The sequence below is a fragment of the Prunus dulcis genome, chromosome 8 (genome assembly GCF_902201215.1).
Source record: "Prunus dulcis chromosome 8, ALMONDv2, whole genome shotgun sequence".
Classification (NCBI taxonomy): domain Eukaryota; kingdom Viridiplantae; phylum Streptophyta; class Magnoliopsida; order Rosales; family Rosaceae; genus Prunus; species Prunus dulcis.
The window spans coordinates 4,210,888-4,280,991 of NC_047657.1; the positions used below are offsets into that span (position 1 = coordinate 4,210,888).

The window sequence follows — 70,104 nt, forward strand, 5'->3', positions numbered from 1 at the left end:
AATACACTAAAGAGTAGTTGCTACGCCTACATAGGATAACAATTGGAATGAAATTCAATATTGAGTATCCACCCCTCAAGATTGTAAATTTTACCTTTGCTGCCATTGCGCCTCTAGTTGTTTCTGTTAATTGGGTAAATTCTTGTTTCTCTCCTTGAAATACCTCACGACCATAAATATACAACTCCAATTTTTTATTTTTTATTTTTGGGAGAGAAATCCTAGTACTCCTAATATTATTTTGGCTTAATTTTTGTTTTACCCTTGACAAATCCAATAAATATGAGTGTGGTGCTTGGTGTGTTGAATTTTTTTTTGAAAAGGGAGTGTGTTCGAGTTGTTTATTTTAAAAATAGGTTGGATTCAATCAACTGTAATTTTTTCGTTATAACTTTTGTATAAGACTATCACTATGTTCCAGCACTCTGTTTTCTAGCCATACATTTATTATTAGATTCATCACTTTGTTATAAGAATCCGTTTGGGTGCACTAGTTTTTTTTTTTTTTTTTTGGTTGAGAAATTCTATGATTGCATTCATAATTCAGTCAAAAAAGCCACCAGTCACAAAAGGCCAATACAAACTAGCCACAAAAGGTCTATTACAATAACGGAGCGGTCTAATATCAAAATTATGACAATATGTTGTGTCTCCACTAACGATAAAGCTTGAAAAAACCAAGCCATAACAATACAAATAAAACTCTCACAAAGGAGAGATGAAAAGCTCTCACAAAGGAGAGATGAAAAACTCTCACAAAAGGAGAGGTGAAAACTATACAGAGAACCCAAAGAGTCTCTGCAACTAATTCCAAACATAAAGAAATTGCAAAAAAGATGGTGGTGGAGATCCGACGCCGAAATGCAGGGGAAGATCCGACGTTGAGCCGCAGCCGCCTATAATGGTTGGATGAAAATCATAACAAAATTAAGACAAATATGGAAAACCCTTTGTCTCTGAAAATGGGGGAAGAGGTTAAAGGAGGAAGAGAAGAGGGCAGAGGGGGGAAGAACAATGGCTTCCTCCCCCTCAAAGTGGAAAAGGCTCTAAGAGTGTTTTTTGGGAGAAAGGGGCCAAGGGTTTTGTGGTTCAGACTGTTTCTGGGTCCACTAGTTTTATTGTAATTTGTGTGAATGATATATGCATTTTGAATGTTTAATAATGTAGCGTTATATGTTAAATTATATATTTATTTTTTTAGTGTCAAATATATTTAATTTATAAAAGAAACAAAGAAACAGAGGAGGAAAACAGAGGAGGTTGAGTTAAAATCTGAAAAGAGGAAGAGAAAAAGGTTTAGAGTATTTTGATTTTTTCTTTTTGGGTTAAATCAACGTAAATAACTTTAATTTTGGAAGCTCAATATAATGCCTGAAATTAAAGTCTATAGTTGATTATTACCGAAGAAAAGAAAATAGTCTTTTGTTGTTTAATCATATGTTAAGTTACTTTGCTTCAATCACTCATAAATGGAACATGTTGTAATATTTTTTTTTCTGCATTCAATTACATATGTGTAGTTTATAATAACAAGACTGCTGTTGAAGCCAGACAATTGTGCCCTGTACCATTAGCCAACCCTATTTTATTAATTTTTTCTATTAAATGTAGGGGCAAAATGGTATTTTGGTATTATTTTTAATTTTCACCATCTGAATATTCCAACAAAGACATGGACAACCTCCACCTGATACCGAACCAATTAACCCACCACCCCGGCAACAACTAATGGTGCTCTCACAACCGACACCCCCACCCTCCATGCAATGGTGAGGATAGGAAGAAGGTTTTTTAGTTTTTATTTTTATTTTTTGAGTATAAGGAATATTCAAATGGTGGAAAATAAAAATAATACAAAAATACCATTTTGTCTTTGCATTTAACATAAAAGATAACAAAATTGACGATAAGACTATTTGTTCTAACGAAAGTGAAGTTGAAAGACCATGAAAACGATTTTGGAAATTAAGAGACCAAAATGCAAATCGGATCAAAATTTAAAGACCATTAGACCTAAAAACCCTTCAGTTGTTTAGTTCAGTTTGTTTTTGAAACCTATATGGAACCGAATTGGGTTTTATCCAACAGATCAGTACTTATTCCCCTGTTTTATTATTATTATTTTTTGGTGTGTGGCTATTTTTCAGACCATGAGCTTTGGGATGAGAAACTTTAGGTACATTGAAGAAATTAAAGAAGCACTGGAGAGGGAGTGCCCTGGAGCTGTTTCTTGTTCAGATATTCTTTTTTTGTCAGCTAGGGAGGGTGTTGTTCGGGTAATTTCCTTCACCTCTCTTTTTCTTTGACCCGACTCTCTTTTGTAAAACAGAGATATCAAGTTGGTACAATTTGGTTTTGATCTTTATTTGATAATTTGACAACGACTCTAGTTTAATTTATTCTTCCCTTTCCAGCTAAAAGATATGAAGGATTTTTTTTTACAGATTTTAATCCATTTTGGACCACCAAAGCTGTTGTTACCTTTTTTTCTTGTGGTTTTAGTACATTTTTCATACTTTGTTGGTCTGTAAGACAGATATATGAAATTGGTATACCTAGTTTAATTGATATTTATATTTCAACTCTGTGTTATCAAAACTGGAGTAAGTTTTGAGTCAATGCTTGGTTCATATGGATTAATCTTTACTGCTCTGTTTTGTTCTTAGTGTATAGGATTACATTGTTATTTCCTCTGTCTTTTGAATAGGGTTTGGAGACACTCGAGCACCTCATCAGCTCAAGAAAATAATGGTAAAAGCCATAGCTATAGCAAGCAAGAGAGAGGGATAGAGAGAGATGAAAAAGCTTCCTGATGTTTTCTTTTTTCTTAAATGAATGTCACTGGTATACTGTAACGTTTTCCTTAAATTTTCATTTTTTTAAATGTTCGCCGATACAAATCATGCTTACTTCGCTGCTAGAAGTTGCTATTTTCCATGTGCTGGCTCAAATAATGGATCATTTGAATATTCATTGCGGAGCAAAGAAGAAAAGCAGCTTAAACTGGGTCATGTTTCAACAATTATTCCTGGCCAGCATACGGTAAGTTTGCTCTTTTTCATATGTATTTTACTTTCCAGACTTGTCTAGTGTTGAACTTAACAATTTGCCAAATGAGTGCATGTAATTTAATGTGAAAAAGAGAGGGAATTATATGCTGTCACATTTTCTGTGTTTCTATCCATGCCTTTGACCAACATGAAGGTTAGTAAATGGTATTTGGTGTCAAAACTGGATATTGTCAATAAACTGATTTTGGATGGTTGTGTTATAATAGGAAACTCAATTTTGTATGTGGTTGTCTGAGCTACTGTTACATGATGTCTGTGGTTGTCTTCTTGTTAATGTCTGTGGTTCTATTTTACTGTTTTTAGAATATACTTAGTTTCATCAGCTACTCCAGATTCAGAGAATGAGAATCAGCTGTTTTTTGAAATCATTTGCGCACAGTCGATAGAGTAGCTGTTTTTTAAACATAGTGAAAAAATTTAATATGACTAATAGCTTGATTAAGGCCCTGAGCGTTATTTTGAAAGATCAAATCATTACTATGATGCCAAATTTTCCAACATATGGTAAAGAGGGGAAGGTGAAACCCTGATGCCATTGGCACATGATCCTCTACATTAACACATGCAGTCACACAAGACGGTGGACCTATGGGAAATTCTAAGCTCTCTAGTGTGGTTAAGTGTCTCCTTATAATTCCAGTAAGGCTTTCTCGCTATTAACGTCGGCTTATTCCTGAGGATGTTAGCTTTGCTTCTTCTTGTTGGTTTCTGGGCTGATCTTGAGAAGTATTTTTTCTTTGTAAGTTTCTGGTTGGCTTGCTGGTCTTGTGCTTTGTAATTTTTCTTAATTTTTTATTGTCTTGTTTTGCACAATATGCCTCCTTTTTCCACACCTCTCACATTTGTCAACATCTACTACCCTACCTAACCAATATTCATCCCTTTCTCTCTCTGTCTATTTATTTCCTCACAGACACTCTCTCTCTCTTTGTCATTGTTTTCTTTTTCTGATCTTTATTCCCTCTCCACTACCCCGACTTTTGCGCTATCTTCTCATCTCTCTTTCTTTTATTTATCTGCCCTTCAATCACAGCATTATTTTCTCCCCTTTTTCGGTTCCCGCACCTCCTTTTCTTCCACTAGTTTCATTTTAAAATTTGCCGCATGCCTTTCCCATGCTTTTACCTTTTAATATGGTTTCGTCTACTGCTATGCAGCCCGCCTTTTCCTATCCTCTCTATTTCTCTTCTTTCTTTTGCCAAGATTGGCTTGCACTGCACCACATCTTAGTTTGAAATGACTAATAGCTTGATTAAGGCCCCGAGTCTTAGTTTGAAAGATCAAAATATTACTCTGATGCCAATGTTTTCCGACAGATGGTAAAGAACCCTTCAAGAAAGAACGTGAAACCTGATGCCATTGGGACATAACATATGATCCAGTTATTAGCAGGTGGGGATTCTGTGAGTTGTGCATCATCTGATTAAGGGATTCAGTAGACTTATGACACAAGGAACAAATGGGAATATTAATAAACAGAGTTTGATATTATTGATTGATATCGTGAGGGAAATTTAGAAGAGCAACTCATTTGGTTTAGGTGGCAATTGATGATGTGATTGGCGGTGAGGTGAGGAGGGGAGGTTGGTTTGGTTGTCACAGGGTTGGCTGGGTAGTCTGAGGGTTGTTTGCTGGGCTCTTTTATTTATTTATTCTAATTTTCTGTTTTTATTTTTACTTTTATTTTCTTGACTTAACAGTGTTAACTTAGAGTTAAGTCTTTAAAAGTTATTTTATAATAAGGTAAACTTGCTTTTAAAATTTTGAAGATAAGATGACTGAGAAAATAAGACAAGAGGGTAGGAATAGCAGCACTCATTATTTATCATAGTCCAGTCTAGTGCATCCCAAATACAGCCTAAATGCCTATATTTTACTAGACAATCTGAAATATTTTTCTACAAATTAAAGTCATAATGGCCTATGTTAGTCTCCCTTAATCTTTTTAAATAATAACTAACTTAGTCTCCCTTAATCTTTTTAAATAATAACTAACTTTTCCTCATCTCTATTGAGATAATTCCAATGAAAAGAAAAGAATATCCTTCTAAAAAATAAGAGTATCCATTAATAACCTTCTTTATTAATAAAAACTCACAAGAATTCATAGCAAACAAATTTGGAGCCAGCGGCGGATCCAGACGTTTTAAGGAAGGGGTAATATTTAAAAGTCTAAAGTTCAAAAAAACCTTTATTTCATAAAAACTATATATTATAATATATTCTATTATATTGATTGGTTATGGGTTAAAAGGGTTTTTGTTTGTACAATCTTCTATTATATTTTTCGACCAAAATAAAATCTTATATTATATTGAGATTTCCAAGTTTTTAAGACAACATTTTGATTTTAACTGGGCTGAACAATAGTTTATTGTTGTTTCTTTTTGGATTTAGTGTAGGTGACGTTTTGGTTTTATATGACTTGGGTCGTGGGCCCACTGGGGCAATTTTGTATTTCCAATGGCTCAGAAACCAAACACTGTGTTTCATCTATATATATAAAGCAAAAGGCAGAGAATGGTGAAACATTCAAAATACCAGAAAATGCCTTTGGTTAATGCAAACATTACAAATTGAAATTATTAATTAAATGAGGATAATATGGTAAATTCAAAATTTTTCGTATTAAAAAAATTAAAAAATAAAAGAAAATTCAGATAATGGATCCTATTTTTATGGAACACAACTATCCATTATTTTTTTTAATTCTAAAATAAATTTAAATTTTTTTTTTAAAAAGCCTCTTGCAGGCGCGGAAGCCCGTGCAGAGAGGCTAGTTAAACATAATGAAACTAGATTTTTTACGACGCCATTTCAAAAAAAGAAAAATTAGGGTATTATTCTTCTTCTTCCTTCGTGAGGCAGTGACTCAACCTCCATTAAGAACGCTTCTGCAACTTGTCATCTGCTAAATGAGTGGCGCCATGAGAACTTGTGAGCACTATTCAGTTCTGGCGAGAGGCACCTCCTTACGCCTTTGTGGGTCCGCTACTGTTTGGAGTTGTCTCTTCATATGTTGAATTTCGATTCTATTAAAATATAAAAATCTGCAAAAAGAGTCACAAATATAAATATGCAATTTTAATTACAGTTTAACTTAGGTCAAAATTTTCCAATAAGTAAATGATCATTGAGCTTTCCCTTTTTTTTGATCAATTAAAATGTTCTTTCATTCAACAGAACCAAGATGTTTTGATCAAAATGATATGTATTTACGGGCAAAAAATTAGGATATGTATTAGTTACTATGATGGAGTGACGATACTACACTGGAAAATAAATTAGTACTTGTCTTTCAAAAATATTGTTGTACTTACTAGTACTTTTACAAGCAATTATCTTTGTTATAATGGTTGCGTACATATTAGCCGGGTTCATATGAAATTTGCACCTCAAGATCTACAAGCTCATTAGACCTAACTTTGTTATAATGGCTTGGTTTTTATTGACACAACTTATGAACATAGCATTCTCAATAAGCTATTTATTCTCAATGTCTAAGTCGTAAAATGGTATTTTTATTAACTTTTTCTGTTAAATGTAGGGGCAAAATGATATTTTTGTATTATTTTTAATTTTCACCATCTGCATACTCCAACAAAGCCTTGGACAACCTCCACCCGACACCGAACCGATTAACCCACCACCCCGGCAACAACTAATGGTGCTCTCACAACCGACACCCCCACCCTCCATGCGATGGTGAGGATAGGAAGAAGGTTTTTTGAGTTTTTATTTTTATTTTTTGAGTGAAAGGAATATTCAGATGGTGGAAAATAAAAATAATACAAAAATACCATTTTGCCTCTGCATTTAACAAAAAAGATAACAAAATTGATGACAGGACTATTTGTCATAACGAAAGTGAAGTTGAAGGATCACGGGAACGATTTTAGAAATTAAGGGATCAAAATACGAAACGGGTCAAAATTTATGGACCATTAGACCTAACAACCCTTCATTTTTATTTTTTATTTTTGGTTTTGTTTGTTTCTGAAATCTATATGGAGCGGAATTATGTTTTATTTTATCCAATAGATCAGTACTTATTCCCCTGTTTTAATTCTTTTCTTTTTGGCTATTTTTAAGACCATGAGCTTTGGGATGAGAATCTTTAAGAGAATTTATCAAAAATAGCCAAAATTTGATCCTTGATTTCAAAAATGTCAGTTTTTGTAAAATATTTCAAATGTAGCAAAAAAACTCACTTAAATAGATACAAATGCCCTCAAATTTAAAATTTGTATAAACCTAAAAAATAAACCTTATTAAATAAAACTTTGGAATATTTTTATCCCACGTTTGTACAAAAGAACAGAAGTTGAAATATATCATCCTATTTATTGATATTTTAATCAATTTAAATTTAGTCCCAATCCAAGCATCACCAAACATCGTGTTATTCAACTTAAGCCAATTCAAGCCAAGATAATTTATGAGAATAGTTCATGCCAAGACAATCTTCCGTAACAAACGAGGCTGAAGGGACCAACTTGGCAAATGATTGAAAGACTTGTTGCCGGATCAATTGCCCAAGTCTGTCCGAATGACACCATTATTTTATCTTCTCTGATGGATCAATCCGCCGAGTATTCCCTGCACGCATAAATGCTGCACCGGCTTCTCAAAGAAGCTAATAAGTTTCAAAATTGGCAGCCTATCCCACACGTCACGTTGCCTTTTAAAAGCCACACAACCATATTTGTACAATTTGAGTGACAAAGTCAAAAGAATTTTTCACAGAAAAGAATTGATTTGTAGGCTAAAGAAAAATCAAATCATGATATATGTCATGTTACCAATTAATTTTTAAGTGGAAAATGTTGGGAACACTGACTTATATCATGATTAGATTTTTCTTTGGGATGGGCGGCCAATTTTGAAACGTATTAGCTTCTTTGAGAAGCCGGTGCAACATTTATGCGTGCGAGGAACACTCAGTGGATTGATGCATCAGAGAAGGCAAAATAATGATGTCATTCGGACAGACTTGGGCAATTGATCCGGCAACAAGTCTTTCACCAAGTTGGTCCCTTCAGCCTCGTTTGTTACGGAAGATTGTTTTGGCATGAACTATTCTCAGAAATTGTCTTGGCTTGAATTGGCTTGAGTTGAATAACACTTAACCGATGTTTGGTGATGCTTGAATTGAGACCAAATTTAAATTGATTAAAATATCAATAAATACGATGATATATTTCAACTTCTGTTCTTCTGTACGAACGTGGGTTAAAAATATTTCAAAGTTTTATTTAATAAGGTTTATTTTTTAGGTTTATACGGGTTTTAAATTTGAGGGCATTTGTGTCTATTTAAGTGAGAGTTTTGCTATATTTGAAATATTTTACAAAAACGGACATTTTTGAAATTAAGGATCAAGTTTTGGCTATTTTGGATAAATTCTCAATCTTTAGGTACATTGAAGAAATTAAAGAACCACTGGAGAGGGAGCGCCCTGGAGCTGTTTCTTGTTCAGGTATTCTTGTTTTGTCAGCTAGGGAGGGTGTTGTTCGGGTAATTTCCTTCACCTTTCTTTTCCTTTGACCCGACTCTCTTCTATAAAACAGAGATCTCAAGTTTAATTTATTCTTCCCATTCATCCCTCTCAAAACAGAGATCCATTTATCTTTTTTCTCTTTTGGGCTTATGGATTTGTATTTCTGCAGCAGATAAACACATGGGATAATCAGCTGTTTTTTGGAATCATTTGCGCATAAACGTAGTGAAATGTTATCCTTAAAACTTAATTTGAGATCTTCTAGGGTGAGAATAGCGGTAAGTGTGAATGGATAAAGTCTGGTTTCACCAGTCTCATCTGAGGATGGGCATTTGATCTTTGTTCTTCTAGGATGCAACTGGCTGTTAGCTAAGTAGGGAACATGAATCATTCACCCTCTAAAGATCTTTGCAACTGGCTGGCTGTGAATAAAATAAAATAAAAAAATAAAAAATTCTCACCACACCAAGAATAAAAATAAATAATTGGCCCGATAGTCTTCATTGACCCAAGAGAAACCGTGTGCTCGCCTCGCCACTACATGGTTTCCAACTTCTCCCTCTTTCCCTCTCTGTCTCTTTTTTGAGGCTGTTAGCTTTGCTTCTTACTGTTGGTTTCTCTCTGCATTTGTTCAGGTAACATTAAGATATAACATTTGCAGTTCTTGTTTCTTTAGAATTGTGCTCATATCATATGTGCAGTACATATTGTTTCTTTAGAGTTGAATTTCTCTGTTTCTCTCTGCTGAATTGGAAGTACAAAGTAACATGTTTGGTAAGATGATCCAAATTTCAATCCTTTTCATTTTTCAAGCCATTTATGATCGTCTTCGTTTTTATTCAGTTGAGTGTTTGAATTAGCGAAGTTCTTTTTTCATTGAGTAGTGTTTGCTGCAGCAGCAGCAGATTACCAATGGCGTTGAGCACCCAAAGAGCATCTGCTTTTCTTCCTTCAGCTGATCAGTCGGCTCCTCCTCAATGGAACTACGATGTGTTTTTGAGTTTCAAGGGTGTAGACACTCGAAATGGCTTTGTGTCCCATTTATACCACGAATTGCAGCACAGGTGCATTAAAACATTCAAGGATGATCCAAAGCTTGAAAGAGGGACAACTATTTCTTCTGAGCTCTTCAAAGCAATCCAAGAATCAAGGCTTGCAATCGTTATTCTCTCGCCAAACTATGCTTCTTCTTCCTGGTGCTTGGATGAACTTACAAAGATTCTCCAATGTATGAAATCCAACGGCACAGTTCTGCCTGTGTTTTTTAATGTGGATCCCTCCGATGTGCGAAAACAAAGCGGCAGTTTTGCAGGTGCCATCACTGAGCATGAGAAAAGGTTTAGGGAAGACATAGGAAAGGTGAAGCGCTGGAGAGCTGCTTTAACAGAAGTTGCCAATTTATCTGGGTTTGATTCAAAGAATCAGTAAGCAACTTCTCCATATGTCTTAATATTAATATATACTTGGGTTTTTCATAAGCCAATTTTCACTTTGATGTACCTTTAGACCTTGTTATATCTATGGCTTATACTTTTGACTTAATCATTGTTCTTCCTTGTAGGTGTGAAAGAAAGCTCATTGAAAAGATTGTTGAATGGGTGTGGGGGAAAGTGCATCACACATTGAGATTGTTAGATTCCACAGAGTTAGTGGGACTTAAGTTTACACGTGAGCAAATAGACTTGCTTTTAGCTCCTACAGATGATGTCCGTTTTATAGGGATATGGGGGATGGGAGGCATTGGCAAGACAACCATTGCTAGGCTTGTTTATGAAAGCATTTCTTTTCATTTTGAAGTTCGCTGCTTTCTTGCTAATGTTAGAGAGGCTTCTGAAGGTAATCGTCTTGTCGATCTACAAAAGCAGCTGCTTTTCCCGATCTTGAAGGAACAAATTACTCAAGTTTGGAATGAAGAGTGGGGGACCTATTTCATTAAGAATTGCTTATGTAATAAAAAGGTTCTTCTCATTCTTGATGATGTGAATGCATCAAGCCAACTAGAGAAATTTGCTAAGGAAAAGGATTGGTTTGGTAAAGGGAGTATAATCATCATTACAACTCGTGATGAACGGTTGGTTAAAAAGCATGATATGGAGATATCATATAAGGTACAGGGATTAAATGATGATAAGGCTCTTAAGCTCTTTAGTCGAAACGCCTTTAAAAAATTTGAGCCTGAGGAAGGTTTTCGGGAATTGTGCAATTGCTTTGTAAATTATGCTGGAGGCCTTCCATTAGCTCTTAAAATTTTGGGATGCTCTGTGTATAAGAGAGATCGAGATGAATGGAAAAATGAATTGGATAAGCTACGGAAAATTCCTAAGATAGAAATTTTCAATTTGCTCAAAATTAGTTTTGATAGACTAGATGAGATGAACAAGAATATATTTCTTGATGTTGCATTTTTCCATAAGGGGAAGGACAAGAAGAAAGTAATTGAAATACTAGACAGTTGTGGCCGTTGTGGTGGGATAAATGCTCTAGTTGAGAAGTCACTCTTAACTTTTGATATTTTAAACAACATTGTTGGGATGCATGATTTGATACAAGAAATGGCATTTCAAATTGTTCGTCAAGAGTCTCCTGAAGAGCCCGGTGGACGCAGTCGATTGTGTCATCATAATGACATCATTCATGTATTGATAAACAATACGGTAAGAAGTTATGTAGAAAATACCAATTTTTATTTGTTGTTTTTAAGAAATTTGATTTCTTTTTAACTCAATATTAGACTTAAATGTGGAATTAACCTTTCCCTTACTATATATATTACAGGCAACTAACAAAATTCAAGGCATCGCCTTAAGCATGGTGAAACTTGAAAAGGCGGATTGGAATTGTGAAGCATTCTCTAAGATGATTAACCTGAAATTTCTTGAAGTTGATAATGTGATCATTTCCTCAATCCCCAGAATTCTTCCTAATTGCTTAAGAATTCTGAAATGGAATTGGTATTCTTCCAAATATCTCCCATCAAATTTTCAACCGAATAAACTTGTTTCACTTGAGATGCAGGACAGCAAACTAGTTCGGCTCTGGGATGAACGAATTGTAAGATTACTGACCATATGCCATCTTACGAATTTTTTGAAAAAAATGAGTAAAAGTTTAAGTTTTTTGGTTACTAATTATATATTCTACTATTTTTTCATGTAATATTGTACAGGACTTGCCCAATTTGAAATACATGGACCTTAGTTGGTCTCAAAACTTAGCAGCAACCCCAAATTTCACTGGCATTCCAAAACTCCAGATGTTGGATCTTAAAGGGTGTGAGAATTTGGTTGAGATTCACCCGTCCGTTGCATATCTCAAATGGCTTACAGATCTAATACTATATGGATGCAAAAGTGTTAAGAGTCTTCCAAGGGAGGTAGAAATGGATTCTCTTATATATTTAAGTCTTTGTGGTTGCTCAAAACTGAAAAAGATTCCAGAATTTTCAGAACAAATGGAAAATTTGTCAAAGCTTAGTTTGAGTGGGACGGCCATTGAGAAATTACCTTCATCAATTGGACGTCTTGTTGGCCTTACTTCTCTGGATGTAAGAAATTGTACAAATCTCTTGGGTCTTCCGAGCGCAATTTGTAATTTGAAGTCTCTTAAAGCACTCTGTGCGGATGGAAGCTCTGTTGAAATGATTAAAGTACGTAGATCACAACCTAATAAATCAAGGTTTTGGTGGGGCCTCCAAAGAAAGGCTTTTGTGTTGGGTTCGCTACATGGTTTATGGTCTTTAAAGCTTTTGGATCTGAGTATTTGTGGTCTTTGTGAAGGGGATATTCCCGTTGATATTGGCTGCTTGTCCTCTTTAGAAGAATTAAACCTTAGTCGAAACAATTTTGTTAGCCTTCCTGCAAGCATTGGATGTCTTCCTAAGCTTAAGTCACTTAAGGCGAATGGGTGCCAAAAGCTTCAACAATTGCCCCATCTCCGCTTTGGATTGGTTGAGAATGACTTCTACAGTATTAGAATATACACAGAGGATTGCACTTCCTTAAAAATGTTGCCAAAGTTGAGCATAAAAAACAGAAGAAGAAGTTATGTTGGGTTCGTGTTGAGTTGTGTGAATTGCATTGGATTGGTTGAGAATGAAGGCTGCGATGCTATACTTGGAATGCTCTGGATTGGTCTGGATTGGGGATTCCTTCAGGTTCTCTCTCTGTCTCTCTGTCTCTCTGTCTCTCTGTCTCTCTGTCTCTCTTTGTTTGCTATGTTAATATTATACATGGTACAGGTACCTCGTTGGAATATTCCCACTTTCCAAATTGTAATACCTGGAAGTAGAATTCCAGAGTGGTTCAATAATCAAAGTGTAGGAGATTCCTTAATTGTGGAGCTACCTCCATGTACCATGTCCATTTGGATTGCTTTTTGTGCTGTCTTTGAAGAAGGTGCCCCTGTGGATCACCCAAATCCACCTCATGACCTCTCTACCTATTTTCGAATTGAATGTCGCCCAGGAGAAGGTGGCCCTGTGCGTTGTAATCCCATTACTAAAGGCCATCTACTGTCACCTCACCTTTGGGTATCTTGTTTATATCATTATGTAGTCCACAAAGAATGCAATCAGATGAAGATTTCATTCCGTACCTTTTATGACCTTTCAGACAGAATATATTGCTCGGGTATAAGGAAGTGTGGGTTCCGTTTGGTGCACAAGCAAGACGTGGAAGAACTTTACCAAATCATGATGATGAACCATTCCATCGACATCAGCACAAAAGCTACTTCTCCGCACAATTCTCACAATTCTGCTGGTGCAAGTGGAAGCTCTCACCAAAAATCTCTCTGCCGCAAAAGCTATGCTCTTTCCAAATGGTTTTTAACAAAACTTGTAAAGATTTTCTCCCTCTTTTTAACAACTGCAATTTTTATGAAATCGTTCAACAATAGTAAAAAATGGGGGCGCATTGGACTTTTGATTTGGAGGGTAACCACTTTCATTTGCTTCTTCGGTCTTGCACCTCCTTATTTTTTGCTATTGTTGAAAACTTTAATAAAAGCTGTGATTCTTAAAAGAGCAGCTAAATTTTTGCCAACATAAATACTTGAAAGGCCGATAACGCTCTTCTCACAATTAGTAAGTCACTGCCATGTCTAGCCATAAATTTATCATTAGATTCATCTCTTATTGTTTGATCACAATTTACAATTCGTTAGATCCATACAGTTATAAGGATCTGTTTGACTGCTATAGTTTTACAAAGTTCCTTTTTCTATGTATGTATATATGTGTGTGTGTGTGAGGGGCATCTTTCTCAAAACTTGTCCTTGAATAATATATACATTTTGTGGGTTTGATAAAGTAGCGTTATATGTTAAATTTCTTGATTAAATTTCTTGAGCAGCTGTACTAAGTCAAGGTCCGACTTATTCATGTTATTCATGTCAATTCTCTGGCGGTAAAACAGCTCGATCAAGTTCCAAAAAGGGGTTTTCTTGAGAAGCTTCTTCTGCCTTTCATTGAGCTTGTCCTTTATGTCTCTAATGATGCTGTTGAAAGCATAGGCATTGCACCGAAATTGGACATAGTTCGGGTGCTTTGCTTTCCGATCATAGTTTGGCTTTGGCTTTGGTTTACTCTTTTGAGCCATCGTTTTGATTCTGCGCTTTGTTGGTTTTCAGCTTCATTCTTTTGTGGTGACATTTCTTGTTCCATTTTGTGATATGCACTGCAGTTTGTGGTCAAAATCAGCAACAAACAACCAGAAACTGCTGTTCAAAATTTGATGTGAAAAGAAACCAAAAGGCAAAAACAGTACTGAAACTAATATCAAAACACATTTAACTTCATGAACAGTTATAACATTCCCATAAACCCTAGCAAAAAGCACTCTGAAATTGAATTATGGAACCAGAAACTGCATTGCAGTTTCTAGTCAAAATTTGCTACAAACAACCAGAAATCAAAAGGCAAAAACAGTACTGAAACTAATATAAAAACACATTTAACTTCATGAGCAGTTATAACATTCCCATAAACCCTAGCAAAAAGCACTCTGAAATTGAATTATGGAACCAGAAACTGCATTGCAGTTTCTGGCCAAAATCTACTACAAACAACCAGAAATCAAAATGCAAAGACAGTACTGAATATCAAAACACGTTTGACTTCATGAGCAGTTATAACATTCCCATAAACCCTAGCAAAAAGCACTTTGAAATTGAATTATGGAACCAGAAACTGCATTGCAGTTTCTGGTCAAAATTTGCTACAAACAACCAGAAATCAAAAGGCAAAAACAGTACTGAAACTAATATCAAAACACATTTAACTTCATGAGCAATTATAACATTCCCATAAACCCTAGCAAAAAGCACTCTGAAATTGAATTAAGAAACTGCAGTCAAAATTTGCTACAAACAACCAGAAATCAAAAGGCAAAAACAGTACTGAAACTAATATCAAAACACATTTAACTTCATGAGCAATTATAACATTCCCATAAACCCTAGCAAAAAGCACTCTGAAATTGAATTATGGAACCAGAAACTGCATTGCAGTTTCTGGTCAAAATCTGTTACAAACAACCAGAAACCAAAAGGAAGAAACAGTACTGAAATCGTCGTCGGTGTAAAACCTAAAATCGAAGAGAGTACTGATTCATTTTCTTACGGTTTAGCTTCGGTCGTCGTCGGTCGTCGTTGCTCGTCGTCGTTAGTTATCGTCGCCGTTGCTCGTCGTCTTCGTTTCTGGTCGTCCCCGTTGCTGCTCATCGGCTTCGTTTTTGGAGAATAGTTTGTAGGTTTGCAGTGGGATATGAAAGGTCGCGCGAAACCAGTTTTTGAAGTGATTAAATTTGAGTAGTGTCGTTTTGTGTTGTGTTGTGTTTTGTGGGAATGTTATGTCGTTTTGACAGTTTTAAGTTTTGGTTTATAATTAAATAAACTGTATTTGACAGTTAAGCACAATGGCACATGTAGTAATTTTAGGGTTGTTGGATGTCCTTTTGGTAAAATTAGGTGGCTTTGGTTTTATATTAATTAAGCAAAATTAATTATCTTTCTTCCAAATTAGTTAAGTTTCTTATGGGTTAAAACTAAAGAGCCCTAATAAATAAATAATCAAGTTACTAACCTATACATGGTACACAGGTACCTTTACTCACTTCGCCAATTTCAAATACTCCCGCTTTAGAAATTGTAACACCGGAAGTAGAATTCCAGAGTGGTTCAATCGGAGCTACCTCCATGTACAACCTCGATTTGGATTGCTTTTTGTGCTGTCTTTGAAGAAGCCCCGGTGGATCACCCAAATCCACCTCGTTACTTGTCTGGCTCTTTTAATATTGAATGTCGCCTATATATAGTATTTGCATTGCTAAAGGCCATCTTGTGTCACCTCACCTTTGGGTATACTGTGTTTATCATTCTGTAGTCGACAAAGAATGCAGTCGGATGAAGATTTCATTCAAAACTTTTTCCAATAAAATAGACGGAGCCAAAACATATTGGTCGGGTATAAAGAAGTGTGGGTTCCTTTTGATGCAAGACGTGGAAGAACTCAACCAAGTTATGACGATGAACCACTCCATCAACATCAGCACAAAAGCTACTTCTCCTCACAATTCAGCTTATGCAAGTGGAAGCTCTCACCGAAATTCTCTCTACCGCAAAAGCTATGCTCTTTCCAAATGGTTTTTAACAAAACTTGTAAAGATTTTCTCCCTCTTTTTAACAACTGCAGTTTTTATCAAATCTTTCAACAATAGCAAACAATGGGGATGCATAGGACTTTTGATTTGGAGGGTAACCACTTTGATTTCCTACTTAGGCCTTGCACCCTCTTATTTTTCGCTATTGTTGAAAAGTTTAATAAAAACTGTTATTCTTAAACAAGCAGCTAAATTTTTGCGACCTTTGTTAAAAACGCCGCCTCCTCAGACGTCTGCACATGAATACTTGAAAGGCTAATGACGGTCTTCTCACAATTGATATTAGTAAGTTCCCATCACTATCTTTTCTAGCCATACATTTGCCAATAGATTCATCACATATTGTTCTCTCTCTCTCTCTCTCTCTCTCTCTCTCTCTCTCTCTCTCTCTCTCTCTCTCTCTCTCTCTTATTTTGAATGGGACGCCCATTGAGAAATTACCTTCATCAATTGGACGTCTTATTGGCCTTACTTTTTTGGATGTAAGCAATTGTGAAAATCTTTGGGGTCTTCCGAGCAAAATTTGTAATTTGAAGTCTCTTGAAGTGCTCTATGCAGATGAATGCTCATACAATGACATACGCCCAAAAAAATATCCGGAGATGGGCCATGTAGTGATCTATATGCCTAATAATTCGAAGTCATACTTCGTTGGACGTAGTCACTTGGCCTATGGATCACGGCCTAATAAATCAAGGTTTTGGTGGGGTCTCTAAAGAAAGACTTTTGTGTTGGATTCGCTACATGGTTTATGGTCTTTGAAGAAATTGGATCTGAATGATTGTGGTCTTTGTGATATTCTGGGTGATATTGGCTGCTTGTCCTCTTTAGAACAATTAAACCTTAGTAGAAACAATTTTGTTAGCCTTCCTGCAAGCATTGGATGTCTTTCTAAGCTTAGTGAATTTTGGGTGAATGGGTGCCAAAGGCTTCAACAATTGCCCCATTTCGGCTTTGGATTGGTTGATAATGAAGACTTCAGCAATATTTACATGCGCACAGACGATTGCACTTCCTTAAAAACGTTGCCAAAGTTGAGCATAAAAAAAGAAAGAAGTCGTGTTTGGTTGAGCTGTTTGAATTGCTCTGGATTGGTTAAGAATGAAGGCTGCGATGATAGTATAATACTTGGAATGCTCTGGACTGCTCTGGATTGGAGATTCCCTCAGGTTCTCTCTCTGTCTCTCTGTCTCTCTGCCTCTCTTTGTTTGCTATATTAATAAATAAATAATCAAGTTACTAACCTATACATGGTATGGTATACAGGTAACTGGAAGTGGAATTCCCACTTTCCAAATTGTAACACCTGGAAGTAGAATTCCAGAGTGGTTCAATAATCAAAGTGTAGGTGATTCCTTAATTGTGCCATGTCAAAGAGCGGGCCATTCCAGGAGACAGCAGCGGGCTGGGACCGAAGCTCGCTATGCCGCATTTTGAAATAGACGAGAAAGTTCAACATAGGGGAGAAAGTCTTGAAAAATATTCTTTCTGGACGCGAGCCTCACCCAAGGGGGAAACTCCATTTTATGCTCTCTCTCTTCTGTCATGCACATCATGGCCGGGTGAGTTGGCCCATTGCGAATTAACCTCAGTGCTTCCAATCAGGTCATGCACTTTTTAAGATGCGGAACCTGGGCTTCAAAATAGGGGAAATTTTTTAGTAGGGGGGGTAAGGAAGGTGCCGAGGTCTTAATAGAAAGGGGTTGATAGTCCCGTCTGCTAGGCTTTTCCGAACTTCCCTTCGCCTTTCTGCCCGTGAAATCCTTTTCTTCCGCTTTTTCCCAACGAGATATCCCCATTCTTTAGTATTGAAGCATATATTAGTTCCAGAGAATCATCCGAACATTCTGAGATACGGTTGTCAAATGGGGGAAGAGGAACGAGAGGCGTCCCTAAGCCTTCCGGCTCACTAGTAGGTGACGAGGGGATTTCTAAAAAAGGGGTAATTTTTTCTGCGGATGCATTCGTTCGGATACATTCTTCCTTCTTCACCTTTTCAACCCACCCATACTAAAAAAGCAAATTTGCCTTCCAGAGTGGAATTCCTTCATGTGCCATGTCAATTTGGATTGCTTTTTGTGCTGTCCTTGAAGAAAATGCCCCTGAGTATGAACCTTGTGACTTTTTTAAAATTAAATGTCATTGTGGATAGTGACGCCATTTCTATAGGCCATCTTGTGTCACCTCACCTTTGGGTATCTTGTGTATATCATCGTGTAGTCGACAAAGAATGCAGTCAGATGAAGATTTCATTCCAAACTGTTAATTTGTACTCAGACAAAAGCAACATCACCACAAAAGCTACTTCTCACAATGATCATAATTCAGCTGATGCAAGTGGAAGCTCTCACCAAAATTCTCTCTGCCGCAAAAGCTATGCTCTTTCCAAATGGTTTTTAACAAAACTTGTAAAGATTTTCTCCCTCTTTTTAACAACTGCAGTTTTTATGAAATCTTTCAACTATAGCAAACAATGGGGATGCATAGGACTTTTGATTTGGAGGGTAACCACTTTGATTTCCTCCTTAGGCCTTGCACCCTCTTATTTTTTGCTATTGTTGAAAAGTTTAATAAAAATTGTGATTCTAAAAAGAGCAGCTAAATTTTTGCAACCTTTGTTAAAAATGCCGCCTCCTCAAATGTCTGCACATAAATACTTGAAAGGCTAATGACAATCTTCTCACAATTGATATTAGTAAATTCCCATCACTATCTTTTCTAGCCATACATTTACCATTAGATTCATCACTTATTGTTTCGTGGATGACAATTCCTCTCTCTCTCTCTCTCTCTCTCTCTCTCTCTCTCTCTCTCTTCATGTGCTTTTTTCATGAATGCATTTCTGTTTAAACTACTGCAGAGCATTAATCAACTCATTTAGTATATACATGTTTGCAAGAGCTGCATATTTTATGCATTTGAACGAAGTATATGTTAACATAATGCAAATCAATAAGTAATTATATTAGCAATCAATAAGTATGTTCAGATACACTGAATTGTTTTTTTATTAGACCTAGCTGATCAAAAGTAGTCTACTCAAATTTGCGGTCGTGATACTTCTATAATGGTTTGCACTTTCAAACGTAGTTGCGTGCTTATGGCCAGGTTCACATGAAATTTGCACTTCAAGAGCTACGAGCTCATTAGACCTAGTTTTCTTATAATGGTTTGATTCTTATTCACACAACTTACGTGACTATTTCAACTGCTCTTTTCTGTTGTGTGCAGGGTGGAATAATCTCCTTGATAGTGTGCAATCTCCTTCAATTATGCAGTCTTCTCTTATTTAGCATATCTAAGTTCTAAATTACCTCATGTAATAGACTGGAATTCTGAGAGGTTCATTAAACCGTCGTATAGGTGAGTGTCGTCTGAGACGACAATTTTTCATCGAGGTAACTCTTAAAAAAAATTTTGAAAAATAATGTAACTATTTATAAACCAGTTAATTTACCGTCTGGATGCATTTTATATAATGCATCGGTTGATAATCACCCATTTATCTATCTATTGTTTTGAATCTTAATGTTGCAACAAGAATTTTATGAATGTTGTTTCCGAGGTTTGGTATTTCATAACCACATTTATCTTTCAGTGCAGCCTGTCGCCAATTACAGTTATGACGACGTCCAGATGAGCATCACTTGCTTCATCATCAAAATTCAGTTGATACTGAATCAAATTCTTTTTAACAAAATTTGAGAAACAAAAAGGCCATAAAAGGGAAAGCATCAATGGCGCCTTTCACCAACCATACTTTTTCAGCAAATCTCCGGTTCTCTTCCTCATCCGAGTAAAAACTATTACCACCAGAGCAATGATCCAAGGAGGAAAATTCAAGCCAGAGATGTTCAATTTTTGGACCCACTCTGGAGGATCTCTCAAAACCAAGGTTATCAAGACGGTTATAACAGCTACTCCAAGCAAGATTTTTGTCACCGGTTGGATCAAGGAATCCTGCATTTAGAGAAGAATTAAGTAGGAAAATTAGTACCAAAAGACATATCACATGTCACTGCAACATTCCACTGTCTGCAACATAATGCATATCAAAGAATCTTGTGGCAAATAAATTGTAAACAGTCCACCTGCAGAGCATTCCTTTACATGGGAGAAAATCAAATTATTTGTCTTTTAGAAGGAAATGCGAGGGTGGAAAGACAAAAGATACAGGAGATCCTGACAGACTACTCATGAAATAGACAATAAACACATAAGAAAGTATGTGGTGCTGTGCTAATAGCAACAGTTTCTGACCATAAAAATGAAAAACGAGCGAAGACCCACAGTAACAATGCTGTGAAATCCTTTTTTTAAAAAGGAATATGTGGTTGCAAAACTCAGTGTCTATGATATAAATTATCAAAACCTATAAGATGAATCCTGCAGGGTCTTTACGGGAACTTTTGCATTTTGACTTTTAGGAAAGGGGTCCTGTTTTTGTCAGACGAACACCAAGAAACCCCAAACTGTAGGAACCCATTTTGGATTGTCTCACTATGAGTTACTGCTTCATGGAATCTTTAAATTAACTTTTGGGTAAGGGTTAATTATGTGGTCTTGAGCTACTACCTTTGGTTCTTCCTTTAGCTTTTGTTTTCTTGTGTCCCAAATATGTGGATTTTCATGTTTGTTATACAATATTTGAGTTTGATTCAGCAAATCTTCAGTTCAAATGCATCTCCCTTTCTCTCAGCTGTTTCTCATGCTTGTTCAACTTCGCCTCTAATCTCTTCTCTTCAGTATCTCTGGATTTCCTATGGAAATATCCAAAATTACTTCAAATTTTGGTTATTTCTTTTGGGTCTTTCCATTAAATTTTCTTTTATATTTCTAAACTAAAATAGGCATACATAACCCTTTACATCTCAACCTAAACCTCAGACTGTTATTATTAAATACAGCTATTAGGTTATTATTTACCTAACCAAATTGGAGGACAATATTTTGTGCCTTTTTTTTGGGTACAAATGTTACAAGAGAAATTTAATATGACTAATGGCTTGATTAAGAGATGGAGTCTTATTTTGAAAGATCAAATTATTACTTTGATGCCAAATTTTCCAACAAATGAAAAAGAATTCATCAAGAAAAATGCTGGGAAATCCTACTGTTTAGGAATATGTGGTTGTAAAACTCAGTGTCTATCATATAAATGATCAAAACCTATAAGATGAATCCGGCAAGTTCTTTAGGTGAACTCAATAGTCAAAATCACATCCATTCTTAGGCTGCAAACACAATGTCATGTAAACAAAAGAACAGAAAATAAGCATGGAAATTGATGGCTCAAATTCAACGAAGTAAATTGCTATAATATATCTTGCTTCTATTAAAATAAAAATAAAAATAAAAATTCTTTAGCCTATTGCTAATTGAGAGTGACCTGCAGCCTAGTTCATTTATTTCATATAGTTGGAATATCATGGCTGCAAACCATGAAAATATAAATTGCCTTAACAAAGCATTCTCAATATGAAAAATTCCGCATTAAATGTCAAACACTTCTCTATCTATTCTATCTCACACTCAAATTCAGTATCTCTTATGACCACATTAAAGTTACATTTATTTCTACCCAATGCAACCAAATTTTCTAGGCAATCAAACAGAAACTTACTTCGATTAATTTCACAAATTGGGTTTTCATAAAATTAAAAAGAAAAATAGAAATAGAAATGAAGTACCTTGGGCTCTCCGTCAATGTGAACCGTAGATCCATCTTTATAAGCCAGCATAGACCTGCCGTTCCTGGGGTTAAACCGGATCGGAACGCCGCGACCCGACCCGGTATTGAAAGCGTAAAGCGATTTGAAGCCGAACTTGTCGAGAATGTCTCGGACCTCCAACTGGTTCTGGTCCCAACCCCCGAGGCTCGTCCTGAACGTGTCGATCGGGCCTTTGCCTCGCCGATACAAGTAGACCTCCACTTCCGGAACCTTCGTCCTCGCGGTTTTAGGATTCGGATTCGGGTTCCGGGATGACCCGTCGGGTTTCGGGTCCGATTCCTCGATTTCGCCAACTCTGTTGGTATCTTCTTTGTCGTCCATCTTTGTTTCTGGGTTTTGATTTCCTTTCTGTGAATATGGATCCGAGTTTTGTGGTGTGCTATTTATAGATTTTGTACTTGGAGACGAAGAGCGGAGGCCCCTTGAAGAATAAAGAGGTCAACACACACAATAATATCCAGAGCAGGCGGTTCGCTTTGGTGCTGATTGGAAATAAGCGGTTCTACCACCAAAAAATATTCGTGATTAGTAGAAGTTTTTGCTGATTGGATATGCGTTCGGTGACCCCAATTTTTTATTAGTTTTGTTGCATCCAATCAGAGATATGGAGTTGGAAGGAAATGCTCATTTTGTTTTTTGTTTTCGGTTTTGAGTTACTTCTATTTCAAATTTCTGTTTTCTAATTCCGTTTTGGTTCATATTGGAAGGAAACAATTTACAGAATTGAATTAAATCCAAATAATTCATTTATGTGAAAACCATTCCAAGGAGTATTCTATTCAATGCTCTTATTGAAGTTTCTCTCTTTTTGCAAGTTGTAATGTCCCCGGGATATCGGACGTTTCATTATGTTGGTTTTCTTGCTTGCTCGCTCTCTCCAATATTGATATTTCAATTGCATCGAGTCCTAAATTGTGTCATTTTCAGTTCACTTTCTTTTCTATTTTTATATAAGCGATATTGAAAGAAGGGAGGTTTCTCACACATGCATTTTTAATATAACACAAGAGTTCGAACCTAACACCACTCATAGGCCAGTTGCAGAAGATGTTGGTTAGGCCAATTGCCGAAGGCAGTGATCCTGCCTTGCTTCCCCCTCCCCGTAGATTAATTTAATTTAGAATAATTTAAACTATCACTTATATTTAAAAATAAATATAAAAAAATACACTTGCAAAAAAATAAAATTTAAGAAGTGCCTTGATTGGCCCCAAATCCTGTTCTCACTTCATTCAAACAGGACCCCAAGGTTTAAAAGGCAGCACAGCAGGCCAGCAGATGAGAATAGCAAAATTCTGATTTATAAACACCACAATGAATAGCATAATAAAGCCAATCTCACTAACTTAAGGCACAAGTATGATCAGTAGGTATAATTACAAGTTCCAGCAGACCAGATAGATCCGCTTCAATGGCTTCATACTTGAGTTTAAAGGCCATTACTAAGACCATGCCCTGCAAACATGACTGATATCAAAACCAAATATATTTTCAAAAGAAACCTTCGCTGGTTCACTAACCTATAGGCATGCATGCTTCAAATGTTACGCAAATTGAAATTATGCCCAACAAAGATAAGCATAAAATCCTAATATATTTACGGATACCATACAAGCTAGTTATACCTCTAATATAAAGCAGACTACCAGTAAAGCAAAACGTTAGAGTCAACTACAAACAGTGCACAGATCTTCCGTACGTATATCGCCTCCTCCCCATCCTGTCCGAACTTGCACCAGGCTTGTGGCATGTGTTTGCAGAACTCAACACTCACCAGCCTGCCAAAAAACCATCACATGTAAAAGTGATTGAAAATAACAAGAGATTCATGAAAACAAAAGAATGACCACCTCATGAAAACAATTCCAGCACCTCTTGTGCCCCCATAAATGAATTACTAGGACACTTGGATTCAGGCACCAGTGCTTGGGTGTGCAGTGCATGTGTACAGTGTCTCATATGCCAATACGCTAGTAAAGAAAAGCAGCTCACAATCTTGTATGTAAGCAAAAACTATTATAGGCATAAAGCCTTTTCCATGACTCAGTGGGGTTTCCAGTGAAGATGCTAAGACAAATAGCACTAAATTTTCTGGGCACAGCATTGGCAGCAAAACCATCACTACAAATGATGCCACCTATATGATGGAGATGATTGTATAAGAAAGTCCAATGCCAATTAGGAAATTGACATCGTCATGGGTGAAGGGGCCAACACTACCACCCTACCACCACCACTGGATCCATAATTTCCACTACACTGATTAAACAAGTATAGATGCACATTAACTGAAACTTTCTTTTCTTTTGACTGTCAACACCTGCCAAACCAGTAGGAGAAATATATAAGACTGGGACACATTCTTCAATGAATCTTCTCTCTCTCTCTCTCTCTCTCTCTCTCTCTCTCTCTCTCTCTCTCTCTCTTAAACTTTCCATGACAAGAATCTCAAAGGAAGACCCCTTTGTTCTCTTCAGGATCACCCAAGAACTCCAAGCAAAGCAAAAGCCTCAACCATCCCCATGCCAGCGGACCATGCACCAAAAGATGATCCACCAAGGGGTTAATGTCCAGATAAAAAGGGGGTTAACCTAAGAGGGGCTTTGGAACATGCATCTTTCTCCATGGGAAGAAACTCTCCTCTCCACAACATCATGTGCCCGGCCGGCGCCGCGCCTGGACCTAATCTCAAAACAATTTCCCTATCCAATATAAGTAGTTAGACAAGGCAACTGGGATTGTAGTGGTGTAGAAGAACTCTAAAAGATTAAGTAGATTTGCGCCGTGGTCCAATCTATTCTTTTCATTTCAAAGATAGACTATTGAGTCAAACTGCAGTAAGATCATATCATCACACAGTGATATATAGATGCAAGAAAAGTTCGAAAAATGTTATCATTTATATGAAAATTCCCAAAATCCAGACACCGTGAGAATCAAGTTTGGGAATTAAAAATAATAGAATGATCTCAGATTCACTTTTAGATATTAACGCTTTTGTCTGATTATAAGGTATGGGGATACTGCATCACAACATCAGGACAAAGTCACATCAAATAACTAACTAAAGCTATATACGTTTTACACATTGATAACACAAATTGATGACTTACCATGCATCATTCTGTATCATTTGGGGCAGATTCTGTTAATTTTGCAGTCCTCCGTTTTGCAAGCCGTTCATGAAGAAGTTTCACTTCATTGTCTACATCCGGCAACCTGTTACTCAATAATTCAACATTTTTGTGGTGTGCTTCAAAGTTGCTAATCCACCCAGCTTCAAAGTCTCTAATCTTTTTTTCAATCAACTGACGGTTCATCCTCTCTTCTTCTTCTTTCTTCAGGCGTTGCTTTTCCAATTCCATAGTGCTCAAAACAAGGCCCCCAGACCCAGGAACATCCCTGTAGAGTGGCTCATCTGCCTGTGGACAACGTGCTCTATATTCAGCAAATGCTTTTTGTGTTTCCTTTAAAGCCTTCCTATAGCCATCCAAGAGATTTCCCATTACATAGAGCTCACGCTCAAGACGATACACCTCCACTTCTCTCTTATGCTGCTCTTCAGCCTTGACCTTATGCAAGTGATCAATCATCTCATCCCTTTGCTGCAATCCATCCATTAACATCTGCCGGTGAACAGTAGATTCCTCGCAAGCTTGTTCTTTCTCCACATACACCATTCTAGCTTTTTCCATCCAGTGCTGCATTTGCTCCATACAAGTCTCAAATTCACCAGAAAGCTTACCATCCCAAGGGCCATCAATCCTCAACCGCTTATTACCATTGAGAGGGTGATGAGAGTTGGCATTCTCGTGCATAAGCTCTCTCTTGAGACCACTTCCAAAGAGTGAGGAACTACCAGGAAGCATTCGGCTATCATCCCTTGAAGAAACAAACTCCCCGGAGAAATGATCTCGCATTGGCATACCAGAACTAAGAGGAATTTGTGCAGCTTCCATTGCCTGAATAAGACTACCCGAAGGCAACCCCTCTAATGGCATACCCTTGAGTGAAAGGTGAAAACCTCCCTCTTCCTCCTCCTCTTCGCCTTCTTCCTCCTCTTCATTTCCTTCTTCCTCTACTCCTCCAACCTCTTCCCCAAAACCCAAACTCTTAACACCAAGATTATTACAACGCTGCAAACAAGGTTCGGTTACATTACTCTTCCCATCTAAAAGCCATTGTCCATGCTCTTCCACCTTACATTCTTCAAAATTCATTGCATCCTCAACCCCTACATGCACCTTCTCAACACTAAACTCGAGATTTTCTTGCCCAACATCATCTCTCTCCACATTATCTGGCCCAACATCAGCTCTCTCCAAATTGTCTTGCCCAACATCAGCTCTCTCCACATTGTCTTGCCCAACATCAGCTCTATCCACATTCTCTTGCCCAAGACACAATTCAATGTTTTTCTCTTCCAATCCAAATCCCTTAACATCATTCTCCCCACCCATTTTCACATCCCCATTACCATCCTCTTCATCTTCCTCCTCTTCCTCCTTCGCATCCGCATCCATATCCACATCCACATCCAGATCAACATGAACCGTAGGCTCTTGTGCTTTCACCATTAACAACTCCTCGCGTTGCGATTTTATCAAACACTGCAAATGCGATGCATAGTAACAATCCCCCAATTTGGGCGCCTGAGCTAACTCCTTCTCCACCATAAACCAAATCAAACCAGCCCAATCCACCTTCCCAAAGTGCCCTTCTTTGATTGCTTTAGTCCAATTCAAAACCTCGCTCGGCATCATCCACGTATCCTCGTGCAAAAGCACCCAATTCGATACAAACTCTTCAATGAAAGCTATCGATTCCTCGGAAGCAGCAGGAGGCTCCTCAGCGCCATCCGCCACTGCACTCTTCTTCACCGGCAGCTTCAAGGCCCTTGCCAAGTCGGCCCGGTTGACCATAATCTTGACCCCATTGACATAGCTACCCCGCATGTTAGGGTTGAAGTGGGAGATCAATTCGGCAAGAAGGTCAACTCGAATAGTCCGATCGAAGTCGATATGAACGAAATCCCACAAGTTCAGCCATTTGAGGAGCTTCTCGTGTTTCTCAAAGTCGAGACTTTTGACGGGTACGAACGGAATGGGGTTTAGGGATTCTTTCTGAATCTGAAGCTTCTGCTCAGACTTCTTTCCTGCAACAGCAGCTCTTCGCTTCTGGCCCAACTTCTTTCGCTTCGTTCCTGTTCGGCGATAGAAGGTTATGGTAGTACTACGAGGAGATCGGACGGGAAATTCCTCTGGTTTGGGTTTGTTTGCATCCAATTGAAGAGGGTTTTGTTGGACTTCTGGGTCTTGAGTGGGTTCTAGGGTTAGGGTTTTAGATTGGGAATGAGATTCAGAATCAAGGTTTTGGTTTTGTTGAGGAACTTCTTCTTCAACTGGGGCCATGGTCAAGTCAGGATTTTCAGGGGGACTGGTCATGGTGATATATGGTGGCCTTAAATTTTTTTTCGAAGCTCACATAGACACAGAGCAGAGGCAGGTAAAGAATAAGACTCAGAAAAATCCGCATATGGTGGTCTTCTGCGTTAAGAGGAGGCTCCTCTTTTTTTCTTTTTTTTTCCTTCTTTTTTTATCAAAAGCAAGGTAAATAATTTAGGGAAATAACTCAAAATACCACATATTTTATAATTTTTTATGAAAATACTACCCCTCTTCAAAAATTTTAAAACTATCACCTATAAATATATCTTCATTGTCCACTGATTGTACCCATATCACATTTTCAGAAATTTGGTTCTCTCTCAACTCGCTCAGCCTCCTTTTCTCTCTCTGTCTGTCTCTCTGTCTGTCTCTTTGCTCTCTCTCTCTAGCGCAGCTCTCTGTCTTTCTCTTTGCTCTAGCGCAAATCTCTGTCTCTCTGTTTAGTGCAGCTCTCTCTCTCTCTCTCTCTCTCTGTGTTTTGAATCATGAACCCCTCCCTCGACCCCATAGTTAGGTATGTCTTCTGAATAACTGCTTGCAACCTTGAAGCTCTACTAGATCGTCGACCTCGAAAAGGTAGGGTTGATGGTCATTTTCTTAATATATGTGGGATTATGTGAAATTTGTTTTGTTTTGATTGCTTGGGTTTCTATTAAATTGGTTTTGGGTTTAATTGCTTTCGATTAGGTTTTTTGAATCTTCATGCTCATCCATCTGGGTTTTTACCAATTGCATTTAGATTGATCTGGATATGTGAATCTTGAAACTTAGGATTTTCCATTTGATGTAGTGGATGTTGTTGTGTTCCTATTATTTTGTTGTCGTATTGTTGCTGTTATATTGCTATTATATTGTTGTTATATTTGTTTATATTGCTATTATATTGTCTGCTTGTTGTGGTTGTATTGTGGTAATAAAATGTTGTTTTGTCATGGTCAGAAATGGAGACAATTGTTATTCTGGTTTGCTACAATGGAAAATGGGTAACCTCAAAGAAGATGTGCAAATATGAAGGGAGTGACTCAAAAGGCTTAATAGTTCCACGGACCATCACATTTGCTGAACTGTTGGATCGTGTGCATCAGATTGGTAATACAAACTGCAGGGAAGACAATGTTTGCTTAAAATTCTCAGTTTTGGTGGCCTCGAATGAGTGGAAGCACATAAAGATTGAGGACGACGATGATGTCAAATTTTTTATGAAGCGATATGAAAGTGTAGCCTTGGTTTTCCCTTCACGGGATAGTATTGTTAGGGTTTGGTGGCGATTTATTTTGCATATCTAAAATATGGATGTTGTTCGGCTTAATCTTCATATATGTAATTCTTGTCTTAATAATTAACATAAATTAATCTCGTAATCCTCCAATTATTAATTAGTAATGAGTCAAGATAAGTAAATGAAATGAAACAAAACAAGAAACCCAAAATAAACATAAACAACAATTTCTAGCACCCTTCTATCGCCTCTATATTGCTACTGTATCACCAAGGTATCGCCATTTTATTGTGTTTTAGGCAAAAACGAATTATGCACTTCCTTTGTTTTTCAGTTTTGCCATATGTCCATTTTTTGACCTTTAAGTTTTCTACCCATTACGCAAATTTTGTGTTCTATATATGATTGGATTAAGCACAGAAAAATAAAGAAAACTACATGGACCAAATGTAAAAAATGGATACAAAAAAGAGTAGTAATCAGTGGAAATGAACACATCGTTTCAAACAAATAAATTGTTATACCTCCATAAAGAGCAAGTATGTTTATATATCGAGCAGTACGAAATAGTTCACAATCTAAAGAATAAGTATGCTAACCACGATTGCAACTCGAAAACAAAACCCAAAAATGGAAATAGTTTATGTGCCATGTAAGGCAATTAGCCACCGCCACCGACTGTACAATATTACATTTTACCATGTACAACATGGCCGAAGACCCTGGAAATTATTTCACCTTGCTACATAGAATACCAAAACCAAATAGCTCTATCAAAATGAATGGATGACCATATAAAGCACCTCTAGCACAGCTTCGATGTCTGCATCTTCATATAAAGGATTTCTTGACATAATTAAGGAGCACAGTGAATTCCCAAGTGATAAGTGAACACTGAACTCAATTCACTGACATTATCATATTTACCTCATATATATGCCTCAATCGCAAGCTTGAGTCGGTAATATGTGATCTTCGAAGGGTGCCTAATGTAGAGACTATAAATGAATACCTACAACTTCCCTTCTTTGGATGAAACAAAACAACAAACAAACACATAATCCAATTGCATAAATCGCCAAAACCATTAAAACTACAATGGAACGAGAATAAAACCATAATAAACTAGCAATAAAACAGCACTACGATGCCAATATAATACCACTAACATGGCAATCCAACAGCAATAAAACAGCAATACGATACCAATAACAACAGGAAAATAATAGTAGTTTCAAACAAAGAACAAAGAACACACTCCTTCACTGTTTCAAACAAGGAATCAACACAATCAGACAATTTCAGGGAAACCTTAAACCAAATTCAGAGAAACCCCTAAACTAATTTCATAGAAACCCATAAACCCTAAACCAATTTCAGAGAAACCCCTAGACCCTAAACCAATTTTGAAGAAACCCCTAAACCAATTTCATAGAAACCATACACCCTAAGCCAACTTCAAAAAAACCCTTAAACCCAAAGAAAATGATGATGAACCATACCTTATGGATGCGAACGGTGGAGTTAAGCTTCAATGAACAGACACTGCTGACGGAGGAAGACCACTGCGTCAGAGAGAGAGAGAGAGAGAGAGAGAGAGCTGCGCAGACTGAGAAAGATGGAAGAGAGATTGAGAGCTGAACGAAGACAGACTGAGAGTTGAGCGATAGAGAGACAGAGCAAAGAGAGATTGAGAGCTGAGCGATAGAGAGAGACGGAGCCAAGAGAGGTGAGAAAGAACAAAATTTCTGAAAAAATGATATGTGTGCAGCTAGTGGACAATAAAAATGTAGTTATAGGTGATAGTTTTAAAATTTTAGGGGAGGGGTGATATTTTAAAAAAAAATTATAAAAAGGGTGGCATTTTGAGCTATTTCCCTAATTTTTATATATAGCAAAAGGTAAAAAATGGCCAAACATTCAAAATACCAGAAATTGCCCTTAGTTAATGCAAATATTAAGAATTAAAATTATTAATTAAATAAGAATAATACTATAAATTCACACTTTTTATATTAAAACAAAATCAAATAATGGATCATATTTTTATAAAACACAACTACCCATTATCTTTTTTAATATTAAAAGAAAAAAATAAATAAAAAACAATTGGCACACGCTCACAATAAATAATAAATTAAAAAACAACATTTTAAAATACAATAAGTTAGGTGTTTTAGTTGCCATAGTCCCTTAACTTAGACTTAATTTGTATTTTTGTCCTCGAAGTAAAAAAGGTTGATGTTGTCCATAGTGGCGGAGCCAGGATTATATGTGTAGGGGGCCAAACTGTAATACAAGTATAGAAAGAAAAAAAAAATCAATCTTACATCAATAATATATAAGAAAAAATGGACATTTTTTAGAACTTTGTACTCAATTCATGTATCAAAACAGAAAACTCTCATGATAAAATCTCATTTCCCTTTAAACTATTTATTTTCCATTCCTTTTTTTTTTTTTTTGGTCAAACTATTTTCTATTCCCTTGGCTCATCGCTTTGATTATTAGAGGATTAATACTTCCTTTTTTATGTCAGTTGTGTAATGAGCCCACAAACATTTTACATATAATTATAAACAAAGTTATTATGGATTGCAATTTGGTTGGGGGGGGGGGGGGGGGTGTTGGGGTTATATGGTTTGCATTGTTAAATATATGAAATAAAACCCAAGCTTTACTGTGTTAAGAACAAATTGTGGAGGGGCCAAGGCCACCTCAGGGTCTAGAGTACCTCCGCCCCTAGTTGTCCATTAATTCTACTTTCGTTAGCAGTGTTGATTATGTATGTAAATTCAGGGGTCAAAAAGTACTTTTATGTTCTCTTTAATGGGCACAGTCGTATTTTTATGAATTTTTCTTATTTAAATATTTATTGTGAAGACTTATATGTTATTAAATCTTAAGCCTGGTATGAGATTATCCCTTTAGTTGAAAGATGACACCATTCTTGTTTTCCACGTGTAGAGACTTAGAATTGGGTTTAATCAAATCATCATTGCCATGCCATCTTGCATGCTAGTAACAAGTGGTGTTTTGATATTATTTACCAAAGGTGGATGACTCACATTATTCCCTTACTTTTCTATCTTATCTTTTGGTGGTGGTGTTGTGATATCATCTTACTTTTCTATCTTATCTTTTGGTGGTTTAAAATATTGTATATATAAATATTATTTGGTTGCATCCGTAGTCTCTCCTATAAGTATCATGCTTCCTTACTTCAATCATTCATTCCAATCCTTTAAGATAGATTTCTACAATGAAGTAGTGTTAGAGAGAGAGAGAGAGAGAGAGAGAGAGAGAGAGAGAGAGAGAGAGAGAGAAGGAAGAAAAAGAAACAAGATGGAAGAGCGTGTGTGTGTGTTGCAATATTTCATACTTATCATGGTGAGTGGTATGTAATATGTTCTAAAAGTTCTTATTTTGTCATAAATGTGAAAATCATGAGTTTATTCTATTTACAAACCTCTCTCGATTTTCAAGTCAAGCATGTCTAATTTGTGCAATATTTCACACAATATATATTATTTGGAGTTTTTATGAAGTATGTATTATTCATGAAACATGAGAACTTCAGTGACACGGTATCCGAAGGATAAATGTAACAGATGGGGACATAGGGCAATGAGGCCAATAGGGGTCACGTACTGGGTACAATTTGTGAAGGATAACCAAGATATGAAGTAATGATGTGATATGATTTGGATTATGTATCTTTTTATTATATTTTTCTAGAATGTGTAAAATGACATTGCTTGATTGACATATTACATAATCTATTCACTGAGCGGTGGTTTGCTCATCCCTCACCTATTTTATTTTTCAAATCAATTAGTGGGCAAGACAAAGCCGAAACCAGAGAAGTTGGATTAGTTTAGAGTGATAAACTTTTATTTATATCTTGTACATTTTTAAGATTATTATAATATATATATATATATATAGTGGTAATGTATTTTAATCAATTTTTCAGTCTTTTTATTTATTTATTTCAATTAAAGTACCCTAATTCTGGAATATTATTTCCGGATCGAGGCGTGACAACGGTAGTCCACACAAAGACGCCAAAACCCATCCTTTTTCTTAACAAGGAGAACAGGGGATGAATAGGAGCTGCAACTGGGCTGGACAAGACCAATAGCAAGTATTTCACAGACAATAGTTTCAATCTCAGATTTCTAAAAATGTGGCTACTTATATGGCTTGACATTCACTGGTTGGGTGCCTAGATTAAGTGGAATCCAATGGTTAGTAGTCTGAAAGGTGGAAGACTAGTGGGCACAGAAAAGAGCTCGGTGAACTTGGCTAAAAGAGGGCCAAGAGCAGTAGAAGATGTTGTTAGAGGAATAGGGTTGTCAAGTGCCACAAGCTGAGCGATAAAACCTTGTTTCTCTTGGGCCAATATCTTGGTGATAGGCTCGGAGTCCCCCAAGAAAGTGGTAATAGAGGTTTGGCCCACTAAGCAATGCACTCTGCCAGTAGCCCTGAATATCATGATTTTATTTTTGAAATTCCAACCAATGAAGCCACATGACCCACAATGTGCATAGTGCGGGAGCAGGCAGAGCCGATGAGGTGAGTGTCTGAATGGAAATGGAGGGCTCTAAGTCAGAGGTGGTAACTGACGGCAGAGATTCACTAGCACAAATTTCATGGGCACTGATGTCCTCAAATGAGGTGGCTGGAGGTTCCCAATCAACCTCAATCATCAAAAGTTGACGCTTTTACAACGGTGTCCAGCACGAAACGGTTCATCAAAATTGGAACATGATTTTTTTTCCCGATGTTCGTACACTTCAGCAGCCAAGAAACGACGAACAGTGGGGGTGCTAGAAGACCCCAAGGGATTGGCAGGAGCAAACGAATGGGAAGGAATGCTCGAAGCCGCTCTAGAATTTCGGTTGCGGTGGGTGGAGCAATTAGTGGCACGCTGATTATAGAGAGCGCGGGTGAGGCGTTTGGCCTCTGTCAAAGTGGTTGGTTGCTGGAGGAGTACGTCGTCGCGAAGGTCAGGCTCTAGATCGCTAACATAAACACCCATGAGTTGGTCATCAGTCCAATCAAGAGCTCGACAGGAAACCTTGCCAATTCCGCATTATACTCGTCCATGAAACCATGTCGTTCAATTTTTGGGGTTTTCAATGTGGTGTTCGGGGGTGGGGAAGGAGGTGGGGAGGCGTGCAGGAAGGGGTGAGTTGGGGAGTATGTGGGAAAGTGAGTTGGGGCTCGAAGGGTGGAGGAAAACGATGTGTGACGAGTGTGGGAACCGAATTAAATCAGACTCTAGGTCAAATAACTCCTTCCATTTGGGGATTATTTGACCTAATTGGGAATTAATCAACCTAATTGGGAGTTACTCAATTTAATTGGGGATTACCCAATTAAATGGAACGTTACCTAATTAGGTTGAGAATTGATTTGATTCCTACCACAATTCCCAATTAAATGAGGAGTTACCTAATTAAATTAGGATTTGATTTGATACCTACCACAATTAGGGATTTGATTTACCATAATTAATCAAATCTCTAATTAATCAAATCAATTCCAAATAAGGGAGGAATAATTCCCTTCCATCTATGAAATTATTCCTCTGAAACCCTAGCCTCAAAGACCACTAAAAAAGGATAGCCACACACAAGGGTTGCGGTATGTCTGAAATCTCTATTGAAACTCTGCAGAAAATTTCTCTCAATCCCTAGCCACCTATTTTCTCTCTCTCTTTTACATAAGGCTCGGGCCGCCCGGTTTACACCTTAAACACATCTCCGTACCCTAGTTAGCTAGTGTTTTTCTTACAAACTGTTGAACTAATTTAGGCATCGGAGGGACGTTGGTCAACACCCCCCTGGTGTGGTCCTCTTATTTGTTATATTTCGCAATCCACCGAAGCCTTCCAAACAACCATGGTTGGAAGCAAGAAGACGAGAGGCAAAACTGCAGCAATGGCTAAATCCGTGACGGCCCAAAGCCACTCCACCCGCGGTCATGCGATCGACATAATGGCATCGCCACCTCTCACCACTGCACCGGCCACCGCTGCCGAACATGGTGGAACTTCCCATCAAGGTGGACTCGTCACCACCGCCGACTTAGGCTCGATCTTGGAGCAACTCCAAGCATTCCCTCCATTGCCTCCACGGTCAACGCACGCTCCCGCGTACACCTCCAAAGAAACCCTAGCCCGTGTGCAATTAGGCTCCACCCATTTCTCTCCTCCCGATCCATGAAGTCAATCTGACCTTAACCTGAGAGTTGACTAGCTAGCCTAGAGAATGGATGACCAAAGCAATCTAATGAGGCAACTCCTCAACTAAATAAGCTTGGCTCAAAACCTTGGCCTTGGACAACCGGGTGAAGAGAGAAGGATGGATGAATGCACCGGTAGGCAGCTCGACGGGTACCAAGCAGGTCGAGCAGGAGTGGGCAGACAAGGCTAGGGACAACAACGCGATCGGCTTGCCGACATGTCACAAGCATCTGCGAGCCACACTCAGAGCAGAATGAGTTTAAGGAACAACGTGCGAGAAAGGATGGGCCCACGGCTCGACGTCCGCCCCTGCCTGGGCCCATAGGAAAATGTTCATCAAAGGCTAGGCCCCCAGAGAGGTCAGCCAGACAACATCGCAACGAGGATCTTGAAGAAAGGCGTTCAATTGTCTACTCGGAGAGGAGCATTCATGAAAGGCTAGGCCCTCAGGGAGGTCAACTAGATAACCTTCACAATGAGGACATGAGGAAAGGCGCTCCGCTACACACTCTCGAAGAGCTGATTCTCGTTGACAAGCTACAGAGAATCTTTCGCAGGCGTAGTCCACCAACACGCCACCTAGGCAGCACATACGAGAAGTTTGATCCTCGAAAATCAACGAGAAAGTCAGTCAACATCGAACAATTCATGAAGGTCACCAACGTGGCCGACCAGCAATGTGTGTGGAAGACGTAGATAAGCTTGTGAATGATCGACTTCCAGACTTGAAGATCGGCGAAAATTTCGAAGATGCACTACGGAAGGAGATAGACCATGCAAACTCTACGCCTTTCACTGCCGAAATCGAGCAGGCTGCTCCCCCAAAGCAATTCTCAACGCCCACATTCACACACTTCAAGGGGGATTCCGATCTCGAGAGCCACATAAAACACTTCAAAAGTGTCATGATCCTCCACAAGGCCGACGACGCGCTGATGTGCAAGGCATTTGCGATGACCTTGTGAGGGGCTGCCCAAGACTGGTTCCACACTCTATCATCCGGGTTGATCAGCAGCTTCAAGGAGCTGACTTACGTCTTCACCAAAGAATACACCTCTTACCAGACAATCAAGAAAAACCTTGACCACCTGTATAACCTACACAAGAAGTCCGACGAATCCCTTCGAGATTACATCAAGAGATTCAAAGCAGAAAAGGCCAACATTGTAGGATGTGACAACTAAATCGCGTCCTCTGCTTTCAAGAAAGGCCTTCCGGCTGAGCACTACTTGTACCGCAAGCTAACCATCACTCCCAACCAGTCTCTAGCAGAGGTCTACACGATCGGGGAACACTATGTGCTCTGGGATGACGATCGAATTACCGCAAAGAAGTCTACTAAGTAGGAAGATCAGCCGACTAAGTGGGCAGGCCAAAGAAGCGATGGATTTCGCAACAGGAACAAGGACAAGCGAAGGTCGCACCCACAAGGGGACGCTACGGCAGGAGAGAACTACACCAAGTTCACCATCCCCATACATCAAATCTTAGCCCAAGTGAAGAACAAACCTTAGGTAAGAAGATCACCACCCTTAAAAAAAGATCTAGACAAGAGGGATACTAGCAAATATTGTGCCTTCCATGGAACGCACAGACACACTATGAATAACTGCTTCACTTTGAAAACATATCTTGAAGAACTCTTGAGAGAAGGTCATTGCACGAAATTCATTGCGAAGCAGGCCATCCAGCGGATTGTAGATCGTGACACCGCCAAGGAGCCGCCCCAGAAGGTCATAAGAAATAACACAATCCTAGCCGACTCCGAAGAGTCTGGGCTGACCAACAAGTAAAAGAAGAGGAAGATCAAACAGGCCACTGTGATCTCCTAAATCTCGACCGACCTGCCACCAGCAGAAGACGATCCTGTGATTGGCTTCCAAAAGAAAGATCTGATCGGCCTCGACATGCCATAGAACGACGCCCTTGTCATTAGTATTCAAATTGCTCAGGCCATGGTTGACCAAATCCACGCAGACAAGGGCAACGCAGCCAATATCCTGCAATTGGTAGTTATCCAACAGATGGGCTTGGAGACAAAGATCAACAAATTAGCCAGATTGTTGACTAGCTTTAATGGTGCAACAACAGTTACCATGGGCACGATAGACCTCGACGTTTACTCCTCACCTGTAATCAGCTCGCAAACATTCATAGTCATTAATGAGGTCTCACCCTACAACGGCATCCTGGGCAGACCATGAATGGGCAAAATCAACGCCATCACCTCCGCCACACATCAGAAAATCTGGTACCCAATCCCTGGGGGCGATGTCGGCCAAATCAACAGCGATCAGGCAATGGCGAGGAAATGCTCTGCCCAAGGGCTGAAGAAAAACAAACAAGTGTAGTTCCTCCCTGTGAGCCAGGCAGATCTGGAGGAGGTTGAGCAATCGAATCTTGCTATCTTATAGCAATCAAAGCGTCAGGACCAAACCAAGGAAATCCATCCAGAGGTCTTTCCTGAAGAAGGATGGAAACCCGAGGAGGATGTCGAGTTAATATTTTTGGATCCTGACCATCTAGACAAAAAAGCGCTGATCGGCTCGTGCCTAAGCCCAGACGAGAAGGTGGAGCTTACCACCTTCCTCTAGACCAACAAAGACATGTTCGCATGGTCACTGTCAGACATGCCTGGCATCGACCCGAACATCATCTGTTACCGACTTCACGTCAACTCTGCCTACAAGCCAGTGGCACAGAAAAGACACAACTTCGCTCCCAAGCGGGTTGCTATCATCGAAGCACAGATTGACAAACTCCTAGCTGCCAGCTTCATCGAAGAGGTCTTTTACTCAGAATGGCTTGCCAATGTTGTTCTGGTGGCAAAATAAGAAAAGAGCAAATAGAGAGTCTGCGTTGATTATACCAACCTCAATAAAGCATGCCCTAAAGACAACTTCCCATTGCTGAGAATCCACCAACTAGTGGATTCCACTTTTGGCAATCAGCTGCTCAGCTTCATGGACGCTTACTCCGGCTATAACCAAATCTTGATGCACGAGGATGACAAGGCGAAAACTTCTTTCATCATCGAGAGAGGGACCTATTGCTACAAGGTCATGCCCTTTGAGCTCTTAAGGGTGTCTCTACACCTAGTGCCTTAAAGCCTTTTTGGTTTGAGAGTCGCTAGCCTAACACTAGCTATATGGGTTAATTAGAAAGCTTAATTGAGCTAAGCATTGCACAGCCCACATAGAGAAAAAAAATAGTTTATTAAAATAAAAACCTTGGTTTGTATCTTGCAAGGGAGTTTGACAACTCTTGAGATCAAAAGGTTGGTGTGATTGGAATTTAACTAATGCCACTCAAGTGTGTTGGTTCACTTTACACCAAAGGAAACATGTGAAAAGTTTACTGGCTAATTAGAAATGATTTGGACTTCGAGGTGGGATTAACTTGAAATGTTAAATAAATGTTCTCTCTTTTAACGTTGTTCATGAATTGAAAATTTGGACTTTGTGCTTTGTCCTTTTTGTTGGTGACAGATGTTGAAATTATTTTCCAAATTTTATTTTATTTCATGTTTTTGAATAATTGTGCTAGCTTCATACTTGATGTTTGTGGGTATCATCCCTGGAAACCATCACGAGACTACAACTCATCCTTTAGGGGTAACCTAAGGGTTTAAAGGCTTGTTGCATATGCTAAATGCAATCGTATCCCGCGAAAGTGGCTTAGCTATTTTAGTTTATTTTTTTATATTTTATTTTGTCATTTTTACTTAAATTTGAGTTTCTGTTAGTCGCTTGAATTGCTAGGGAGTAGCAGTAAGCTGGTTGGAGGTTGTGATGAGAGTCTCAAATTACATCTTTTTAATATTATTTTGGAGACTTTATGATATAATTTTGGCTTAGTAAATATAATTTCACTTGTTGTTACATTTTATTCTCACCAACTGAATTTATGAATTTTCTATATTAATTTGGTGAACTTATTAGGTGAATTTATCTTCTGTAGGAAGTTGGAAAGCCAAAAGATGAAGACATATTTGTCCAAGTTCAAGCTAGGTGTGAATAGAATTGCTAGTGGAGTTTTATTGAAGAATTGATTGTGGGATTATTTGTAATAACCCAAACAAAATATCTAAAAAGAAAGAAAATATCTAAAAAGTAAGGAAAATATCTTCTTGCAAAAAGACAATTTTGCCATCGCATTATTTAATGGGGAAAAATTTGACTTTTTGATCGAGAAAGAATTTGGGAAATTCGCTTACGCCATTGCGTAGAGCGCGGCGAAAGGAGTTCGTCGACACGGAGTAGACCCGAATCGGAGCCGTAACGAAGAAGTTATGGTTTAAAAACTGCGAAGGGCAAAACGGTAATTTGGCCAAAAAAGTCAGATTTTTATCCCCCTCTCTCTCCTCTCCCCGTCACTTTCTCTCTCCTCTCTCTCTCTCTCCCCCGCGCGAAACCCTCTCGCGGCTCCCCTCTCTTCTAGCTCGTCCAGCCGCCGCTGCACACCGTCCCGATCTCCGCCGTGGGTACCATCGGGTCCGCCTCCGTGTCGTCGTCACAACCCGACCGACCTCAACCCCGGGGCCGCTGTGAGCTGGCCGGAAAACCATGTTTTCCGACGGAGGTTCCTTCGAAGCCACCCGAACTTCCAGCACGAAATTCTCCTTCGTTTCTCCACCAAATCGATCGAGTAAGGTATGGTTTCTCATCTATTGTTCGTGTTCTAGCTGATGCTTATATGGGCTTCGATCGATTTTAGCGTTAAGGAGTTCGATTTTCGACTTGAAATTTGGCCGAAACTTCGGCCCTTCGAAACTACTATTTCTGGTCACTTTTTGGGGGTGGTCCAAGAACAAAAGTGACTCCAAATGGGGTGTTTTACCTAGGGTAGGAGTTTGAAGTCTTGGTTCCGAGATTTTTCGGCCACCCGAAATCGCTTTGGACACCCAAAGCTGCCCGCGCGAGCTGGAGCGCGTGGGCGACGGTAGTGATGAAATTCTGTGCAGTTTTGTGACCCTCGTGTCGTCACGAGCGCGTAGGATTTCGCGGATCTCAATTCGGAGTCCGTTTGAGCCCCGAACGGATTTTCTATATCGCGCGATCCGTGGGTGCAGTGTCGTTAAATAATCGGATCGCGCTGAATTTCGGATATGTCGGTCTACACGATGTCAGGATCGTGTAGGATTCGACGGATTGCGAATCGGAGTCCTGGATACTCCGGAATCGCGAACCCTGGGGCTAGGGTTTGGATTTTAAGCGATAACGCGATTTTGGCTAATCCGACCGTCCGTTTCGGACCAAAATCGCAGAACATGGTTCCTTCTCTGTAAGGAACCTTCAGAGGAGCCCAGATTGGCCATCAGAGACCGTGGACCCACGGGGTCCCGGATCGGCCGATCTGGCAGCTTATCGCTTATTAAGGTTTCGGGTCTCTTAAGGCCAGTTTAACTGTCTAAAAAGCTAAGGTGGGCATAGGAGTAATCTGAAACGAGTACACGTATTTCTAGGAGCCGGGGGCAGGGTGTTTAGTTGAAATTCTTTTTATTCAGTAGTTTATTAATTTAATCTTTATGGGTAATCAGGCACCAGGAGCCCGACAGGATTGCAAAAGAGACCTTCGAAGGGTCAAAGTAGCTTGGACCATCTGTGAGTGGACTTTCTTTCATGAATTATTTTATATAAATGAGTTATATAGAGGTTTTCCATAAATAAGATTTTATAAGTGATTTTATATTGATTTTATATAAATGAGTTTTTATAAATGAGTTTATTTGAATAAATTTCTTTATTTGATCTTGAGTAAGTTTTATTATGGTTCCGATCATGATTAGCACAGTAATAATTCCATAGTTTTGTGCTGCTTACTTACACATGCTAAAGAGTTATAGAAAACAGAGTTTGAGGTTTATGGCAGATGAAATAGCAGCACAATTTGAGATTTCAGTTATTAATCAGATTTTTCTAAAGGAATTTATTTTAAAACCACCTCGTACCCATTTTCTTTGGTGATTACCCATAGTTGGACCAATGTCTAAGGACATCCAGTCCGATTTCAGTTTATGTTAGTGCATTTGACTTTGCCTCACGAGTTACGGGGACGCTCGGACCGTGAGTGCCAGGATTTGCGGCCCGGCAGACTTGGTGTCCCGAGACCTGCCAGGATTGCGGCTCGGCTGACTCTGTGTCCCCGAGACCTGCCAGGATTGCGGATCAGGCTGACTATGGTCCCCTGCATCCTGCCAGAGCGACTCGAACTGACTTGGTGTCATCGAGGATCTGCCAGCGGATCAGGCTGATCATAGTTCCCTGATTTCACCAGTTATGATTTTCAACTATTTCTAACCAGTTTCTTTGTTATTCGCGCATTTTATATCTTTATATAATTGTTCAGTTTCACGAATCTATATACATACGATTATATATATATTCGGATGAATACCTTATACTTAACGCAGGTGAACTTTAGCCTTACTTATCAAGTTATTTTTACTATGGGGGTTATTATGATTTTAACTGTTTTCAAGAATCTTATGTTTGGTCCACTCACATTTTCAACCTGTTTTTCGCCCCCAGGCCATAGAAATACGCGGGATCCACCACCGGGCCATTCAAAGCTTCCGCATCACCACGTAAGGTAAAGTTTTGTAGTTGAAACCCTGAAACTTAGAAAATGCTCTGATATATATAGTTGAAGTTGGAAAACTGGAGTGGAGATCTGTTATTTGGAATATTCTGGCAGTTGGTGTGAATTTATGGGTTGTTTAACAGGTGGAAATTTTTGGGATTAGTCAAAATACAGGGGAGACTCTGCTGAAATTTCGGCAGAAGTCTAAGGGAAGTTAAAAAGAATTTGAGACAAGAAGGGTAAAAAGGTCATTTGTGCCCGACATTGCCAGGTGTCGGACACGCACAGGACTTGGCTCGAATTCCAAAGTGGAAATTGGGTCGGGTCCTGTCATTATTGTGATTGTAAAGAGAAGTAAAGAGGGAGAAGAGAAGACAAAAACGTTGAAGCTAAAAAGCCTATTTCATGTCATTCATAGCCATTTAACGCCCACCTACCTCACCGTTATTTCTTTTCCACTAACTCTCCACCATCAACACATGTTTAATCCAATTAATCCCTCACTTAAACCCTTCATTACCCACCACGAATGTATTAACTTCCCACTCACCTCATTGACTACTATAAATCACCCATCAACTTATTTGGCAAGGGCACCCCTACGACAGATCTTTTTATCCATTTCATTCAAAATTTAGTTTATGTTTTCCTTTGTAATGAGTTGCTAGAACTCTAGCTAAGGCTAAAGGGAATGTTCTTTGAGTAAGTTTGTGAATTGTTCTTTAATCCAATATACGGTATGAATTGCTAAATTCTTTTATTTTTGGTTGTTCAATATTTTCATATCCTTTTATTTTGATTGATGTTAAGTGCTATTATCTTTTCATGAGTTCAATTATATTTTTCTCATTGTTAAGAACTGACTTAGCATGCTTTTAAATTAAAAGAGTAGATATTAAGCAATTCCATTTTCTGAACAATCATTAATAAAAGATAACATTGAAAAATTAAATTGGTTTTAATTTCTTTATCTTCCGGTTAAAGTTTCTCAATGATGATTTTAATCGAGTTATAATTTGGATTAAAGAGCATGAAACATATTTTGTTTAAAGAATTGAACCTTGATGCCTTAGCATTTCCATTATTGATATTTCATTTTTAAACTCAATTTCCACAACAATCAAATCAAATTACTTTTCCATTTTGCTTGTCACTTTTATTGTGGTACGTTTAATTATTTCTTTGTGTGCAGATATTTGCCTACATGCTCCTTGAGGATATGATACTTGGACTTCCAAGATTATTACTACGTGTGACTACTTACACTTGGGTAGATGCAACAGTGGGATATAGAGCTAAGCCAATATGACATCCTCTACCGGTCAAAAACTGCAATAAAAGCCCAAGCTTTAGCAGACTTCGTCGCAGAATTCACCCCATCAGCCGAAGAAGAGAAGTTGGTCAACCAAAAGAAGGAAAGTTCAAAAGCAGACGGGACCTCTGCAGAACCTAGCCAACCCAGAGACATGTGGCACTTGCGCGTAGACGGAGCGTCGAACCAAAAACGTGCTGGAGCAGGGGTCGCCATCACCACCCTGTTGGAGCAAGTTATTACGCTTGACTTCTCGGCCTCGAACAACGAGGCAGAATAAGAGGCATTGCTCGCCGGCCTACGCTTGGCAAAGGAGCTCGCAATCAAAAAGCTAGCAATCTACTCAAACTCACAGTTGATCACGAATCAAGCCTCAGGTGAATACATGGCGAAGCACCCAAGAATGATCTTGTACCTTGACAAAGTCCAAGAGCTGTTGAAGGCATTTCCCACCTTCACCATCCAACAAGTGTCCCGGGCAGAGAACGTACATGCAGACGCACTGGCATGCCTAGGGTCAGCGCTGGATACCCAGTTCAGACGCTCCATCTCGATCGAACACCTTGACCGACTAAGCATTGAAGAAATATAGTCGATCGATACCATGCAGATTGACGAGGACCCCAGCTGGCAAGACCCTATCATCGACTATTTGATGAATGGAAACCTGCCAGCGAAGCTAGAAAGGTCCAGCAGAAGGCCACAAGATACTACATGCACGGCAACAAGCTTATCCGCAAATCATACTCTGGCCTTCATCTCACCTGCATAAAGTACCCTCAAACACTTGAGGTTCTCAGCAAAAGTCATAACGGCGAGTATGGCAACCACTCTGGGGGCAGGTCACTCACCCAGAATGCTCTAAACATAGGCTACTTATGGCCTACCATGAGTCACGACTCTGCTGAATATGTCAAGAAATGTGATCGCTGTCAGATACAAGCCGATCCCTAACCTGCATGCCGAAGTCTACCATATGCAAAACAGTCCATGGCCGTTCATGTAATGGGCCATCGACCTAGTGGGTCCCTTGCCATTAGCGCCCGCCAAGAAAGAAATGATGATCGTCGCCAGCGACTACTGTACTAAATGGATCGAGGCCGAAGCTCTATCCTCTACTAAAGAAGTCAATGTGGAGCGATTCATCTGGAGAAACATCATATGCTGGTTTGGCTGCCCACAGTCGCTGGTTACCGACAATGGCTTACAGTTCATTGGCAAGCAGATCACCGCCTTTTTTGCGAAATACAAGATCAAACAACACTTGTCCACCCCGAGGTATCCACAAGGAAATGGACAAACCGAGGCATCCAACAAAGTCATATTGGACAGCTTGAAGAAAAGGCTGGAAGGCCCAGTGGGAAATGGGTGGATGAACTCCCCAAAGTATTATGGGCTTATCGCACCACCAAGCGAAGATCGATTGACGAAACCCCATTCTCCCTCGCCTATGGAATAGAAGCAATCATACCACCTCACATCACTGTCCCCTCCATAAGTCTAGAGGTGGGCAATGTTGATCAGAACTCCGAGAAGATGAGGCTCAACCTTGACTTATTTAAGGGCGAGCGTGAGAATACCATTATCCGGGTCACCTCCTATCAGCAGCAGTTGAAGCCTTACTACGACAAAAGGGCTAAGGTCAGACAGTTTCAACTAGGCGACCTTGTGCTAAGAAAGGCTTTCATCACTGCACCAAGATAATGGTAAAAAAAAATGAATCCTAATTGGGAAGACCCTTATGTGATCAGCCGTTCCGAGGCCAGAAGAAGCTACACACTGGACACCATGGATGGGAAGGAAATACCACGATAATGGAATGCTCACCATCTTTCGAAAGTATTATCTGTAGTGCTTCCTCCTAGCTGCTAGAAGTTCTAAGTTTTTGTACCTAGTTATTTCCATTTTCGAATAAATGACTGTAATCTTATGAATATCAATATAAGTTCAGTTTTTCATTCCAAAATGTCTCATCTGCCCATGAAACACAACATTTGCCCATAAGCAGCGTCCTTCGGGAGACGCAGGGTGGGCCAGGAATTTCCTAAGGGAGATATCTAGGTTCCTATCCATTTCCTAATTGAGGCAGGATAGTCACACAGTTGCCCATAAGGAGCATCCTAAGAGAGACGCAGGGCGATGACTAAAAGCATCCGTTTGGAGACGCAGCCCGCTAAAAATGTGTCCTAAGGGAAACGCAGGGTGCGCCAGGAGTTTCTTAAAAAGAGGTCTCCATGCTTCCTGCTGGAAATATCCAGGTTCCTATCCATTTTCTAAAGGAGGCAGGATAGTCACACAGTTTCCCATAAAGAGCGTCCTAAAGGAGACGCCGGGCGATGACTAGAAGCGTCCGTTTGGAGACGCAGCCCGCTAAAAAAGTGTCCTAAGGGAGACCCAGGGTGCGCCAGGAATTTCTTAAAAGGAGGTCTCCATGATTCCTGTAGGAAATATCCAGGTTCCTATCCGTTTCCTAAGGGAGGCAAGATAGCCACACCGTTGCCCACAAGGAGCGTCCTAAGAGAGACGCAGGGTGACAACTAAAAGCTTCATTCGGGAGACGCAGCCCGCTAAAAAGCGTCCTAAAGGAGACTCAGGGCGCGCTAGTAATTTCCCAAAAGAATATCTCCATGCTTTCTGAAGGTGGTATCCAGGTTCCTATCCGTTTCCTGAGGGAGGCAGGATAGTCATGTAGTTGCCCATAAGTTGCGTCATTCGGGAGACGCAGGGCGACAACCAAGGCATCCTACAGGATGTGCAGAACATGCCCGGAGTCCCATAACAGGGACCCTTGTACTTGCTAACTTCCTAAGGGGAACCATCATACAGGATATGCAGAGCACGCCCGGAGTCCTTCAAGAGGGACCCTGGTACTCACAAACCTCCAAAGAGGGATGTGCGATCAAAACACAGGCTGGTTACTCAAGCAATTCACAAGTCAAATATGCAAATTGAAGTTGGAAAATGTAACTAAAATTTCCATAACAAACAGACCAACCGCCCAAGTTCAACAAAAAGAAGATGGTCAAATAAGACCAGTTATTCTAAACAAGAAAGCAAACTATAAAAGCTGAAAAGAAACAAAAAAGGAGTCTTCATCTACTCTGAGACGCGAGCAGGAGACTTTTAAGCTGCAGCCTCTTTGGCATCCACCTGATCAGCTACGCCTTCCGCAGCTCCATCTGCCTGCTCTATGACATCTGTCATCATCTCATCTACTGTGTTCACATCTGCTTCATCCTCTCTGGTTGCCTGCTCTTCAGTGCTTTCTTCCACAGGGAGTGAGTCGGGGCAGAGCGTCTCGATGTGTACGTCATCAATTGCATACAAGGGATCAGTCCCATCTGCGCAATGCATGTAGCCCAACTTGCACGCATCTATGATGGCTTCAGACTTGGATTCTTTAGCAGACTTGTGGTAGGCATGAAATCTAGCCAGGAGTTTGAGTTTGTCATAGCTAAGGGAGATGTCAGCATTCTTATGCTCAAGACGAAAGAAGGCATCTTTTCAACTAGCGAAATGAGCAGCAGAAAAGTTGAGCTCGGAATCCTTCTCGGTAAAGGAGCTTTTCAGCTCAGATATCATTGCCCTCAAATCAGACTTCTTCTTCTCATAACAGGCCTGCTCAGCAAGAAGCTGGCTAGCTAATTCAGCATTCTTCTTCTCCAGCTCGCTGAGCTGGGCAGAAGATGAGGCAACAACAGATGAGTTCCGAATAGTCTTAGCAGCAAAAACCAATCCTTTTTGAACCAGATGGAATGTCGCTTCCCTTTTTTTTTTCCAAGGAAAGACTCGAGAAAGTGCCAAGATCACTGGCCTGACGGATATGAAGTTCCTATCAGATGGACTTGTTCGCCTTGGGATCAACAGCTGAAGCTGAAGAAGAACCCTTAGCCTGGGCAGACGACTTTCTTATCTTCTTAGCCTCCGCCAACCTCATCTTCAAAGGAGTCAATGATACTGAATCAACTCCACGCTTGATTGCTCGTGACTCAACAGTTGGATCATGAGCAGACCTCCCACTTTGAACTCCATCTTTTAACCGATGCAAACGACTCGAGCTTCGAAGAGGAATGTATGCATCTCTTTGATGCTCGACAGAACTGGGTCGACACAAGGTGCCTCGCGAAACAGATCATGGTTTTCAAGCGTGTCAGCAGGAGGCTCGGGCAGAACACCCCGAGCACTGCGCATACCACCAATCTTCGTGTTATCTGCACTCACGAGATGTTTGACCTTGGCAGGTGATGATGGAGCAAACCCCACTTGAGTCTTCTCAGCAGAAGGGAGCTTTGGCTTCTTCCTCGATGGAGACCCATTCTTTGTATGTGAAGAAGTAGCTTCACCTCTTAAAGATTTGGCAGCAGCCTTTCTCTTTGAGAGAGATCTAGCAGAACACTCGTCCTGTCCGGTAAGCAGATCATCAGGGTCAGGACCATTTTTCACCAAAGGCTCGTTATCAGTCCGAGACTTCAATAGCTTGACCTGCACATCATCTGAAATGGCAGACGCATAAGCAGCCGGCCACTTCTAGAACTGAGCTTCAGTCGTGACACGGTGCAAGTTAGCCACGAACTTCTTGTTGTGCACTAGGGAGCCTCCCCACAAATACAAAGGCACCTGAGAGCTTGGAGCCTTGCTACCGTCCCCGGAAGACATGGTTGGTCAACAAGAGCTGCAAAAAGGAAAAAATTCCACAAGTTAATAAAACAAAAAACAAGAATCAGCAGCAACAGCAGAATTTTTAATTTTTTTTTTAAAAAAAGAGGCAACCCAGCATGAACGGCCCACCGCATGCAGTCCAACTCGAGCCTCCAGCCCAGCACGAAGGCCCACATCACGCAGACCAGGGACTACTCCAACACGCATCCTGGCCCAGCTCCATCGAAGCCCAGTGCACATCCCAGCTAGGCCCGTTCTCTAGCTCCAACACGCAAGGCCCGCCTGTCTGGCACAGGTCCATGTCGCGCTCAAGGCCCAGCAAGTCCCCAGGCCACTGCTCCGAAGCCCAGCGCCTTCATCCTTCAGCCTTGGGCTTGGTTCTTCTATGCTCTCCCTTTGAGACCAGGTCCCTCCAAGCTTCAGCCTACATCAAGAGCTTACAAGTCATGCTCCAGCACGAATTCTCCGACTTTTGTCCACAGACCCACTAACCTGCAACCAAGGTCTAAAATATCGATGACATCAGAAATATCGGTAGTCCAAAAACATGAAATTTCGATGGAAATATCGGGATATTATCGATATCGATAAAAATTAAATAAAAACCACGGAAATTGTAAGAAAAACTTGGAAATTTTTATTGAAACTTTGGAGAATGTTTATTTAGTCAATTATCTATTAGTTTATCACAAAAAATTAGAAGGAAATGCATTGAATGATGGATTTAACTGATTTAAGTTGATTATACAGTAAGCGGGCAAACACTGTGAGTGTAAAAAATATGTAGTAATTAATGAAAAAAGATTAAACACACTATAATCATTTATATATAATGATTTACTACAATATTTTACACTTTATACATTGCATGGTAAGATACATGAGTGACTTAGTACTACATAGAGTTCCTATGAGGTTCAAATTTTTCACTAACTTCATCATCACTATGTGTAGAGTAAGTGTATTGTGAAGAGTAGTCATCAAATGATAAATCCCCAAAATAGTTTTGCATGTAATTGTTAACATGTCACCCATATAAATATAAATATTTGAGCATATTATCACAAAAACATAAGTGATATGGTGGTTAAGGTGTTGGAGGAGTAAAATGGGAGGGGTTCATTGTGCTTTTTCCTCCCATTTTTCCCTTTTTTTTTTCTATTTTTTTTCCTTTACATCGATATTTTCGATATTTTAGCGACATTACACTGATATTTTGACAAAATATTGCTGAAATGTGAGCGAAATTATCGACATCGATATTTTCCGATATTATCGTCGATATTGTCGATATTTATACGATATGTACATGGATATGTTCCGAAATATCCGTGATTAGAAAAAACCGAAATATCCTCGATATTTCGTCGATACTATTGATATTTCAGACTATGCCTGCAACCCATGCTGGATCACCTCATTGCTGCCAAAAGTAAGAGGCACGAAGAAAAAAATTCTTCCAAGCTAATTACCTTGGATATGCGACAAGGACAAGGACTCAAGCGGGTTGAAAAAATTCTCCAAAGTTTTCTCTCTCTCATTAATGAAGTTGAAGGGATGGATTTTTGATGTGAAGGATAAATTGGAGGAGCCCTATATTTATAAGGATAAAAATTCCTTGACCTACAAGGAATCGCAAACTCTTTCCAACTTGGGAGTTCATAAAATTGGCAAGTCAAACACCTCATCTACTCGGGAGCCCAGGTCCACGAAGGAAGCCCAGTTACAGCTGGACAGCCCAACGGATAATTTACATCTCCTACATACCATCGCGCGCTATGCAGAAGCTGAGGGGCATTTGTGGGAACCGAATTAAATCAGACCCTAGGTCAAATAACTCCTTCCATTTGGGGATTATTTGACCTAATTGGGAATTAATCAACCTAATTGGGAGTTACTCAATTTAATTGGGGATTACCCAATTAAATGGAACGTTACCTAATTAGGTTGAGAATTGATTTGATTCCTACCACAATTCCCAATTAAATGAGGAGTTACCTAATTAAATTAGGATTTGATTTGATACCTACCACAATTAGGGATTTGATTTACCTTAATAAATCAAATCCCTGATTAATCAAATTAATTCCAAATAGGGGAGGAATAATTCCCTTTCATCTACGAAATTATTCCTCTGAAACCCTAGCCTCCAAAACCACTATAAAAGGATAGTCACGCACAAGGGCTGAGGTACATCTGAAATCTCTACTGAAACTCTGTAGAAAATTCCTCTCAAACCCTAGCCACCTCTTTTCTCTCTCTCTCTCTCTCTCTTTTACATAAGGCTCCGGCCGCCCGGTTTACACCTTAAACACATCTCCGTACCCTAGTTAGCTAGTGTTTTTCTTACAAATTTCTTGAACTAATTTAGGCATCGGAGGGCCTTTGTTAACATCCCCCAGGTGTGGTCCTCTTATATGTTCTATTTTGCAGGAAGAAAAAGACAGCGGAGAAGAAAGAGGAATCGTTCCAACCGAATATTCTTGTGAGAAAATTTTCTCTCACAACAAGCATGTGAGAATGGAGGGAATGGCTATTGGCCAGTGAGGAGAGGGCGGGTAGTGGCTGGGGATGGAGTAGTGTATAGGGCAGGGGAAGACAAAAGGGAGCGACACGTGTTATTACAACTAAAAGGAAAAAGGACTCGATTGGGAGCCTAACAAAGGTGGCTGGTCGAATTTGGAAGTAGGTTTGTGTTGAAATACTTTTTTATTTAACTTTTTAATTTATTATGATAAGTATAGTGGATTTTAAGGTTTTGAAATAAATAGTGGAATTAACTTAGATGTTTTGTTGGGTGTAGATAAAAAAAGTCAAAAGAAGGTAACTGTGTTTTGTTCTTTGTTCTTGTGCTAATAGAAATTGTGGATTTGGGTACGAATGGTGGCTAGTGATAATTTTACCCCCTAAAATTAACATAAAATTTAACAAATTTGACTGCAGGACTAACATTGCAAACAAAACGGAGTACAATAACCATTTTACGAACTTGAGGATGAAAATGCAAATTAAATCTAAATTGAGGAACTATGACAACTAAAAAACCCAATAAGAAAAAGCTTTGAAATCAAATCCAATGCTTTTGCCACCTAATGAGGAGAAGCATTGGATGAATAGTCACGTCTAAGATATGAGAAAGAAATGCAACCGAATTCCGTCACCAACCTCATGATGAAAAAAAGCATTAAAATTTACAGTCACGTATAATGAGCAGAAAGAATTGCTGGTGACTCTGCGGTAAATGCATAACTGATTGATGAAATGAGATTTTATATATATATATATATATATATATATCGATCTGAGGTGTACAAAGTATTGAAAGTAAGCCCTAATTGCAATTCTGCTTTCTTTTACATAATTAAGAAAAGATATGGAGTTGGAGGAAGAAGAAATACTAGAGCCAGTGAGCCCTACTGGTCACTACTTCACCAGCTCTGTGTTGTCAGTGTCGAATCTTGCTGTTTTGGAAACTGAGATTCCATTCGATGAGTCTCAAACCATGTCTTTGGTTCAGAATGTCTTCCTCCCAATCAGCCCCCGCTTCTCCTCTATCATGGTATTTAGAGCTCTCTCTCTCTCTCTCTCTCTCTCTCTCTCTCTCTCTCTCTCTCTCTCTCTCTCCCCCTCTAAGCCTGAAATCAATATATTAAACAATCCTTGCTTAATTATTTTACATGTTCTTATATAGAAGAAAATGAAAGTAAAGTTTCTCTCAATCAACTGATGTACCCGGAACATACAAAAATTTCTTGAAGAACTGGAATTATTTATGCTTTTTCAATTTTATTTTTAGCATATATAATATATGAATTGTTGGAAAGATCGCCTGAATTTCTTGCTCAGATAACATTTCCCAATCACCTGTGAATTTTTTATTTTTTATTTCCAAGTATGCACATGAAGTATCATAAAGAAAGGAAAACTCTGAGAACTTGAACAAAAATGAATTATTTGAGTGTTTCACTAAGCAATATGGTTGCCTTAGCTAACTTGGAACATCATCACCATATTTGTGTATTTGGTTTAATAATTTTCCGAATCCTGTGGCTATGAATAATGAAACTCTTGTTTGGTAATTCCTCATATAATCCACCCTGTAATTTTCTTGTGTACTTCAAAAAATAAAATTTATTAATTTGGAAATATAGGTTGAAAATAATGGGAAGAAACGGTGGAAAAGGGTTGAGGTGAAGCTTGAAGACCATGTAAACATCCCTATTTTCCCACCCAGCCTATCTCCAGAAGCATATGACAAGTATCTTGACGACTACATATCAAAGCTAGCAGTAGAAAGATTGTCACCAGAAAAACCACTTTGGGAATTTCATATCATCAAATACCCAACTAGCAATGCAGCCGGTAATGTAATCATCAAGCTCCACCATGCCCTAGGGGATGGCTTCTCTCTCATGAGTGCTCTTCTTTCTTGCCTGCAACGAGCTGACGATCCTCGTCTTCCCCTAACTTTTCCTTCAAGGCAAAGGTCACAGCCAAAGAGTGAAAGTTTGGTGACAAAAGTTTGCTCATCAGTCTTTAACACCCTGTCAGATTTTTGGTGGGGGATTTCAAACAGCACCATGGATGAAGATGATCTCACACCAATCAGGTCTGGGAAGGGAATTGAGTTTCAGCCCATTGCAGTGTCAACTATGACGTTCTCTCTTGATCAAATCAAATTAATCAAGAGTAAACTTGGAGTGGTAAGCTCAATAAATGAACAAGCTACTACATATACGTGTGCATATTTCATTCCAAATTTACATATATGTATCTCTTCCTATCATATTTCGTTTCTTTCAATTATATACCAACTATTGTGAGACTTGTGCGCTTAATTTGTTTTACATTGCAAGTTCAAAAAAATGACATTTTGAATTGGATTGTTCTGTCAATCAACACGTGAAAAGGAAAAATCGCCCCAAATTTTTCTTTGTGATATGCCCAATCCATATTTGTAGTTGTTAATAACTTACTAATATTCATTATATAATGTAATTTGCGTATTTAATTACTTACTAACAACGTAATTAACAGACAATAAACGACGTTCTTACGGGGATGATCTTCCTTGGCACTCGACTATACATGCAAGAGATTGACAAAAGTTCAAGAAAAGCACGAGGCACAGCAGTGGTGTTGCTCAACACAAGGATGATGGGGGATTATACTTCAATCCAGGAGATGATCAAACCCAACAGCAAGATGCCATGGGGCAATCATTTTACATTCTTGCATGTACCAATACCCAACTTATTCTTACCTGAAGATGATCATCCTCATGAATATTCAAATATTGCCCTTGAATTTGTCTCCAATGCACAGAAAATAATCAGCACGAAAAGAAACTCTTTAGCTATTTATCTCACCAGCAGGTTCTTGGAGATTCTCAACAAATTTGGAGGCCATGAGGTATGTAAAAAGAGTTCGAGTCCCTCTCTTTAATTTTGTCCTAACTACTAGAAATTTGGTCTTAAACAACACTGCATAGGCATCGGCGAAGAAAAATATTACATTAGGCATCACCTTATAATTACATCGATCGGTATTAAAGAATAAAACGCAACAAAGAAAAATCGATGACTATGACGAAAATTCTGGTAGTGCCTCCTTTTGTATATACTGAAAATAAAGGGTAACTGTTCATTTTAGGAATTCTAGATGAATTTGTAATGTTCACCAAACAAAGGATTTTGTTTTGTTTAAAGCATGTTGCTTGTCATTTGGTGCAGGCAGCAGCCAAATACATTCGTAGCACATTGAAGAACTCGAGCATGGTAATCTCGAATTTGATTGGGCCTGTGGAACAAATGGCTTTGGGTAATCATCGAATTAGAGGCTTATACTTTTTGGTGTTAGGTTCACCTGAGGTAAGTCTTTTTTTGTGTGTGTATATATATACATTTATTCCTTCAAAAAAAAATATATATATTCATTTATTGCATTTACCCCTACGTAACATAATCTCAATGGACTTGCATGCAGGGCCTTGACGTGACAATAGTAAGTTACATGGGGAAGGTGAGGGTTGCCTTCAAAATGGAAAAGGGGCTTATCGATCCACAAAAGTTCAAGTCATGCATGGAAAATGCATTTGAGATGATACTCAAAGCATCGGACGCGAAGAACAATTAAGAAGGAGGCCGCAATCACTAGTTCACAAAACTTTAAAGCTTTTATTATTATTATTATTATAATAGAAGTGTGATTTATGATGCTGGATATTGCTATTAACAAGCAGAATTTGTTAATGTTGGGAGCCAAGAGGGTCTCTAAATCTGGTAGCTATAATTTCAATGAAATATGAATACAATTAATCAGAGATTCTCTGGCTACATTTGAATAAATTCCTCACGAAAGATCGATTCATTCTGCATATCACACAAGAAATGAGAATTCTAATTCCAGCCTCCGGCTCTTCATAATGTAAAGAATAGTGCTGACAATAGGACAGCTTGTGAGGCTTGGAGTTGCTCAGCTTGTAATTGACTTGTTATTGAGTTTCTGCTGTGTTTCTTGTGCATGAAAACCTGCTATGTTTTTGTGCAGTTTCATGCAGTTCGGTCTGCTTATTCTGGAATCCGTTTGAAAAAGTATTTCTCATTCATCTAAAAAGAAGAAAATCTATCGGTTGTGGATTGATACGAGGCAGAAAGGAAGAAAGGAGCTAAATAAGATGCTCAAGGAAAATGTAACCAGAAGTTTACAATGTGTGTTGTATTGCACTTATGAATATGCTTGTTTGCATACATGTGTTTGTGCTTATGCACTCACATCGCATTTACGATCAGACAAATTGGAATACAAGTTAACAAGTTAGCCAGTGCCATTCTCTGTAATGTGTCCTGATTTGCTGAAACTAAATGAGGAATCCAACCACCCTGCATTCTTTGCTCGCTCAACATAACGGGTAAACTGTTTCTGGACATCAGGGACATCCAAAGCCAAGTCTTCTAGAGACTCTGCTACTCTCCCAAACCCCTTTGTCATTTGGTTCATTGTTATGAGTCCAGAGCCAAAACATTCCTCAAGCAAAATCCAAAGTCTTTCATTCTTCTTTTCCATAATTGCCACCAAAGCTTTTTTGACAACCTCATGATTGAAAAATGGCATGCCTAATTCCTTCATGCACCGGCAAGCCTCTCTGACGCCCCCTCCAGACTCAAACTCTTCTAGCAACTTTCCAATCTTGTCCTTAACGTCCTCAACTGCCCATCCAGGTCTGCTGCTTCCTCCACCACCCCAACACCTTAGTATCCGCTCCCCAGAAAGTCGAGCCTTTAGCAATGACTTTGCCATTTTAAGAACCTTGCTCCCAATGGACTCTGGTGCCGCGCACTGACTTCCAATCTCTTCCAAGTGTTGTGGGGCTAGGACTTCATCCACCACAGATCTAGCAAGAAACATTGCAAGATCCTCAACCACAACTGGATTATCCAGAGCTGTGTCATCTGCTGATTCTATCAGCATTACAAACCCATTCACAACATCATCAGCTGGAAAACACAGGGATGACAGTAAGACTGATGCCATTTCCTTCTCCCTATTCTTCCTATCCATTGCTAGAGTTATCAATCTTTTAACAAAGATAGCATTCAGCTCAGACGAATAAGTACTGTTCTCTGACTCTAGACAACTGTTTACCTCTAAGATATCCCCAGACAAGAAGTACTCTTGAATAATAGATTGAGCCTTTGTCTTGAAAATTCTGGCAACACTATCTTCTAATGATCGCTTTTCTGGCTCCAAAGAGAGTGACTTCAAAGATGAAGCACACAACCAGCCTTCTGATGCTGCCTTAGAGATCAATGACTGCAAAATGCCCCGTGCATTTGGTATGTCCAGTGATAAGTCATCAACATAGTCAATCATCCTACCAAAGCCTTTTGATACTTGGCTCGAGTTAATTAAACCCTCTTCAGCAGCTTCTTTCAGCAGATCTAGTAGCCGGCCTTCAGCTTGCCGCCTCTCCATTGCCATTACAAGAGCTCGTTTAACTATTTCATGATGGAAAAAAGGAACTTTCAAATCCTTGATGCATCTGCATGCCTCTTTCTTATCACCACTCACTACGTACTCTATCAACAAATTGTTTATCTTAGCCTTAACATCCTCAACGGTCCTTTTTTTGCTACCTCCCCATCGCCGCTCAATGATTTCTGCATGAAGTGGTGCTGCTAAGTAGCCCTTCTCAGCTCTTTTCAAGACTTCAACACCCTTTGAATCTTTAGGTAAGTAATTCATTTCTTTTTTTAGGAATGCAGGAGGAAGTATGTCATCAACCACAGCCCGGGCAATGAACAGTGCAAGAACATCAACTGTATCTGGGATATCGACAATCAAGTCATCTGCGCATTCTACCAGTTTACAGAAACCTTTGTAAACTTGTGGGGGATCAATGAATTCAGCATATAGTGCAGATAAAAGAACAGCAGCCATTTCTTTCTCTTTGTCATGCCTATCCATAGCCTTAGAGACAAGCTTCTTTACAAAATAATAGCTGTAGTTAGGTCTATCAAGTTCTCTAAATTCATTTGCAGTTGAGGTAATGTCATCAGTAGTAAAGTATTCCTCCACTATTATTGTAGCTTTCTTTTTGTACTCCTCAAAGTCGACCCTCTCTTTTTTCGCAATTGGATTTTCACATTCCTGCAACCAACACAAATAATTGGTAAACACAACAAAAGAAACTACAATGGAATATAGCAATTAAAATGAGCATTGCATCTGTTGGTTTCTTATCAAGATCCAGGCAGAGTTAAATATGAAGGTGAATTGTTCAATTACTTACCTCACTGCTATTGAAGTTTGGGTCATTTGGGTCAAGAACGTCATTTTCATCTGTATCAAGTAACCCTCCCCAGGTGCCTTTACCCCCACAACCACCTGCATAATGATTGTCTTCATAAAATTAAGAGTGGAAAACCACCACTGGAGTAAAAAAAAAAATTCAGAGTACCTTCAAGTTATTGGTTATACCATTAGAAGCATTTTGTTATCAACCAACAAATAACCATAGATGCCTCAAGTTTTCTCCATCTAAATTTAATCTACTAACACCATTTCAACTATACATGTAGATATTTTTCTCTTCTTGGCATCTGTTAGTTTGGCACAAATCTTTTTGGTTCTTGAGAAGAAACAGTTTGAGAAGGTTCAATTCTCTGGAATGAAGTTCTAAATCTGCGGATTTATCAAATCAAGCTCTAAAAATGAACAAATTTTCATTGGAAAATATGTTATGTAGTTATGTAATTATATTAATTTTCTACTGGATTTTGGGAATTACTGTACCACATGTCTGGTCATAGTATATATGTATTGTGAAGAAGCCTTTGAGTCCAAAGACAGACCTTACTTGTGGTAAGCTTTACACTAAAAGATGGTGCCTAAAATCAAAGTTCTTTATTGCCGTTTCCTAGCCATTATATTATTCCAAAAAATATCTTCAAGCAGAGTCCATAAGAAGATGTCATAAGTGTAGCTTACCCTTTTTAGGACGCCCATCTACTGAAGAATGTGAATGCCTATCTTGCTTGAGTGGGCTTCCTTTTCCATGTTTGCCCTGCATCTTTGGAGACCTTGGAGACTTGGGGGACTTGGGAGTTTTTGGGGACTTTGGAGACCTTGGAGACCTTGGAGAAATGTGCAGTGGAGACACAGATAATGGATCTGCACTTTCTGAAGCAGATCGGTGAAGCTCCAGATGCTCTTTTGATACAAACCCATCACTGAAGTCCATTCTGCTTATGTTTTGAACTCAACCTACTCACTCAATGGTTTCAAGAGGCCACAGATAACACCTCTGACTTGTGCTGAATAAATCAGAAACTCTGGCCACTTTTGTCCTCTACACTCGAGTCACAAGCACCAATTCTCCAATCTAGTTATGGTGATGTCAATGTATCTTTTTCTATGGAGTACACTTACATCAGGATCCAATTAGCGCCTGTTTTACAAGAAAAATAAAACAATTCAATGGTCTTTAATAATAAGACACTACAGTCCTTAGCAATCACTCTACATCTAACCACAAACTCATATGCAGCACAAAATCAGGTGATAAAAGCAGTAAATAACTTCCATTATACCACACATTTCAAAACTTAGTGGACCAACTGAAACTTACAACGATATAAGTGAAGAAGGGCATAAAATGAAGATAACAAAGGATTCTTTATGTAGCATGATTTCCTGGTATGAAAAACAGAACAAGAGAACCACACACTCTTACCCTTCAAAAAATTTAATTTTGCTACATACGAAAAGAAAACCAATGTAATTGAAAACCATATAAAACTGTTTTCATTTTCTTGTTGATCTTGAAAACCATCATAAAGTTGTGTGTTCTTCCTCCTTTCTCCTTCACATCACTTATCACTCTCTTCTCCTTCTCATGTCCATCTTACCATATTTACTTAATTAAGGGAAAAAAATTACAAAAACAATACCCAAGATGCCGTACGTTTTCTACACAATTAACATTTGGTTTTTAAATCCAAACAAGGTCACAAACAAGATCAAAACACATTGTTCATGCAACAAATCCAATCAAATTTAACATCACCTCACTTTCTTCCTGCCATGTTGGGAAAGAAGAAAATGCAACAACTCTGCAACAAATACAGAAACACAGAGTTATAAAACTATTGGGTTTTCGTAAACACAAAAATATAAATCGAAAAAAAAAAGTGAAAAAATGAAAAATTTAATGAATAACCGTATAAGAAATCGAAACCAGGGCGCTTGCTTCCTTGAACTCGGCTTTGAGGCTTTGTTTCTGGGTAAGACTTGTCCCTTTGAGAAGAGCAGACAATGTCAAGAGGCAGTTGCAAAATTGAAGGGCGTTAAAAGTCGTTGGAATTCAACGCGCATCTTGAGGAAACGTCTCATCCAACGGCTGAGAGCACCTTACATTCTGCCTTTTGAAACGGGAAATAAAGAAAAACCCGGGAGAGTCTTGGGTCCGAAATTCCACACACTGACTGACTGCACAATGCCGCAAGAAGGGGGGGTTACGTTTCTACATACACCCAAACCTTTCTTCCGGGCACCCTCTCAAGCTTAAGAAAAGGCGAAATTACGTTCTGGTGTATGTAGTTTGGAACAAATTTCACTGCGGTGTAGTTTTTTAACGATGCAATTTTGAGGCCGTAATTGGGTGAACAAAGAAGATATTTTTCATTTTGGAAAAAATAAAAATAAAAATAAAAGTAAGTTATTTTTTCATTGTAATTTATTTTCCAAAAATTTTAACCTAAAAATTATTATCTTAAAAAATTAAATTTATTGCATAAAAACGGGTCAAGTCATAAAACGAGTACAGCAACAAAATATGAAGTCGAAAGAAGTGAATGAAAAGGAACTTGTGACTCAAGTAGTTCAGAGGAGTTATCCATGCGTGTTCAAAATCTTAACTTTCTCAATATCACTAGGGATGGTAATGTGGTGAATTGGGGTTGGGTTTGCCTTTCCCTCATCCCCGTCTCCATCCCCACACGCAATATTCAAATCGCAGATTCCCAATTCTCTCATTTGTTGGGGATCGGTTTCCCGACCCACCCTATTACAGAAATATCATTTTTTTTTTTTTAAACTTTGTTAAACAAGAAAGAAGTGTTAAGAATCTAGTGTAAATCAATTCTATTTTCATTAATATCAAATAAGAATTACTTAGCCAAATTAATACCTACAAAAAAACTATAACATTAATAGTATAAATCTAAATGAAAAACTATGATTCCAAACAAATTGGATCTACTAAGACAACATACACACATATATGCCCAAACAGGGAAGATATGGGCACATTAATAAAATAGCCTCATCGCCTCTCCTCGAACACCATATCAGAAAAATTTCGCAAATTCGTACTCATGCCCAATTTTTATCCTTCATACTCAACCAATTCGCAAGCACCACGAAAACCTAACCCATGGGAAATATTGACATCCCCTTAATATTGCTTGTGTAAAATTTTAAAATAAAAAAAAAAGATGGAAATGGATTTTTGGTTGATTATTTTATAAATACATGCATATTTATATAGTTTGGGGTAAAATATTTTATTTTATTATTTTGATCATTGGATTTAAATTTGAGCCATTGATTTATTCTTTTTAATCAAAAAACAACTTCATTAGACATCTAAAGCACCAAACTCAAGAGGGTAACAAAAGTAACACTAAATCTAGCTTCTATAATGAGAGGCTATGTTGAGGGGTTACAAAAATGAGGGGGTTTAGTCTAATAAATCGGACAGCTATTAAGGAATCCATCAATATAATCCCTCACTTTTACCCTTCATTATAGCCTCCATGCTAAATATATTTGGTTATAAGACCTTGGGTTGGAAAGAGTTGGTCTAATAGCACTACCACCGGTGGGTTTTTCCATGGCAAAAGGCCTTCTGGGTTGGCAAAACCCATCCCACCAAGCATTTCCAGCCTAGACAGATGGTGGGGTCCACTAAGATTGAGGAAGCCCAAGGCAAAATCAGCCTGAGCTGCTGCGTGAAGGTGCTGACACCAGCACTGACATCAAATCTTGGCGTTAGAGAACAAATTTAATTTTTTTAACATTGCCGCCTGTGCCACAAGGTAGGCGCGCATCATGCCTGCGAAAACAGGACAAAAAGTCATGTACGCCACCTAACGACTCTTGGGGTCCGATGCAATTTTTTTTCTTCATCCAACGGCTACCTTTGTGTAATAAAAATTGAACCAAAAAATATAGAATTTTATTTATTTATTAATACCTAACAATATTCTTTATTTTCCACACTAAAACTTCATACAAATTCTTCTTCTCATATCATAAGTATAAATAAAATTAATCTCATAAGTATAAATAAAATTAATCTCATATGAAGAGTGATTGCCGTTGAGTTGCCATGGCAATGGGTGGGAAAGCAAAAAACAATTGCTAGGGTAGGCACTATTAACGTGAATAGTAACAATCATTGTTTGCCCTTATCCTTTACCATGACAAATGAGTAAAAATGCTCTAATGTAAGTGATAGGGATTGACGAATTTGATTTTGGGTGGGCCTTGGTTGTCGCCCTCTCTGGGGCAAGTGGGCTGGGCCATTTGAGTCCACCAATTTTCCTGTCCAACTTGAACGTGACATGCTATGAATTAAAGTACGCAGAACAAGATTTGAAGTAATATTTGCAATAAAGGTTATATAAAGATTGTCGATCATACAATTAAGGAACTACTACGAATAAAAATTTAAAATAAAATAGTGAATGTCAACAATCCCTATCTCAGTGGTACATAAGAGCATTTACCTAAAAATGGAAGAAAGATCACACAATTAAGGTACTGCCACAAAAACAAATTAATTAGAGTAGTGCAACAAATTAAGTGAGTATATAGATGGTACTAGAATACAGACACATGATATTAGTTGTCCACGTATTATAATACAAGTAGATATTTATTTATACTATAAAAAAAAGGAAATATGAATCATGTCATCTATCCATATTATAATAATTTTTCAGTGACACAGAACAACCAAACAAAGATTTAAAGTGAGAAAGTGAGAAAAATCACACAATACCCTAATTTTTTGTTTTCCACTCCTCACTTCTAACAGTTTTTTCATTTTTAATAGAGCAGAAAGAAAAAAAGAAATTACAGGAAAATAGCATCAGCCATACCAACCCCAACAAAATCTAGATTAATTATTAGCACTTGTAAATGCCAGGTACGTGGGAATAGCAGAAATGCAGAAGCCATTGAAGTTGGTTCCAGCAGAAGTTGTGTAGGCGCCCATGTTGTGGAACACAAGATAATCATTCAACTTTAATTCAGGCAGCATGCAGTCACCAACAACTGTGTCCAATGAATCACAAGTTGGCCCAAAAACTGTAGATGAATATGTCACTTGATTTTGGTGAGGACTTAGAATTTGGAGCGGTGAGATTTGCATAGAGGATTTGTCGTATGCTGGAAGATTAAATGACCCATAAATTCCATCACTAATCCAATACTCTCTTTTCTCTCCCCTCACTCTTTTCCCCATCACATTTGCAACCATTGTGAATGCAGTTTCAGCAAAGAACCTTCCTGGCTCAGCCATCACCGTCAGATCAGAATCTGACTGATGATCAGAAAAGTAGTCTTTGATGCCAACATTTATGGTCTCGGCTATTTCATCAAAAAGTTGATTTGCTTTGAACCCACCACCAATATCAAGCACATGCATTTTGGGCATTTTGAGCTCATCAGCCACATCAAATGCAGCTCTAGCTGCAGCTATTGCTCCGCGGTACACTTGAGATTCAGACGCTTTTGATCCCACATGGAACGAAATTCCCACCACTCTTAACCCTAGTTTGTGTGCGTGTCTGAGGAGCGGTGCAACCTCCTCACGCAACGCACCAAATTTGGTCCCGAATGAACGCCACGAGCTCTTGTCATTCGGTACAGCAATCCGAAGCAACAAGGAACATTTTGGGTGGCACCTTTTGATCTTATCAACTTCGTCCATGGAGTCGAAGGTCGCAAGATCGACTCCGACTCCAGCTGCGTACCTTAAATGGTACTCACCCTTGCATGGATTGGCATAAACAATTCTAGTGGGGCTTACGCCATGAGCAAAGACGGCCTCAATCTCGGCCTTGCTGGCGCAATCAAAGCTTGCACCAAGTGTTGCCAATGCAGCAATGAATGCAGGCTCATGGTTACACTTGACAGCAAAGAAGGGCTGAACATTGGGAAGGCAATGGTTCCATTTTTCCATGAGGCTGACAAGAACCCCCAAATCTACAATGTAAAATGGTCCGTGTTCGTCTTGTTTGTTGATGATGGATCTGATGAGGGTGGTAAGTTGGTGCCTAGGTATGTCAGCTGGAACATGCTGATCACCTTTCACTTGGCTTGCAGCCAACTTGACTTGTAGGCTGCTAAAGGTGGAAAGGCTGGGAATGCTTGGCAGGATCAATGCCATGGAATAATGTTTTTAATCTATGATTGTGGAAGCTAGATATTGATCTCAAAACTTAATATTTGTTAAGTTTGAGAGAGCAGTACAATATGGGTAATCTTTTTATATAGATAATTTCATCAGAATTTGCATGACCAAACCATGTCTCATCTTTCGCGAATGATCTTATTATTATTTTTTAAGCTTTTGGGGTTGTTGGCTATTATTATGGTGGTTTAGGATTTGCTCCCAACTCTTCCATCTCTGTGCTCTGTGTAGCTGTACTCAAAAAGGGAAATTTCTCTTTTGTAAGATTATATCACTAGATTAAGAGTTATTTCATCAATAAATTTGATTTAATATATCTTTGCATATTATATTTGAAAGATTTATACCATTAAATTAAGAGTTAATTCATCAATAAATTTGATTTAATATATCTTTGCCTATTATATTTGAAAGATTCCTTGAAATTTGTCTGGGAAAGGATATTGATTGCATTTTTCTTTATGAAGGGTTGCATTGCAATTGAGAATTATTGGATATATGGTTGGTTAGGCCCTCTTATGATGTCCCCTCAAATCTCTTAATTTAGAGATAAATTATTCCCAATATGATAGAGTTTTCAAATTCAATCCTCCATTTCTTAAAGGAGATTATCTAACTTTACTTGTTGAATTATTTTCTTATCAAACGTCGGACAGTGACTAGATCGGATTGTTCAATTTTGAAGGAGCTCGACTATTTTAACATTTTGCCCTCCTATTTGTCATTTTTTTTGGTAAAACTCCTTTTCTTAATTGTTATAAAGAATAACAAAAAAATATATTTCTATTTGGAAAAAGGAATTGAACAAGAAAAGAACATGAGAAAGATTTATAACAACTATTTGACAATGTTGTTTGTAAGGAAAAAAAAAAACCCAATTTTCCATGGAAACTAATTAATTTAAGCAAACATCATGTTTCCTTTTGCATAATTTCATAGAGCTAGCATTGATGAAATTATTAAAAATCTATTTACGTTAGCTTAGTTTTGTAGTTAGTATTGCTTTTGGTTTCTTTTGAATGTAGGTTGGTAAAAAGATACCAGATAGTTGAAAATGGCAAATTGGTCATGCAAGATGAATGGTGGAGGAGGGACGTTCTTGCTTTCCGAATACATCGGCATTTACCATTCTGCGCACCAAAAGAACCGCGTTCTTTCTTCCCACGGGAAATTGGTTTGCTTTCCCATCTTTTTGGGTTAATTAACAAAATTCAAAATAGATAATGTTTTGGGTTGGAAGGCATTAGTTGTTTGAAATACCCTCAAATTGACTTTAAAACACTCTTGAAAAAGTGGGACTCGTAGTTGTCACCTAGGCAATCAAGAGGAATTTTGGTGGATTCCCTAACTAATCGGAACTACATTAAAAAAAAATATTGACAAATTCGAGCTATTTAATTCTTCTTCTTTTATTTGTCGAACAACTGTTTTTTTAGTATAAGCAGGGAGTTTTCCTAAATATTCATTGGATGTTTGGTGGTTTTGAACCTCTGCCAACATGAATAGAGGTGGAATAGCTCAATCAACTGAACTGTACCCCACTAATTTTGAGCTACTTAAATTTTTTTTTTTTAAAGTACTTAATTGTTAAAATTAAGACCTTCATCCAATCACCACAAAAGAAAACAGTAGTACTGGGTACGGTTCGGGTTGGGTCAAATTTTGGCTGACCCATGAGCTAAATTAATGAAGGCCACAATTCTTGGGTCAGGTCGAGTCAAAGTTGAAATTCTAAATTGGGCTGAACTGAAATTGGAACACTGTTCTTGAAGTCGGTTCTACAGTTCGATTGGTTGGGCTTGAGCCCAATGCTACCATTTTTCAAAACCCCAAATCACATTTATTTTTTGCCAAAAACCTTTTTTTTTTTTTTTTGGGTGTCAGATTACCAAAACAAAACCTAATGAGGTCGTTTGGTACGGCAAACTCATGGACTAGACTAAATCCTGGGATTGTCTCGAATTAGCTTGGATTGGCCTAAGTTGGATTAAGTACTGATCTACATTTGGTGCTGCGTCAGACTACGAAGTTGGATTGTAAAAATAGTGAAGACCTATGTTTGGTGCTATGCTGGACTAAAAAATTATTATTTTAACATTTAAAATTAATCATTTTTAAATAACTAAATGTTTTTGTTATTATAATTACCAAATTGACATGTACATTTCTTTTCCTCCAAACCAAATTGACATGTACACCAATCTTATCAATGCATCATTTGTGGATAGATGCATCAATTTAGTTAGGCCATGTCCTCAAGCATTGTTACTAAGCAATTGCTCAACAAACACTTTCTTGATAATGTTGAGGCACGAAAAATCCATGGTTGGGCCCAAATATATTGTTGGCCCAGTACAACACCAAGTGAAAAATCCTTATTTAAGCAACATGCCATGCTACAAGCTTAAGTAGGCCCAAGCCACGCGAATGCCTGGGGCTTGCTGAGCGGGTTGTGGTATGGATGGTTACGAGCATTCACGAGGCCCATTGATGGGCCAAGAAGTGGAAGTTTTGGGCTGCTTGGGAGCACTAAAACTCGAGCCCATTTCTTGACCCTAAACATATGGGTAAGTCTGAGAGAGAATGAGTGGCCCAATAGCTTAGGAAAATATCCAATGGCTTGCAAACACTTGGAGAAATCTCACATCAGCCAAAATATCCAAGACCTTGATCAAATAGGCTGTTTCCAGCAATCTGAGCAAACTCACAGGCTACTGGAAATAAAATACCAATAGCCCAGCCCAGCATCGTGGAAAATATCCAGCATATTTGTCAAAACCATCAAAACCAAGCAAACCCATGTGCTGATCACCTTTTTTGACTAGCACCTTTACCCATTCTTTCCTCTTCAAGTTTTGGTAAGAAAACAAGAAACAAAAGTGGGTGGCTCCTCACCTACATGGAGAAGTCCAGCTACCTGAGGACCTTGGAACTCCAAAAAGCTTCATGCCTATATGCTCAGGCTAGGGAAGTTTTACCAAATAAGATGGAATGGAAGAAAGTGAAGGAAAAGGGGAGAGGGTGGCTTGATAAAATTAAGGTTTTCAGTGCCTATAAAAGGAGCTACTTCCTACCCAGCAAAGACAACTCACCTGGTTGCTGCAAGCCTCCCAGCAACCATGAGAATTCATCAAAGGCAAGCATCCTCTCTGGAACCCTTCAATTTCATTCTTTGTTCTTCCATCTTCCTCCTTTCTCTCTTTCAAAACCCACATCCAGAGAGAGCAAGCATCATCTCTCATCTCTGGAACCCTTCGATTTCAAGCCTTGTTCTTCCATTGCTTCCCATTTTCTCTTCTGTCAAATCACCCAAGAGCTTGACGAAGCTTTTGTCAAGCTACTGGAAATATGCTAAAACCAAACATGCTTCCATCTTCTTCCTCTCTTTCCATAAACACACATCCAGAGAGCAATCATCATCTCTCATCCCTGAAACCCCTGCAATTTCGAGCAATATTCCTCCATCTCCTCCCATCTTCTCTTCTAGAAATCGTAGCTCTTTCTCTCTCTCATGCTAAACTCACACTGCTCAGCTCCCATGCCACAAGCTTTTCATGCCAAGCTAAGAATTTATCCGTAAGCGACTGTTGGTTTCATTGGTGAAGAAGACCAAGGTGTTTCCTAAGGCTCAGCTACCTTTTCGAAACGCACTTGGGGTCTAATCTTTGAACTCAGACACAGGGGCAGCTTCACTTGTTTCTCTTTTTCGGCAGCCCAAGCCCATTCGTCAGGCTGCTGGAATAAAAAGACCCATACAGATATCATCATCCAAAGACATGAACATACATATATTTTGTGGCATCTCCATAATGAGTTTTAGTGCTGCAATTTGATCTAAAAGAGAAAATCTCATTTTCTTGAGTTCTTTGGCAATATCATATCGATCTTCATTACCTTTTATTAAGTCTCAGTCACCATTTGCATCTTTTTCCCATATGCTTCAAACCACTTCTCCAATACAATCAGAATTTTCTCTTCATCACTTGAGCTTGCAGCTCTTTTTCTCTTATTTTGACTGTTCATAGATTGGCTTCCTTCCTTGTTTAAAGACATAGGAGATGCATCCTAGACACAATTATCACTAGCATTAACTTAATTATTGTTTTGCTCTTACATCATGTCAGCGAGGACTTCAGCTCCTTGTCCGTTAGCACGATCATTTCCAAAGATATTAGAAAGTCTATCAAACAAAGGAAATGGTTTACTCCTCCATTCAGCTACTTCCTTGTGGTGCTATGATACAACAAGACACCACTTAGCTTATTTTCAATATGTAAAAGAAGTAACAAAAGCAAGTTTAAACACTCATCAAACCCACTTGACATCTTTATGATAAAAAAATAGCAAAAATGTAATCAGGTACCTACACATAAGTCTCCCATGCATCATTACTGTCAACCTCAACACACTTTTTTATGTCATTCCAAGCAAATCCACTCGTGTTTATCATGTCATAGACTATACTATATTGCTTTTTCCACTTCTTCAATTTTGGTTCAATATGAGGACATGCCTTTAGCCCGAATCATGACATTTAATATTCAAAGCCTTCTCCATTTGGACCATAGTACCAGATTTGAAACTACTAGTCTCACGGCGTTGGCCTACAGCCACAAACTCATCTACCACGGTAAAAAACGCATCTTCCTCAAACCTGGACCATGACCGCCTAGTTCCTTTCTTTCCTTGTTCAAAGTTTTGACTGTTACCTTCACTTTTCATCCCTAAGAATAATCAGCACAAATAAAATAATACCACAATCAATAATTGGAATCTGCAAAGAAAGCATAACTTTGTTTAAAAGCAAGACTCTTCTCTAGTACATCACATAACCTTAAAAACAAAAGGAGAATTAAAATATGCAAACAAATTGATAAATTGACTACAATACCACAATCAATACATTGTTAAGCCTGAATTATCATGCCTCAAATACAAATTACAATCACATAAAAAATTAAACACCCTTAGAACACAAACATAAATAACAAGAGTTGGCTAGTTATTCGCATTTCCTTACCACTCATTATACATTTGCAAGGCCAAGTCATTCCTCCAAATAGTCCATTCATCTTATGCTCCAACGGTGCCAACCATATCACCTTCTATCACATTTTCTATCTCTTCAATTTCATTTATTTCATGCTCTAGTGGATCCCTAGACATCTCCTTCATAATGAGATTATGTAAAAGGCAACAAGTCGTAATAATTCGACACTGTGTCTTTATTGGGTAAAAAGATGGACTCCTTAGTATGGCCCACCTAGCTTTTAACAACCCAAAACAACGTTCTATTATGTTTCTTGCTTTAGCATGCTTCATATTAAAATATTCTTGATGATTTACAGGTGTATTTCCTTTTCTGTATTCCGATAGATGATACCTTGTTACTCTATATGGTGTAACAAATCCCTCACCATTTGTATACCCACCATCTACAAGGTAATAATTGAAGGAAGTTGAGGTTACACCCCAAAACCAATTGGCAATTAGGAGAGTAGCCCAACTTCTTATAAGCCTTTGTTAGGTTTCTCAACTTTTCAATGTGGGACTTTTTACCTTCATATTCTCACACGCCACCGCACGTGTGACGAATTTTCAAGCCTAATACATGGACAACACATATTGGGTGACGTGAAGCACTGTGGCCATTGGGCTTTAATACATGGGCTAACCTGCTCTGATACCATGAAGAAAGATAAGGTTTCACCCCAAAACTAACTGGCAATGAGGGGAGTAGCTCAACTCCTTATAAGCCCTTGTTAGGTTTCTCAACTTTCCAATGTAGGAGTTTTTACCTTCACATTCTCACAATAATAACCTAATAACCGAAACTAAAAATAAAAGTCAATTCCTATTACTAAATGGTTATTATATAAACTTACAATTATTTATAAAGTGGACACTAGCTAATGGCCTTACCGGTAGGAACTCTTAATCCGTTAGACCTAGTTATGGCATCTCGAAGGATTCTATAGTCGGATGTGGATCCCTCCCAACTCAGCAACACAAATATAAATTGCATGTCACGTGAGCAAACGACCAACACATTTGTTGCAATTTCTCCCTTTCTAGTCCGATATCTCGGTTTTTTGGTTTCAGCTACTTGCACTTTAATGCATGTTCCATCTAGTGCTCCCAAGCAATTCTATAAATAAAATAAAATAAAGTGTAAACTTCCATTAAGTTTATATGCTGCACAGATAATAGAAAAGAACGCCAAAGCATAATAAACATACTTTAAACCATTGCCATCTATGATCTGTGCAGTTATCACCTATGGGTTTCGATACTCTCAATAGCCTACCTTGTAATCTTAAAATGCCTTGCAACACAGAATTAAAGTACCTACGAATAGTCTTTCCTGATTGAACAAATCTATTTCTAATAGTACGATTCTTAACATGATGAGCAAGCACATGCAAGAACATACATGCTTGCTCCTCCAAAGTCACTAAACCATCGTTCTTTAACCTTCCATATGTGCGAAGCAAATCACATAATAAACCAAACGTATGTAAATGTAAATCCATTCTTAGTTCACTCACACATTCTCTGTCATTGCCTAATATACTATTCAAATAACGTAATCGATTCTTATGTCTAACAAACGAACAGCTATTTAGGGAATGTCTTTCTAAAAGTCTTCGATTTCTTCTCATATTTTTTAGCATCATAAGCATAAGAATCGTGCAAGCACACATGGTCTCTAAATGCCACATCTCCAACAATAATATCAACAACATTCGTCTTTGATCCATATTTAATAATCAGAAAAGAAAAGAATTATTGCACTTAACCAACCATCTAGCACTGAAAGTGAAATAACCCCAAATTGAAAACAAACAGTTTCATATGCAAATAGAAACAGAACAATTAATGCAAAGTCATAATTAATACCATTTGCAAAGTATGGAAAATTCACCCCAAGTGGGCTAAAAATTATCAACCAATGTATGCCTAATACCACATCACACCCTCCCAAAGTGTGCCTATACACAAATATGATATATATATATATATAGACTCTCATCATATTCTTCTGTTAAGATTTCAGAGGGACAGTGGCCCACCACTAACAACATCGATATTGTCCCCAACTCAACCACCTGTTTAGCAAGTGTAAGGTTTTATATAAAAGGTCTCGATGTTATTAGGGGTGAAACCATTTATTATATGGGACTTTATATTTTGTTAAATTTCCGATGTGGGACTCGTGTATTCTTCAACACTCCTCCTCTCATGGGGCCACTTTTTAGTGGGCCACAAGTGCAACAAATTTCACATCGGTCACTTTTTTTTTTTTTTTTTTTTTTTTTAATTTGGGGTTTGTTTGATTTTGATTCAATTTGGGGGTTTTTGTTTGACTTGGGTTTAATCAGGCCCAGTCAACCGACCCTCTCTGATACCATGTTAAGATTTCAGAGGGATGGACCCATGGTCCACCACTAGCAACATCGATATTGTCCCCAACTTAACCACCTGTTTAGCAGATGTGGGATTTTATACAAAAGGCCTCGATGTTATTAGGAGTGGAACCATTTATTATGCGGGACTTTCTATTTTGTTAAGTTTCCGATGTGGGACTCATGTATTCTTCAACATCTTCACCTTCAAATGATTGGAGCTCATTTTTCAAATCCCTCATTCTCTCATCAAGTTTTGAAATTACCTAGATTAAAAGGAAC

General features: G+C 38.6%; 6 protein-coding genes across 8 annotated transcripts; 2 read left to right on the forward strand and 4 right to left on the reverse strand.

Moving 5' to 3' along the window:
* Nucleotides 1-8,528: 8,528 nt before the first annotated feature.
* On the forward strand, nt 8,529-13,800 carry LOC117637134 (TMV resistance protein N-like). 2 transcript variants are annotated; one of them, XM_034371942.1, is made up of 6 exons: nt 8,529-8,588; nt 8,741-9,995; nt 10,133-11,225; nt 11,347-11,622; nt 11,738-12,724; nt 12,809-13,800. In XM_034371942.1, the coding sequence occupies exons 2-6, from the start codon at nt 9,484-9,486 to the stop codon at nt 13,616-13,618; spliced, it is 3,678 nt and encodes a 1,225-aa protein (XP_034227833.1). In that variant the 5' UTR covers nt 8,529-8,588; nt 8,741-9,483; the 3' UTR covers nt 13,619-13,800. The 2 variants fall into 2 exon arrangements, with proteins under 2 accessions (XP_034227833.1, XP_034227834.1); XM_034371943.1 differs by having other exon boundaries at nt 8,588-9,345; nt 9,471-9,995.
* A 5,916-nt stretch (nt 13,801-19,716) lies between these two features.
* LOC117636302 lies at nt 19,717-22,583 on the reverse strand. Its single transcript, XM_034370739.1, has 2 exons — nt 21,920-22,583; nt 19,717-20,189 (listed from the first exon to the last, which is right to left on the reverse strand). Exons 1-2 carry the CDS (start codon nt 22,280-22,282, stop codon nt 19,977-19,979), a joined length of 576 nt encoding a protein of 191 aa, XP_034226630.1. The 5' UTR covers nt 22,283-22,583; the 3' UTR covers nt 19,717-19,976.
* Nucleotides 22,584-23,165: 582 nt separating this feature from the next.
* LOC117637081 lies at nt 23,166-27,540 on the reverse strand. 2 transcript variants are annotated; one of them, XR_004587142.1, is made up of 3 exons: nt 25,075-27,540; nt 23,587-23,739; nt 23,166-23,416 (listed from the first exon to the last, which is right to left on the reverse strand). XR_004587142.1 is itself a non-coding variant. In XM_034371853.1 (2 exons), the coding sequence occupies exon 1, from the start codon at nt 27,403-27,405 to the stop codon at nt 25,081-25,083; it is 2,325 nt and encodes a 774-aa protein (XP_034227744.1). In that variant the 5' UTR covers nt 27,406-27,540; the 3' UTR covers nt 23,166-23,739; nt 25,075-25,080. The 2 variants fall into 2 exon arrangements, 1 of the variants encoding a protein (XP_034227744.1); XM_034371853.1 differs by having other exon boundaries at nt 23,166-23,739.
* A 23,229-nt stretch (nt 27,541-50,769) lies between these two features.
* On the forward strand, nt 50,770-53,687 carry LOC117638014 (O-acyltransferase WSD1-like). The gene is made up of 5 exons (XM_034373098.1): nt 50,770-50,992; nt 51,585-52,136; nt 52,471-52,845; nt 53,166-53,303; nt 53,419-53,687. The coding sequence occupies exons 1-5, from the start codon at nt 50,807-50,809 to the stop codon at nt 53,566-53,568; spliced, it is 1,401 nt and encodes a 466-aa protein (XP_034228989.1). The 5' UTR covers nt 50,770-50,806; the 3' UTR covers nt 53,569-53,687.
* A 397-nt stretch (nt 53,688-54,084) lies between these two features.
* LOC117638878 (MA3 DOMAIN-CONTAINING TRANSLATION REGULATORY FACTOR 2) lies at nt 54,085-58,496 on the reverse strand. Its single transcript, XM_034374037.1, has 5 exons — nt 58,154-58,496; nt 58,001-58,046; nt 56,923-57,382; nt 56,225-56,319; nt 54,085-56,082 (listed from the first exon to the last, which is right to left on the reverse strand). Exons 3-5 carry the CDS (start codon nt 57,173-57,175, stop codon nt 54,250-54,252), a joined length of 2,181 nt encoding a protein of 726 aa, XP_034229928.1. The 5' UTR covers nt 57,176-57,382; nt 58,001-58,046; nt 58,154-58,496; the 3' UTR covers nt 54,085-54,249.
* A 2,624-nt stretch (nt 58,497-61,120) lies between these two features.
* LOC117638855 (ornithine decarboxylase-like) lies at nt 61,121-62,392 on the reverse strand. The gene has a single exon (XM_034374012.1). The coding sequence runs from the start codon at nt 62,390-62,392 to the stop codon at nt 61,121-61,123; it is 1,272 nt and encodes a 423-aa protein (XP_034229903.1).
* Between the last annotated feature and the right edge of the window lie 7,712 nt (nt 62,393-70,104).

Coding starts and splice junctions, on each gene's coding strand:
- LOC117637134 (XM_034371942.1), top strand. CDS start 9,484: ATGGCGTTGAGCACCCAAAGAGCATCTGCTTTTCTTCCTTCAGCTGAT. Junction 9,996..10,132: donor GGGTTTGATTCAAAGAATCA/GTAAGCAACTTC, acceptor TCTTCCTTGTAG/GTGTGAAAGAAAGCTCATTG. Junction 12,725..12,808: donor TGGATTGGGGATTCCTTCAG/GTTCTCTCTCTG, acceptor TACATGGTACAG/GTACCTCGTTGGAATATTCC.
- LOC117636302 (XM_034370739.1), bottom strand. CDS start 22,282: ATGGACGACAAAGAAGATACCAACAGAGTTGGCGAAATCGAGGAATCG. Junction 20,190..21,919: donor ACATTGACGGAGAGCCCAAG/GTACTTCATTTC, acceptor CTCTAAATGCAG/GATTCCTTGATCCAACCGGT.
- LOC117637081 (XM_034371853.1), bottom strand. CDS start 27,405: ATGACCAGTCCCCCTGAAAATCCTGACTTGACCATGGCCCCAGTTGAA.
- LOC117638014 (XM_034373098.1), top strand. CDS start 50,807: ATGGAGTTGGAGGAAGAAGAAATACTAGAGCCAGTGAGCCCTACTGGT. Junction 50,993..51,584: donor CCCGCTTCTCCTCTATCATG/GTATTTAGAGCT, acceptor TTGGAAATATAG/GTTGAAAATAATGGGAAGAA. Junction 52,846..53,165: donor ACAAATTTGGAGGCCATGAG/GTATGTAAAAAG, acceptor CATTTGGTGCAG/GCAGCAGCCAAATACATTCG.
- LOC117638878 (XM_034374037.1), bottom strand. CDS start 57,175: ATGGACTTCAGTGATGGGTTTGTATCAAAAGAGCATCTGGAGCTTCAC. Junction 56,320..56,922: donor AGATGGGCGTCCTAAAAAGG/GTAAGCTACACT, acceptor ATCATTATGCAG/GTGGTTGTGGGGGTAAAGGC. Junction 56,083..56,224: donor CAAACTTCAATAGCAGTGAG/GTAAGTAATTGA, acceptor TGTTGGTTGCAG/GAATGTGAAAATCCAATTGC.
- LOC117638855 (XM_034374012.1), bottom strand. CDS start 62,392: ATGGCATTGATCCTGCCAAGCATTCCCAGCCTTTCCACCTTTAGCAGC.